This window comes from Pan troglodytes, chromosome 20, assembly GCF_028858775.2.
Source record: "Pan troglodytes isolate AG18354 chromosome 20, NHGRI_mPanTro3-v2.0_pri, whole genome shotgun sequence".
Taxonomy (NCBI): Eukaryota; Metazoa; Chordata; class Mammalia; order Primates; family Hominidae; genus Pan; species Pan troglodytes.
Window position 1 is genome coordinate 25,570,501 of NC_072418.2, and position 71,751 is coordinate 25,642,251.

Sequence of the window (71,751 nt, forward strand, 5' to 3'; positions counted from 1 at the left end):
CAGGAGAATGGCGTGAACCCGGGAGGCGGAGCCGATTGTGCCACTGCACTCCAGCCTGGGAGAAAGTGCGAAACTTCGTCTTAAAACAAAAAAACAAAGAACAAAACAAAAAAGGGTGAAGATATCACCCTACCTGACTTTGAAATATACTAAAAAAGCTATATTAGCTAAAACAGTATGGTAATTGAAGAAAAACAGACACATACTCCAATGGAGCAGGAACCAAAAAAAAGACCAGAAACGGCTGATTTGAAGTTACAACTAAGCCCAGCAGTAATATTTATGGCTTATTACGGAGCATCAGTTACGCAGCAAACACTCTCATGTTTCTTTTTTTTTTTTTTTGAGGAGTCTCGCTTTGTCACCCAGGCTGGAATGCGGTGGAGCCATCTCAGCTCACTGCAACCTCCGCCTCCTGGGATTAAGCAATTCTCCTGCCGCAGCCTCCCGAATAGCTGAGATTTCAGGCACGTGTCACCACACACAGCTAATTTTTGTTATTTTTAGTAGAGATGGGGTTGTGCCATGTTTGCCAGGCTGGTCTTGAACTCCTGGCCTCAGGTGATCTGCCCACCTTGGCCTCCCAAAGTGCAGGGATTACAAGCATGAGCCACCATACCTGGCCTCACTGTCATGTTTCTTTTGATACATTTATATATAAAAACATTCTCATGACTTATGAAACTTCCCTAGTACTTACCTAAAAAAAAAAAAATTAATAAATAAGTAAATTCACTTATGTCATCTATAAAAAGTAAAAGGACAATAACTAAAGAAAAGCAGGCTTATATAGGCATCTGCAACTAAAAGAACAAAATGGAATGTTCTACATAAAACAATACATTATGGAATTACTTCTAAAAATTATGTGCACTACTGAATTTTATAAAAAACATTCCTTCCTGGCTAACACGGTGAAACCCCATCTCTACTAAAAATACAAAAAATTAGCCGGGCGTGGTAGCGGGCGCCTGTAGTCCCAGCTACTCGGGAGGCTGAGGCAGGAGAATGGCGTGAACCCGGGAGGCGGAGCTTGCAGTGAGCCGAGATCGCGCCACTGCACTCCAGCCTGGGCGACAGAGCGAGACTCCGTCTCAAAAAAAAAAAAAAAAAAAATTCTTATAATCACGACCAACTCATGTAATGGATACTTCATAAACTATAAAACAAAAAATTATAACAAGAAAATTATAGGTCTGGCATGAGTGCCAGGCAAAGAGTTTGTATGGCGAGATTCTGAACCATAAGCCATAAGGTTTTACAGTAATGAATTTAATACAAAGCTGAGAGCATAAATTTGCTTTCAGCATTTTTGAGGTTTTTACTAGCTAGCAAATTAATCACCTTATTAAAATGATTTGTTCCGATATTGCTCTATTCTTCTGAAAATAGGTACAAACTCATGCTCATACAAACACACTCACTCCATAATTTTCTTTCCTAAGGTTTAGAGTAATACATGCATATTTTTAACTTTATGTAAATCAAAATTAAAAGTCTGTGTGTTTGCAGGCAGAGAGGCCACATGTTCAAATAAAAATATATGACATTTATTAAAATACGTATTCAAGACTCACAAATGTATGCATTTTATTCATACTTCTAAATAATATAATCATAGAAATTACCCTGTAGTCAATGTCTATTTATTTATTCATTTTGAGACAAAGTCTCGCTCTGCCACCCAGGCTGGAGTGCAGTGGCACGATCTCAGCTCACCACAACCTCCACCTCCCAAATTCAAGAGATTCTCCTGCCTCAGACTCCTGAGTAACTGGGATTACAGGCACTCACCACCGTGCCTGGCTAACTTTTCTATTTATAGTACAGACACTGTTTCAACATGTTGGCAACGCTGGTCTTGAACTCCTGACCTCAGGTGATCCACCTGTCTCAGCCTCCCAAAGTGCTAGGATTACTGGCATGAGCCACGGTGTCCGGCCGTCAGTAACAGTTTAGTTGTACATTTTAAACTAACAAAAAGTGTAAAATTAAATTTTCTGTAATACAAAGGATAAATGCTAGAGGTGAGGCAGTCAGTAACAGTTTAGTCGTACATTTTAAAGTAACAAAAAGTGTAAAATTAAATTTTCTGTAATACAAAGGATAAATGCTAGAGGTGATAGATACCTAATTTACCATGAGGTGATTACTATATACTGTATGTATGTATCAAAATATGCCATATGTGGTTTAAATATATACACATACTATGTACCCAAAAATATTAAGTAAATTTAAATGAGAAAGAAAAAATAAAAACTTAACATACAGGAACAACATTCTTTAACTTCTTTGCTGTTTAAAGCCACTAGCAAAAAAGATTACTACAAATACTACTTTATTATGTTAACAAATAATATATTGTTACCATCTTTTACCTACACTCTAAGGTGGAATGGGTTAAGGTTAGCGGCAAAATAATGCTTCATTGAATGCACAATAGTATTTAACGTGTTAAAAATGTTAAATTAAAAAGTTAAGTCTACACATAATTTCAAAGTTTTAAAATGTACTGGATTGTATCACATAAAAGTACAATTAGTAAAATAATACACTATTAAATTTTAACTAAAATTAAAAATATTTTTCTCTCATAATGTAGAGTATTATACTGAACACCTACTTCATGCATTGCTCAATATTATAAGTTAATCACAAAGAGCATCCCTACTTAGATTTTCATCATACATCTTACATTTTAATGTCTTTACTCTTTCATAGAAGAGAGAATATATAACGCCCACCTAATAAAAAAGAATCTCTCATATCTTTCATGCAGGAACAATTCATCACATACTTTCACATGTGAATACAATAGGAATAAAGAAACAGCATGAATTTGAGAGTTGAATTACATCATTATTCACGTATTTAAAAAGTCTATAAAATTTTTTCAAGAAAAAAGTATACTTTGGTGGACACAGTGGCTCACGCCTGTAATCCCAGCACTTTGGGAGGCTGAGCCAGGTGGATCACCTGAGGTCAGGGGTTCAAGACAACCTGCCTAATGGCCAAGACCCCATCTCTACTAAAAATACAAAAATTAGCCAGGCATGGTAGCTCATGCCTGTCATCCCAGCTACTTGGGAGGCTGAAGCAGGAGAGTCACTTCAACTGGGAGGCGGAGGCTGCACTCCAACCTGGGTGACAGAGCAAGACTTTGTCTAAAAAAAAAACAAAAAACAAAAAACAAAAGTAAAGCCTGGCCAACATGGTGAAACCCTGTCTCTACTAAAAATACTAAAAATTAGCAAGGCATGGTGGTGCACGCCTGTAATCCCAGCTACTCAGAAGGCTGAGGCAGGAGAATCACCTGAACCTGGGAGGTGGAGGTTGCAGTGAGCTGAGATAGCACCACTGCACTCCATCCTGCACGATGGGAACAAGACTCCATCTCAAAAAAAAAAAAAAAAAAACACGTAATTTGAATGTAATAACTCTCCAAAATATCTTATACACTTTTTAAAGTTATATACAAAATATTTATGTACAAACTTCAGTTCTCAATTATTTTCTAAACTCAGCCCTCTGATTTAGTGTACTGTCTGAAGTGTCAGTTGCTTAGATATATCTACTCTGAATTGACATTTACAGACTTAATTTTTTCAAATAATTTTTTATATTACTGCATCTGCAAAAACATATTTTAGTATGAACTCTCTGGTGTTTCCTAGGCTGTAGTTTGTAAAAAAATGTTTTTCCAAATTTACTACCTTTGCAGAGATTTTCTTCAAGATAAATTATCTGATGTTGAAGAAAGCTGGAGCAACTACTTCAGGGTTTTCCTCTAGAACAAAATGTGTAAAATAAGATCTGTAATACAAGTAATGGTACCACAACACTCTTCATATTAGTTTTTTTTTTTTTCTTTGAGATGGAGTGCAGCTGGAGTGTCCAGGCTGGAGTGTGGTGGCACAAACTCAGCTCACTGCAACCTCTGCCTCCCAGGTTCAGGCGATTCTCCTGTCTCAACCACCGAGTAGCTGGGATTAGTCAGGCACTACCACACCCACCTAATTTTTGTATTTTGGGTAGAGATGGAGTTTCACCATGTTGGCCAGGCTGGTCTTGAACTTCTGACCTCAAGTAAACCACCTGCCTTGGCCTCCAAAGTGCTGAAATTACAGGCCTGAGCCACCATGCCCAGCTTACACTCTTGATATTTTAATGCTTGTCTTCAAAATAAATACTCTTCTTCACTTTAAAGGCTTATATTTTCTGAAAAAATCTATTGACAGTAATTTCATCTTTAATGCTTCTATTAAGTATGAACTCTCTGATATTGAATAAGATGTGAACAGATATTAATGGCTTCTTCACATTCTTTACATTTGCATAATTTTTCTCAAGTATACATCATTTCCTGTCCAATAAAGTGTCAGCATTGGTAAAAAGTTTTGCCACATTCTTCACACTTGTAGAGGTTTCCTCTACTATATTTTACCTACAATCAAGTATGACAACCATTTAAAGGTGTTTAGAAATGTAGAGGTGTTGTCAACTGCACTGTTATATCTTTCAGGTTTGTACGGTTTCTCTCTAGTAATTCTCTTCGTTGGCCAGGATGGTCTCAATCTCTTGATCTTGTGATCCACCCGCCTTGGCCTCCCAAAGTGCTGGGATTACAGGTGTGAGCCACCAAGCCTGGTCCATTTTTCTTATTTGTCAGATTTTTCTACAGCATGAATTTTCTTGTGTGTAGTAAGGTTTGAGCATTGGTTAAAAGCTTTGCCACATTCTTTACATTTGTAGGGTTTCTCTCCAGTATGAATTACCTTATGTTTAGTCAGAGTTGAGGACCAATTAAAGGCTTTGCCACATTCTTCACATTTGTAGGGTTTCTCTCCAGTATGAATTATCTTATGTTGAGTAAGGTTTGAGTATTGGTAAAAAGCTTTGCCACATTCTTCACATTTGTAGGGTTTCTCTCCAGCATGAATTATCTTATGTCTAGCAAGTGTCGAGGATTGGTTAAAAGCTTTGCCACATTCTTTACATTTGTAGGGTTTCTCTCCAGTATGAATTTTCTTATGTGTTGTAAGGTGTGAGGACAGGTTAAAAGCTTTGCCACATTCTTCACATTTGTAGGGTTTCTCTCCAGTATGAATTATCCTATGTTCAGTAAGGTTTGAGGACCGCTTAAAAGCTTTGCCACATTCTTTACATTTGTAGGGTTTCTCTCCAGTATGAATTATCTTATGTGTAGTAAGTTGTGAGAACTGGTTAAAGGCTTTGCCACATTCTTCACATTTGTAGGGTTTCTCTCCGGTATGAATTCTTTTATGTGTGGTGAGGTGTGAGGATGTGTTAAAGGCTTTGCCACATTCTTCACATTTGTATGGTTTTTCTCCAGTATGAATTCTCTTATGTTGAGTAAGAGTTGAGGACACGTTAAAGGCTTTGCCACATTCTTCACATTTGTAAGGTTTCTCTCCAGTATGAATTCTCTTATGTTGAGTAAGGGTTGAGGACACATTAAAGGCTTTGCCACATTCTTCACATTTATAAGGTTTATCACCAGTATGAATTCTCTTATGTTTAGTAAGGTTCGAGGATTGGTTAAAAGCTCTGCCACAATGTTCACATATGTAGGGCTTCTCTCCAGCATGAATTATCTTATGTCTAGTAAGGGTTGACGATTGGTTAAAAGCTTTGCCACATTCTTTACATTTGTAGGCATTCTCTCCAGTATGAATTATCTTATGTGTAGTAAGGTGTGAGGATATGTTAAAAGCTTTTCCACATTCTTCACGTTTGTAGGATTTCTCTCCAGTATGAATTATCTTATGTGTGTTAAGGTGTGAGGACTTGTTAAAGGCTATGCCACATTCTTCACATTTGTAGTGTTTTTGTCCTGTATGAATTCTCTTATGTTGAGAAAGGGTTGAGGACACATTAAAGGCCTTGCCACATTCTTCAAGTTTGTAGGAATTGACAGTAGTGTGAATTCTTTTATGTTGAGTTAGGTGTGAAAGAACACAAAATGACTTGCCACATTCTTTACATTTGAAAGGATTCTTTTCAGTCTTATGTCTATTTGAATTTGAAAATTTATGAAAGTCTTTCACATATTTATCACATTGAAATATTTTGCTCTGGGTAGTTGTCAAACACTGGTTAAATCCATTATAACTTCCTTTGTGCACCTTATACTCATCCACACTTTTATAGCCTTTTTTAAACTGTAAATTGTGATGTCCACATTTTTCATATTTTCTCAGTATTATTCTTTGCAAAGAAGCTTTTATGCTCTGCTCTGGCCAAAGGTCTTGGGCAAAATAACAACACATACCTGAAAGAAATAAAAATAACAACTTACTCCACATACTAGACTCAGATACATATTCTTTATACATCTAACCTACAAAACTATACAAACTACATAAACAAGATTGCATAAGAAGGCCAGGCATGGTAGCTAATGCCTGTACTCCCAGCACGTTGAAAGGCTGAGATGGGCAGATCACCTGAAGTCAGGAGTTTGAGACCAGTCTGGCCAACTGGTGAGACCCATCTTTACTAAAAAATACAAAAAAATTAGCCGGGCATGATAGCATGCACCTGTAATCCCAGCTACTCAGGAGGCTGAGGCAGAAGAATCGCTTGAACCTGAGTGGCAGAAGTTGCAGTGAGCTGATATCACACCAATGCACTCCACGCTGGAGAACAGAGCAAGACTTTGACTCAAAAAACAAACAAACAAAAAACTGCATAACAAAATACCAAAGGCCCTAATTTCCTTATAGACATATGAATATAAGAAAAATACACAGACCAAAATACATTTGTGAAAAATTTATAAATGAGTTAAGTGTGTACAGTGCCCCAGGAGGTGAGTACAATGCAAAGAGCCACAAAGAATAAAGAGAAAAGTCTGTTATGTTTACCTAACACAGCTCATCCCTCTCCCCAATATAATATAGTGCCTTTAGAAGTGAACACCCAGCCAGGCAGGGTGGCTCAGGCCTGTAATCCCAACACTTTGGGGTGCCGAGGTGGGCCGATCACCTGAGGTCAGGAGTTTGGAACCAGCCTGGCCAATATGGCGAAACCCCGTCTCTACTAAAAACACAAAAATTAGCCAGGCGTGGTGGTGGGCACCTGTAGTCGCAGCTACTTGGGAGGCTAAGGCAGGAGAATCGCTTGAACCTGGGAGGTGGATGTTGCAGTGAGCCGAGAGCACACCACTGCACTCCAGCCTGGGCAACAGAGCAAGACTCCGTCTCAAACAAAAAAACAAACAAACAACAACAACAACAACAACAACACCCCACCAAATCTGTTGACAATGCTATGAAAATGAAACTTATGTTGATTGTTGATGGAAAACAAGGATGCAGCCATTATTTTAAAATGTTATGTTTCACACATAATTAAAAATAGAATTATAATTAAATACAGCAATCCCATTTATTAATCTATATCCAAAGTATGCAACACAGGACCTAGAAGAGATATGTAAACATCTATCTTTATTGTACCAGCATTCACAAACCCAGATGTCTTTTGATTCATAAACGTATCAAAAAATGTGACATATACATACAATGGAATTTTATTCAGCCTTAAAAAAATCGTGGCCGTGCATAGTGGCTCACATTTGTAATCCTAGCACTTTGGGAGGCAGAAGCGGGTGGATCACCTGAGGTCAGGAGTTCCAGACCAGCCCGGGCAACGGTGAAACCCCATTTCTATAGAATACAAAAAAATTTATCCGGGCATGATGGTGGGTGCCTGTATTCCCCACTACTCAGGAGGCTGAGGTGGCAGAATTGCCTGAACCTGGGAGGCGGAGGTTCCAATGAGCCGAGATAGCACCATTGCACTCCAGCCTGGGCAACAAAACAAGACTCCGTCTCAAAAAACAAAAAACAAACAAAAACCACTTGTAAAATTCTAAGATAAACTTTGAGAATATTTTATCACCTAAAATAAGACAGTAACAGAATGATGCATACTATATGATTCCACTTATATGAGATATGTTATAAAGAGTCACACTCATAAAAACAAAGTAGAAGAGTGTTTGTCAAGGGCTGAGGAGAGGGGAAAATGGGCAGTTGTTACTTAATGGATATTGAGTTTTCATTTTACAGATGAAAAATTTCGGGAGACGGGGTTTCGATGTGTCGGCTGGGCTGGTCTCCAGCTCCTAACCGCGAGTGATCCGCCAGCCTCGGCCTCCCAAGGTGCCAGGATTGCAGACGGAGTCTCGTTAACTCAGTGCTCAATGGCGCCCAGGCTGGAGTGCAGTGGCGTGATCTCGGCTCGCTACAACCACCTCCCAGCCGCCTGCCTTGGCCTCCCTAAGTGCCGAGATTGCAGCCTCTGCCTGGCAGCCACCCCGTCTGGGAAGTGAGGAGCGTCTCCGCCTGACTGCCCATCGTCTGGGATGTGAGGAGCCCCTCTGCCTGGCTGCCCAGTCTGGAAAGTGAGGAGCGTCTCTGCCCGGCCGCCATCCCATCTAGGAAGTGAAGAGCGCCTCTTCCTGGCCGCCATCACATCTGGGAAGTGAGGAGCGTCTCTGCCCTGCCGCCCATCGTCTGAGATGTGGGGAGCACCTCTGCCCTGCCGCCCCGTCCGGGATGTGAGGAGTGTCTCTGCCCGGCCGCCCTGTCTGAGAAGTGAGGAGACCCTCTGCCTGGCAACTGCCCCGTCTGAGAAGTGAGGAGCCCCTCCGCCCGGCAGCCACCCCGTCTGAGAAGTGAGGAGCGTCCTCCCTCCTCGTCTGGGAGGGAGGTGGGGGGGTCAGCCCCCCGCCTGGCCAGCCGCCTCGTCCGGGAGGGAGGTGGGGGGGTCAGCCCCCCGCCTGGCCAGCCGCCCCGTCCGGGAGGCGAGGGGTGCCTCTGCCCGGCCGCCCCTGCTGGGAAGTGAGGAGCCCCTCTGCCCGGCCAGCCGCCCCGTCCGGGAGGGAGGTGGGGGGGTCAGCCCCCCTCCCGGCCAGCCGCCCCGGCCGGGAGGGAGGTGGGGGGATCAGCCCCCCGCCTGGCCAGCCGCCCCGTCCGGGAGGGAGGTGGGGGGATCAGCCCCCTGCCCGGCCAGCCACCCTGTCCAGGAGGTGGGGGGGGCGCCTCTGCCCGGCCGCCCCTACTGGGAAGTGAGGAGCCCCTCTGCCCGGCCAGCCGCTCTGTCTGGGAGGGAGGTGGGGGGGTCAGCCCCCGGCCCGGCCAGCCGCCCCATCCGGGAGGTGAGGGGCGCCTCTGCCCGGCCGCCCCTACTGGGAAGTGAGGAGCCCCTCTGCCCGGCCAGCCGCTCTGTCTGGGAGGGAGGTGGGGGGGTCAGCCCCCGGCCCGGCCAGCCGCCCCATCCGGGAGGTGAGGGGCGCCTCTGCCCGGCCGCCCCTTCTGGGAAGTGAGGAGCCCCTCTGCCCGGCTAGCCGCCCCGTCCGGGAGGGAGGTGGGGGGTCAGCCCCCCGCCCGGCCAGCCGCCCCGTCCGGGAGGGAGGTGGGGGGGTCAGCCCCCCGCCCGGCCAGCCGCCCCGTCCGGGAGGGAGGTGGGGGGGGTCAGCCCCCCGCCCGGCCAGCCGCCCCGTCCGGGAGGGAGGTGGGGGGGTCAGCCCCCCGCCCGGCCAGCCGCCCCGTCCGTGAGGGAGGTGGGGGGGTCAGCCCCCCGCCCGGCCAGCCGCCCTGTCCGGGAGGTGAGGGGCGCCTCTGCCCGGCCGCCCCTACCGGGAAGTGAGGAGCCCCTCTGCCCAGCCAGCCGCCCCCTCCGGGAGGGAGGTGGGGGGGGTCAGCCCCCTGCCGGGCCAGCCGCCCCGTCGGGGAAGTGAGGGGCGCCTCTGCCTGGCCGCCCCTACTGGGAAGTGAGGAGCCCCTCTGCCCGGCCAGCCGCCCTGTCCAGGAGGGAGGTGGGGGGTCAGCCCCCCGCCCGGCCAGCCGCCCCGTCCGGGAGGGAGGTGGGGGGGGGTCAGCCCCCCGCCCGGCCAGCCGCCCCGTCCGGGAGGGAGGTGGGGGGGGGTCAGCCCCCCGCCCGGCCAGCCGCCCCGTCCGGGAGGTGAGGGGCGCTTCTGCCCGGCCGCCCCTACTGGGAAGTGAGGAGCTCCTCTGCCTGGCCACCACCCCATCTGGGAGGTGTACTCAACAGCTCATTGAGAACGGGCCATGAAGACAATGGCGGTTTTGTGGAATAGAAAGGGGGGAAAGGTGGGGAAAAGATTGAGAAATCGGATGGTTGCTGTGTCTGTGTAGAAAGAGGTAGACATGGGAGACTTTTCATTTTGTTCTGTACTAAGAAAAATTCTTCTGCCTTGGGATCCTGTTGATCTGTGACCTTACCCCCAACCCTGTGCTCTCTGAAACATGTGCTGTATCCACTCAGGGTTGAATGGATTAAGGGCGGTGCAAGATGTGCTTTGTTAAACAGATGCTTGAAGGCAGCATGTTCGTTAAGAGTCATCACCACTCCTTAATCTCAAGTACCCAGGGACACAAACACTGCGGAAGGCCGCAGGGTCCTCTGCCTAGGAAAACCAGAGAACTTTGTTCACTTGTTTATCTGCTGACCTTCCCTCCACTATTGTCCTGTGACCCTGCCAAATCCCCCTCTGCGAGAAACACCCAAGAATGATCAATAAAAAAGAAAAAAAAAAAAAAAAAAAAAAAAAGAAAAATTTCTAGAAGTGTTTTGCAACCAGGTGAATATACTGTCACCCAAGCTGAAATACAGCAGCAAGATTATGGCTTACTGTAGCCTCAAACTCCCAGCCTCAAGTAATCCTACCCCTTCAATTCCCCAAGCTGCTAGGACCACAGGTGCACACCACCCCATGCCTGGTTATTTTTGAAAAAAATTTTCTAGAGAGAGGGTCTTTTTTTTTTTTTTTTTTTGAGATGGAGTCTCGCTCTGTCCCCCAGGCTGGAGTGCAGTGGCTGAATCTCGGCTCACTGCAAGCTCCACCTCCTGGGTTCATGCCATTCTCCTGCCTCAGCCTCCCCAAAAGCTGGGACTACAGGCGCCCTCCACCATGCCAGGCTAGTTTTTTGTATTTTTAGTAGAGACAGGGTTTCACTGTGTTAGCCACAATGGTCTCGACCTCCTGACCTCGTGATCTGCCCACCTCGGCGTCCCAAAGTGCTGGGATTACAGGCGTGAGCCACCGCGCCCAGCCCGAGAGAGGGTCTTTACGGTGGGCCAGGCTTGTCTCAAACTTTTGGGCTAAAGTGATTCTCTTCTCTTGGCCTCTCAAAATCCTGGAATTACAGATGTGAGCCACCACCATGCATAGTCCTAATATGTACACTTAAATAGATTTAAGATGGTAAATTTTATGTCATCTGTTTTTACAATTTTGTAGAAGAAGAACCGAAAAAAGTAAAGAATTATAAATCTTTTCAAAAATTAACTTCAAATAACAAAAGTGATCTGAAAGGAACACAAAGGAAATGTACATTCATTATTAAACACAGTGTGGAAATAAGATTATTTTCACAACTACTCACTTATATAAGACAAAACAACCACTGAAAACAGCTAAGAAAAAATATATACAAGATAGGCCATAACCATAATTAGGGTCATATTTATAAATAAAAAACACATACATATATAATCTGATTGTGATAGACATATAGCTAATTTATTTCTTAATTAAGCCCTATGTTGACTTAAAGTGTACAAACAGAATTACAAATTGTCTAAAATTTTAATATGTAAGTAAAACCAAAAACACAATAGATTCATTTTAAGAAACCAACACTAAAAAAAACACATGAAGAACTGCAAAATAATAAGGGAAATGTTTACTCAAACTCTGGTAAGCAACATTAATGGACTATTAAAAAAGAATTTGTCTAGATAACTACAATATTTGACTGTAACTGTGTACTCATGGAAGGCAGGTATTATCAATCACTGGCATTAACTATATGGTAGTTAAAATTTCAGAGAAAATGCAGTATAACCATAAATAGAAGACTCTAATGAGAAACTTTTAATAAATAAGCATTATAAAAACTAGAGGTAGTTTTCATGTTTTAAATGTATGTTATTCTTATACAAAATGAAACTGCTGTAATTCAAATTTAGAAGCAGGCCAGGCGTGGTGGCTCACGCCTGTAATCCCAGCACTTTGGGAGGCCAAGGCAGGCGGATCACTTGAGGTCAGGAGTTCGAGACCAGCCTGGCCAACATGATGAAACCCCATCTCTACTAAAAATACAAAAAACTAGCCAGGCGTGGTGGTGCATGTCTGTAATCCCAGCTACTTGGGAGGCTGAGGCAGAAGAATCACTTGAACCCAGGAGGTGGAGGTTGCAGTGAGCCGAGATCACGCCATTGCACTCCAGCCTGGGCAACAGAGTGAGACTCCATCTCAAAAAAAAAAAAACAAAAACAGAAAAACAAATTAAATTATATTGCTAAATTAAAAAGAAGTAAATATATTTTTGCAGAATATAATTAAAGCCTCTGATATATATAAAACAAATATTTGGGAATAAATTATGTTTTTATTTAGATATAGTCTGAAGAAAGTGGGTGCAAATCCTGTAATTCCTATTTGCCTGCAGCAAACAAATGTATAAGTAACTATTTTAGTAAATATGGAGTGCCTACTAAGTATCTAATTTACTTCAGGCATAACATTTAAATTCTGACATATGTGTCAATCTAAAATTAATTCTGACATATGTGTCAATCTAAAATTACAGACAAATTTGAAATAGAAAATAGAAAAATGAATAGAGTGACATTAGTTTGACGGAAAAATAAAAGGTGACCTATTTTCTTAACCCGACAGCAAGAAAATTTGTCAGGAATCCCTGACAAAAATGCCTTTATGAGAGAGCCAAGCATCATGTCTCACACCTGTAATGACAGCTATATGGTACATTGAGGTTGGAGAATTTCTTCAGGCCAAAATTTCAAGACCAGCTTGGGGTATGTAGCAAGTCCTCATCTCCAAAATAAGTGCCTTTAAGAGAGCTTTAAAGGCCGAGTGTGGTGGCTCACGCCTGTAATTCCAGCACTTTGGGAGGCTGAGACAGGTGGGTCACCTGAGGTCAGGAGTTCGAGACCAGCCTGGCCAACATGGTGAAACACTTTCCCTACTAAAAATACAAAAATTAGCCAGGCGTGGTGGCGCATGCCTGTAATCCCAGCTACTTGGGAGGCTGAGACAGCAGAATTGATCGAACCCAGCCGGGAGGCAGAGGTTGCAGTGAGCCATGATCGGGCCACTGCACTCCAACCTGGGTGACAGAGATGAGACTTCGTCTCAAAAAAAAAAAAAAAGGCCGGGCGCAGTGGCTTATGCCTGTAATCTCAGCACTTTGGGAGGCTGAGGCGGGTGTCGATCATCTGAGGTCAAGGAATTCGAGACCAGCCTGGCCAACATGGCGAAACCCTGTCTCTACTAAAAATACAAAAATTATCCGGGCATGGCCGGGCACGATGACTCACACCTGTAATCCCAGCACTTTGGGAGGCTAAGGCGGGAGGATCACCTGAGGTCAGGAGTTTGAGACCAGCTGGCCAACATCGTGAAACCCCATCTCTACTAAAAATACAAAAATTAGCCAGGTGTGGTAGCATGTACCAGCTGCTTGGGAGGCTGAGGCAGGAGAATCGCTTGAACCTGGGAGGAGGACGTTGCAGTGAGCTGCGATTGAGCCACTGCACTCCAGCCTGGGTGACAGAGCGAGACGGCAAGCCCCACTTCCAAAAAAAAAAAAAAATTATCCGGGCATGGTGGCGTGTGCTTATAATCCCAGCTACTGGGGGGCTGAGGTAGGAGGATCACCTGAACCTGGGAGGCGGAGGTTACAGTGAGTTGAGATGGTGCCAGTGCACTCCAGTCTGAGGAACAGAGTGAGACTCCGTCTCAAAAGAAAAAAAAAAAAGAGAGATTGAGAGAGAGAGCTTTGAGATCCAGGGAGGGAGTTGTGAAACTCTGATAATGCCCAAGACTGAGGAGCATCCTTTTCAGAAGGCAGGCATTCATTCAGGTGGTAAACTACAGGACCTCTGTTCTTGGCTACAGACTGAAAAATAGCCTACCCAACTTGGTCCCACTGAGAATACTGAACTTACCCCGTAACCATCTCAAACTCCTCCCAGTCACAGTCTGGGAGAGGTCCTGCCCTTCCAGAGGCCTGGAGGAAGACACCCATTTATAGCCATGCAGGCAGGTTTGCAAGACCTTAGCCTTTACTGTGGTCCCTGAAGCAGTTCCATGACTCAGTTCAAGGCCAGTTCTGCCTACACAGAAACCTACACAGTGACCTGGCAAAATCCTCTTTGATACTAAGTGAAAGCCATACTCATTCACATCCTGATGTAAGGCTCACCATATGCAGACCTGACTACAGAAACCTGCCTAGTGTCTGCCCTACAGACCAAAGTCCTGAAGGATATTCAGCCTGTCCAAAAATAAAATGCAAATTACAACGACACAATCCCCTTGTAACAAGCCAAGTAAAGGTAAACCCTTGTGCAGACATAGCAGCCTTGTGAGCAACCTACAACCCCTCTTCATTACAAACCCATAGGGCATCCCATTATCCTGGGTGCCCAACAAAAGATCTTTTACCTCCTGAAACCAGTTTATAAAAACTTGAAGAGGTGTTTGTTTCTTGAAATTCACAGACACCAGTGCAAAACTATATTGTGCCCAGTGTCAATGCTTCTATTTTAAAATAGCACTGAAAGTATGTAGCAGAATAATTAGAACAACTTTTAAAAAGCCATTAAAATTGAAGACAAATAGGTAAAAAGTTGCTGTTTGTAGATCATATAATCTCATATATAAAAAATCATACACAGTACATTTAAACAGGTCTAAACTAATTAATATACTCAGTAAATTAGCAAAATATAAAATTAACATACATTTATAAGATATGGTTCCATAAACTTAAACTATCTGATAAAATAAAGGAGGAAAACAATCTTATTGATAATAGCATTAAAATAATAAATTTCTTAGAACAAATTTAACCAAGGATCTAAAAAGCCTTTACAATAAATGATGTATCAATGGAGGAAATTAGAAAAGACACAAATTTTAAAATATTTTGTGTGTATGGATTGAAAGAATAAATACTGTTAAAGTGCCATATTATCCAAAGTGATCTACAGATTTAATAAACTCCCTATCAAAATTCCAGTGGTATTTGTTTTCATAGTAATGAAAAACACAATCATAAAATTTACTTGAAACTTCAATAAACTCTGAATAATGAAAGCAATCTTGAGGAAAAAGAACAAAGGATGAGGACAACGTACTTTATAATTTCAAACTATATTTCAAGACTATAGTAATAAAAACAGGAAGGAATGTGCAGAAAAAATGAACAAAAAAAAGAAACAGAAACCACTATTCTCACATATTTCAGACATGATGTAGAAAGAAAACTTAATAGTTTAACATAGAGTTTCTTAAAATGTCACAGATATTTATGTGTCCACCAAAACATTAAAAAAGCAGATTTTGTAGTCTTGTATATGCCAAAAAGGGGACTTTGGTTCTCACTGAAAACTTGAAGAAAGATAACGGAAGGGAAAGTATATTCCTTAGAAAAGTTAGAAGGATAAGACAAAAGATACCCCTATGTAAGAGAAAAAATAAAATAAACTATTTTATTTTCCCAGAAACTATTTTCCTTGGAGCACAACTCCCAAATTGTATTTCTTATTTTTATTCGTTTATTTATTTATTTATCTGAGACGGAGTTTTGCTCTTGTTGCCCAGGCGGCAGTGCAATGGCGCGATCTCAGCTCACCACAACCTCTGCCTCCCAGGTTCAAGCGATTCTCCTGCCTCAGCCTCCCAAGTAGCTGGGACTACAGGCATGCGCCACCACACCCAGCTAATTTTGTATTTTTAGTAAAGACGGGGTTTCTCCATGTTGGTCAGGCTGGTCTCGAACACCTGACCTTAGGTCATCTGCCCGCCTTGGCCTCTCCAAGTGCTGGGATTACAGGCATGAGCCACCACACCTGGCCCCAAATCGTATTTCAAAAACTGACTTTCTCCTTGACATTTGGACCTCTCATCTGTGTCATCTGTCATATTCACTCTCACCTACCTGGGGGTTTGGCCACCATCTCATGTCTCTCCATATTCCAGGGCTCTTTGCCTTGCTCCAGACAGGTGATCAGGTCTGGCTTAGAGACAGCAATACCTGTTTTATTAAAAATAAATAACATGAATGTTGCTCATATTCTTCAAATAATGTGCTCAGTAAAAAGGGTGTAATTAATAGAATACTAAATTAATTACAAAATACAAATTTAAAACAAATTTCTAAATATTTAGACACTATTTTAAATTTGTAGGTCCTTAATTTTACTACTTAGTAGTACTGAATCAAAAACTGGAGATGACAATTAGATTTTAAGGTATAGAAAACAATATTTTATGCCACTAAATTTCTGGAATTACCACTAATTTAGAGTGAAGGATACAGATCAGCTCAGGAATATAAAAAGTCCAGATCACAATGAAACATCTTGAATTTTTTTTTTCTACATTGACAAATCCCCAAGATTTTCTTTCTCTCCCTTTTTTTTTTTTTTTTTTTTTTTTTTTTTTTTTTTTTTGAGATGGAGTCTCACTCTGCCACCCAGGCTGGAGTGCAGTGGTACGATCTCGGCTCACTGCAACCTCCACCTCCCGGGTTCAAGTGATTCTCTTGCCTCAGCCTCCCAAGTAGCTGGGACTACAGGCGTGCACCACTACACCTGGCTAATTTTTGTATTTTTTAAAGTAGAGATGGGGTTTCACCATGTTGGCCAGGCTGGTCTTGAACTCCTGACCTCAGGTGATCCACCCGCCTTGGCCACCCAAAGTGCTAGGATTACAGGCATAAGCCACCGTGCTTGGTCCCCAAGATTTTCTTAGAAATAGAGATCTGATACTCATTTATGCAAAGATCAATTACCAAAAAACATCCTACAAAAAAACAAACGAAATATTTAGGGTAGATTAGGAATTGTGTATTGAAGTTATTCTCACCCAGGAAGACCAGGTTTCTGTAGTTCTCTAACATCACGTTCCTATATAAATTCTGCTGTGCAGTGTCCAGGCATTGCCACTCCTCCACAGAGAATTCTATGGCCACATCCATAAATGTCAGTGGTCCCTGAAAAGTACACACACACATATTTACGAAGTGGCCATGGGCAAAATTTTTAATTTGATTCAAGATGAAATGAAAGACTAAGGAGTACTCGTTCTGACTTATAAAAGTGAATGAAATTATCCAAATGAAGTAATTTTAAAGACAGAAATATTCTCTGATGTACTCTCTAACTCTGAGAAAAGACTAGAATAAGATCTACAACATCAATTTATATATGATACTTTTCTGGATAATAAAATATAAAATTAAGGACATGAACACAGGCATGTACATTCTGGAGTGCTATATTCACACTATAAAGAATGAGTTCTGTTGAGATGAAAGACATGTCGAGTTACAAGGTACATCTCAAATTTTAATGTGTACAATAAACTGGAAATCTTGTTATGCTTTTTTTTTTTTGCAGAAGATCTGGAATAAAGTCTGAGTTGCTGAATTTTTAATAAGCTCACAAGTAATGCCAATGATTTTGCCCCAAAGAAAAATATTTTATCAAACATCCAATAAGTGAAATAACCTGTTTTTTCTCCCCAGTTTTTATGGCCTATAAGAGAGAGATGACAGCCTTCATTTTCCAAAAACAGATATATGCAAAGAAACCCTAAGAAAGAAGAGCAGCTGTCAGGATTACATTTGATAATTTATGCAAATCAGCTGCACAAAGATACTTAATAATGAAGAAAAAATAATTAACTGTATAGTGAAAAAATCTGTCAGACAGCTCTTTAACCAAGTGAATCATTAGCATCAACTGCACTAGGACAAATTTTTACGGTGTGCTAAAACACACAGAAGGACACACAGCATCGCTGCTGGAATATTGTTCCCAATAAGTAAATTATAGTCTAAATTCAACCATATGGAAACATCAGTTTTATGCAAAGTTCAAGATACAGGTATCTTCTATCTTGATACAGGATATCTTAAGATACAGGAATCTTCTATTCAAGATACCTGTATCTTCTATGTTCTGTAATTTTTAATAGTGATTTTAAGTAGTCTTTCTTTAGCACCCTAGAGAACAGGTATCTCCTGATAATTTTTTTCAGAACTTTCTGGGTAATAAATGCCATCCTGTTTAAATAAGCATTTTCTTAATTCTGTTCTGCATAGGGCTAATAGCAAACACAAATGGAACTTCAACATTACATGTTCTCCATCTTTACTAAGGATCCCAGCTTTTCCCCAATAGTAATCTTGAGTATCCACACTTTTCTAAGTTCAACAGCCACAAAAAGAACACTTTTAATACTGCAGATCATAAATTAATGGTGATAATTTTGCAAGGCATATAAAAAGCCAAAATGTAAAAAATTTAGAGAAGGCTCTGGTATATAGGAAAGAAATATTTTTCTTGATTATCATAAGAATTTTAAAAAGTAGTTAAAACAAACTCATTAGGGAGAAAAAAACACAAGTATAGAAGTCAAGGTTTGCAAGTACTAAACACACAGCATTCCGGAGGCAGGGTGGATACAGCTCTTGATCCGAGACATGTTTAGCTGAAAAAAAAAAAATGTCACTTTTTCCTCTATCTCCTCCTTCTCTTGGATTTATTTTCAGATGAGATTTTCTGGACAAATTACACCTGCATCTTGAGAAAATGCCACCTGTTTACATGCTACGACCACACCCACAGGCAGAAGGACCAAGACCCTCAGAAAAAGTCCACCCATTTCTGGGTGAATCTTCAGAAAAGATTCAGAAACAATGAAGAGAAAAATAGAAGTTTCTCCTTTCCTGTCCTTAGGTACCCTCCCCACCACAGACACCAGCAATTTCTGCTACAATAATGGAAATATGGGCCACGCTGCCCTGTCTTTACCAAACCCAAACAGAACAGGCCCTGTGACCATCCTTCAGTGGAAAAGTAAAACTTAACTCTCATGAATGTATCTTGAACCCCTCATAGTTGATTCTGGCCTTACCTTAGAGTCACATGAGGCACTTAATTAAAACAACATAAATGTGTCCACACAAAACAATAAACAGAACCTGTGAAGAAGGCACAAGTAAAGGGATTTCTAATAATTAGCCATGTAATTTGAGTGCCTACACCTAAGTAATCCAAGTTACTTAGAATGGCAAAAACGTCAATTAACTTTTCCACCAACCTAATAGAAGTCCAGCTGATAACCATTTAGCTAAGCATTGCCTTGCAATTTTTTTTTTTTTTAGACGGTGTTTTGCTCTTGTCATCCAGGCTGGAGTGCAATGGCACAATCTCTGCTCACTGCAACCTCCACCTCCTGGGTTAAAGAGATTCTCCAGCCTCAGCCTCCCAAGTAGCTGAGATTACAGGCATCTGCCACCATGCCCAGCTAATTTTTGTACTTTTAGTAGAGACGGGATTTTACCATGTTGGACAGGCTGCTCTGGAACTCCTGACATCAGGTGATCCACCCACCTCCGTCTCCCAAAGTGCTGGGATTACAGGCATAAGCCACCACGCCCAGCTGCCTTGTAATATTTAATAAGCTTATAAATCACTTGGTAACTTTGGACCTTCCCTATGTATTTTGATTCTGCAGGTTTTCAAAGGGTTCATGAATGTGTGTTTTAAATAAGTCCCCTGTCAATGCTGATGTTGCTTCTTCTAGGCTCATCATTAGAATTGGTTAGAGAAGCAGGCACAGTACAGAGTCCCTTACACTCAGCACTCTTGTCACAACACAAATACTTCCGGCACAAATGAAGACAACAAATCTCCAACTTTAAGTATCATATTCTTTGCTGGTTCTTTAAAGTTTACAGAGGCAACAGAAAGTAGCAATGCCTGAATAAGTCTGCACTTGGAAAACAACATGTACTATTGAAATGTTTATAAAGCAGGTACTATGTGCTCAAGAGTATGTTACAGAGCACTGTGCTTGGAATAACACATTATGTGATTTAATTCTCATAACAAACTGGGAGTCAGCACAGCTGTTTAATAATTCCCAGGATTTAGATTAAGGCTTAGCATTTTTATTTCATCTTCTGTTTCTCTGTCCTTGGTTTTTTAAAAAAATGTATAGAACACTAAATATAGACAGATGAGAGGGATACAGAAAGGAAGAATTTAATGTAGTTTAAAGAAATTTTTATTGTGTTCATATTTACTTGTTTGTGACTTGTGGAGCAACTACTGGATCTGCAGGAATAGAAAACAAGTTGCTAAATGTCTCTGCAAGCACTGGTTTAATAGAAAATTTAAAAATTAAGATGCTAAAATACATACTTTATTTTTCCAATTTTATCTGCTTTTGGTTTTCAGAAAATTGTGAGCACCAGCTCTAAAAATGTAACAGACTCACTAGTCAAAACTTCCAATCAGTTCTGTGAGGCCAGACTTCAAGGTGGGGCCAGATCGAAATAAGAGGTAAAATAGCTGATTGCTACCCTGTGAAGTTTGTAGAAATCTGAAGTGACTGGAAGCCTGAGAGGAAAAGGCCCCTCTAGGGTAAAGTTTGGCTGGAACCGTATGTGTTCATATCACGTCTAGTAATTCTAGACAGTGTTTGGAAAATATAATTAAAAGAAAAAATTTCTCCAGCCCTAGAGAAACTCCAAAATGATAGAACAGAAAGTAAACTGTTTCATTACACAATTAAACCAGAATGTGACATGCACCACAGTCAATCTTCTTAAGAGATTGCAAAGACAAAAAGACACTCCCATAATTAGTCCACAAGTAAAAGAATTTACAGCACCATGTAATACATGGTTCATCCTAAATTCACCTGGTAATGGGGGAGGTGATCCGTGTATGCTAATTGGTTATAATCAATGACAAAATTAACTTTTCACATCCTCATGACAGGAGGTAATTTTGCAACTTAGGGAGTTATCTTTTTGGCTATTTACATTTTAAGCAATCAATGGCTCTGTACTCCCTGAGCACTATACTCTGCTTGCCCTTTCCTGATAGCCAGTGTCCTTTCTTGACTCCTACCACAGGGCTCACAGCTGGCAGCTCACATCTTACACGAACCCCAACTGCCAGAGCAGCACTCCAGTCCCACATCAGGTAATGAAGCCTGAGCCAGCCCTCCTGGCTGAAATTGCACCTTCACGATAATGGGAATGGGAGCAGTGTTTCAGCTTCAGTTTCTATTTATAATAGTGACATGAAAAAAATACTGCTGGATTTTCAGCATCAGTCCGCATAGAGATACCTCTAAGAGTTCTCCCTGTGACAGCCCAACTCATTCACGACACCATGGGATAGTAATAGAGCTTCTGAAACAGACACCCAAAGCATTGGAGAGAAAAATCGCTCTTCATCTTAGTAAAATTATACTGAGTAAAAAAGAAGAGCATCTTAAAAAAACACTCAGATTAGATATAAGATTGATCATGTTGGCCAGAAAATGTTCCCCTAAAATAAACGTCTCTCTAAACACCCAAACTGCACAGCTACTCTCAGCATGAGAAGCATGAGCATTATGAAGGGGACATATTCTCAGCAAAATTTTATAAAGTTTCTCTTTTATCTCTGCTGCTCTCTCGTCTCCTAGCCATTAAATGGAGGATTTATATTGGAATACATCTGACAATTTCCAACAGCTCCTTTTTATTTTTATTTTTATTTTGAGACAGAGTCTTGCTCTCTCACATATGCTGGAGTGCAGTGGCATGACCTTAGCTCACTGCAATCTCCACCTCCCAAGTTTAAGCGATTCTCCTTCCTCAGTCTCCTGAGTAGCTAGAATTACAGGCACCCACCACCACCCCCCGCTAATTTTTGTATTTTTAGTAGAGACAGGGTTTCACCATATTAGCCAGGCTGGTCTCAAACTCCTGACCTCAAGTGATCTGTCCACCTTGGCCTCCCAAAGTGCTGGGATTACAGAGGTGAGCCACTGCACCCAGCCTTCACCAACGTTTTTTGATGAAGAATCAGAATCTGACTTTGTTTATATAGTAAAATATATTTGAGCTTACAACACAGCTAACTTAAAAGCTATTATATTTCTTGCATGGTCACATCACCCATCACGTTTATTTGTACTGTAATAGCAGTATTCGAGTTTAGTAAAATAAAAGATACTGAAATCATGCTTACCTATATCTATTGGGTAAATTAATATGCATGTCAGGCTAATATCTACTGTAACAATTTTGTAGTGAATTTTTTTGGATATTAGATATAAATATCTAAGCATAAATAATTTTAATGTACTAGTAATAACGTAGAATTTTAAAAAATTTTCTGTAACCATAATTTAGTTATAATACTTTATATTTCAAAAGTATGACTAATATTAAAATGACTAAGACATTCATCCAAAATAAATATTGTGGTCTTATATTCATAATATTGTAGAAAATACCGTATAATTTAGGTCGGGCGCAGTGGCTCATGCCCATAACCCCAGCTACTCAGCCGAGATCACGCCACTGCACTCCAGCATGGGCAACAGAGCAAGACCCCGTCTTAAAAAAAAAAAAAAAAAAAGAAAATACTGTATAATTCACACAAATGGAAGTTGTCTACAAACACTACACATAACCATGCTAATTGTTTTGAAGCAGTAAATAGGAACCAAAGCATAACCACAGACTCCACTGTTGAGTTTATACACTGAACTGTTCTTTCTTTCGCAGTGTAAGTACTTCAGCCTGCAAATATTGGATAATTACACTGGATAATCAGTTTTTTGTCAAAGAAACTTCCTCTGCATCTTTTAGTCTTTATCATTCTGTATTGCTAAGTTTAATCCTATCTTTGTGCTCCACTTTTTGTGTGCTCTTAAAATGAGCTTTAATCTAGACAAATCTGTATCTACTTTAAGAGACTGAAAACAACAACAACAACAACAAAACCTTGTAATCCCAGCACTTTGGGAGGCCGAGGTGGGCGGATCACGAGGTCAGGAGATGGAGACCATCCTGGCTAACACGGTGAAACCCCATCTCTACTAAAAATACAAAAAATTAGCCGCATGTGGTGGCGGGCGCCTGTAGTACCAGCTACTTGGGAGGCTGAGGCAGGAGAATGGCGTGAACCCGGGAGGCAGAGCTTGCAATGAGCCCAGATCACGCCATTGCACTCCAGCCTGGAAGCGAGACTCCGCCTCAAAAAACAAAAAACAAAAAAACCTTTGCCAAAGCAAAAACACTGCAATGGTTCTGAGGTCCTAGATAAAGACAATCCTGAGTCAGAAAGAATGACAAAAGGTTTCTTTAGGTGTAAATATGATTTATGTATATTTCAGAAAAGCAGAGAATATCTACATATAAGCAAAATGCTTCAATAAAGAGAGATGAACAAAATATCCTCCCTTTTTATAAGGTAAGAAAATAAAGACTCTTATTTCTAATTTATATTTTCTCCTATAAAAGCCAAATCTCGACCAGGCATGGTAGCTCATGCCTGTAATCTCTGCACTCTACGAGGCCGAGGTGGTTAGATCACTTGAGGTCAGAAGACCAGCCTGGCCATCATGGCGAAACCCTGTCTCTACTAAAAATAAAAAATTAGCCGGGCGTGGTGGCATGCACCTGTAATCCCAGCTACTCAGGAGGCTGAGGCAGAAGAATCACTTGAACCCAGGAGGCAGAGGTTGCAGTGAGCCGAGATCGTGCCACTGCACTCCAGCCTGGGCATCAGAGTGAGACTCCATCTCAAAAAACAAAAACAGCTAAATCTCTGGACAAGTTCTTGATCTCTTGGACATCTGAATTTCAGCAGACTGTAGGTTCAGGCATCTAAGGAGTAGCCTTGGGCACACTAAAGAAAAAAGCAGAAGAGAGAAAGGTGTTCTAAAAAAATCCATGAGTGCATATGAATAAAGCAAGTTCTTAGAGAGCTATGAAGAGAGTTGGATTCTGACACAATAATAGTGGGAGACTACAACACCCCACAGAGACTATTACAACATTGAAGCAAAAAAATTAACAAAGATATCAGGACCTAAACTCAACATTTGACCAAATAGTCCTAACTGGCATCTATAGAACTGTCCAACTGAAATCAACATAGTATACATTCTTCTTATTACCACATGTCACATACTCTAAAATTGACCACACAATCAGAAATAAAACAATCCTCAGCAAATTCAATTTTCCCAAAGTCATACCAAACACACACTTAGGCCACAGCTTTGTAAAGATATAATTCAATACAAAGAAAACCACTTCAAATTATCCAATTACATGGAAATTTAAAAACCTTCACCTGAATGACTTTTGGGTAAATAATAAAATTAAGCAGAAATCAATAAGTTCTTTGAAACAAATAAGAAGAACAAAGATACACAAACCAGAATCGCTACAACACAGCCAAGGCAGTGTTAAGAAGGAAATTTATAGCACTAACTACTCACATCAAAAACTTAGAAATCAATTTAAATACCTAACTCTACTAAAAATACAAAAATTAGCCAGTCATGGGGACACTCGCCTGTAATCTCAGCTACTCGGGAGGCTGAGGCAGGAGAATCCCTTGAACCCAGGAGACAGAGGTTGCAGCGAGCCAAGATTGTTCCATTGTACTCCAGGCTAGGCAACGCAGCGAGACTGTTTCAATCAATCAATAAAGCAAGAGAAAACCAATTCCCAAGCTAGCAGAAGACAAGAAATAACCAAAATTAGATCTGAACTGAAGGAGATTTAGAAATGAAAAGTCATAGAAAATATCAAGTAATCCAGGAGTTAAATCTTTGAAAAAAATTAAGAAGATAAACCACTAGCAAGATTAGCAAAGAAAGAAGATCCAAATAAGCACAATTAAAAATGACAACAGGGGGCCAGGTGCCGTGACTCATGCCTGTAATCCTAGCACTTTGGAAGGCCAAGGAAGGTGGATCACCTGAGGTCAGGAGTTTGAGACCAACCAGCCTGGTCAACATGGTGAAACCCCCTCTGTACTAAAAATACAAAAATTACCCAGGCGAGGTGGTGCATGCCTGTAGTCCCAGCTACCTGGGAGGCTGAGGCAAGCCAATTACTTGAACGCAGGAGGTGGAGGTTGCTTGGGCAACAGAGCGAGACTCTGTCAAACAAACAAAAAAAAAGATAAGGACAAAACACAAAAAGGATGAAAACGGAGAATGGCACTAAGGCCCAGAGTTTTGGTCGCACTCTGACCAAAAAATGAGAATGGCACTAAGGCCCAGAGTTTTGGTCACACTCTGACCAAAAAAGGAGACAATATTAAACAAAATTATTGGAAGACATTATTCTGGACTGAGCTTGTGCACTAGGTCCAAACAGACAAACCTAACCAAAATGGAGTCACTGATGCTTAAATGTGACATAATGGAACTGAACATTTAAGGAAAGTGGTAGATGCTAAAACAGGCCAGGTTTTGTCTGTCTTTTGTAAACAGCAGATTTAAGCACATAATTGCTTAAACCAGGAAGGCGAAGGTTGCGGTAATCTGAGATCATTCCACTGCACTCCAGCCTAGGTGACAGAGTGGATTCCACCTAAAAAAAAAAAAAAAAAAAGGCAACAGAGGCCAAGCACAGTGGTTCATGCCTGTAATCCCAGCACTTTGGGAGGCCGAGGCAGGTGGATCACCTGAGGTCAGGAGTTCAAGACCAGCCTGACCAACATGGTGAAACCCTGTCTCTACTAAAAATACAAAAATTAGGCCAGGTGTGGCAGCATATGCCTGTAATCCCAGCTACTTGAAAGGCTGAGGTAGGAAAATTGCTTAAACCCCGGAGGCAGAGGTTGCAGTGAGCCAAGATCACGCCAGTGCACTCCAACCTGGGCAACAGAGCGAGACTCCATCTCAACAACAACAACAACAAAAAAGACTACAGAGACATTACCTCTGACCCCACAAAAATACAAATAGCTACTGAAGTTTACTATAGACAACTCTGTACACAAAAACTAGAAAATCTAAAGGAAATGGATAAATTTCTAGACAAACAAATTCTCTCAAGACCAAACAAGTTGAAGCCCTAAATAGATCAATAACAAGCTCCAAAATTAAGTTAGTAGTAAATAGGCTACCAACTAAAAAAACCCAAGACCAGAAGGTTCACAGCTGAATTCTACCAAGTATAAAAAGAAAAGCTGATATAATGCCTTTTAAAACTATTACAAAAAATTAAGAAGGGACTTCTCCCCAGCTCATTATATAATAGCATCATTCTGATACCAAAACCTGGCAGAGACAAAACAAAGAAGAAAACCTCAGGCTAATATCCCTGATGAACATTGCTGCAAAAATCCTCAACAAAATATGGGCAAACCAAATCCAGCAGCACATCAAAAAGCTAATCTACTATAACCAAGTAGGCTTTATCGCTGGAATGCAAGGTTGGTTCAACATACAAAAATATCAATAAATCTGATTCACATAAACAGAACTAAAGAACCACAAAATTATCTCAATAGATGCAGAAAAAACTTTCAATAAAATGTAACATTGTTCATGCATAAAACCCTCAACAAACTAAGCATTGAAGATATATACTTCAAAATAATGAGTTATCTATGACAAATCCAAAGCCAACATACTAAATGGACACAAGCTGGGAGCATTCCTTCTGAAAACTGGCACAAGATAAGGATGCCTTTTCTTACCGCTCTTATTCAACAGAGAATTGGAAGTCCTGGCTAGAGAAATCAGGCAAGAGAAAGAAAGAAAATGCACCCAAACAGGAAGGGAGGAAATCAAACTATCCCTGTTTTCAGATGACATGATTCAGTATCTAGAAAACCCTAGTCTTGGCAGAAATGCTCTATAAACTGACAACTTCTGCAAAGTTTCAAAATACAAAACAAAGGTGCAGAAATAAGTAGCACCTCTATACATCAACATACAAGCCAAAAGCCAAATCAAAAACACAATCACATTCAAAAATGCCACAAAAAGAATAAGGTATCTAGGAATACAGCTAACCAGGGAAGTGAAAGATCTCTACGACAACAATTACAAAACACTGCTCAAAGAAGTCAGAGATGACACAAACAAATACAAACTATTTGATGGTCATGGACAGAGAAGATCAATATCATTAAAATGGCCATACTGACCAGGCATGATGACTCACGCCTATAATCCCAGAACTTTGGGAGGCTGAGGCAGGCAGATTGCCTGAGCTCAGGAGTTTGAGACCAGTCAGGACAACATAAAGAAACCCAATTTCTACAAAAAAAATACTAAAAGAAAAATTAGCTGGGCATGGTGGCGTGTAATCCCAGCACTTTGGGAGGCTGAGTCGGGTGGATCACGAGGTCAGGAGTTTGAGACCAGCCTGGCCAACATGGTGAAACCCCCTCTCTACTAAAAATACAAAAATTAGCTGGGCTTGGTGGCACGTACCTGTAATCCCAGCTACTTGGGAGGCTGAGGCAGGAGAATCACTTGAACCCAGAAGGCAGAGGTTGCAGTGAGCCAAGATCACGCCATTGCACTCCAGCCTGAGTGACAGAGCGAGACTCCGTCTGGAAAAAAAAAAAGTAATAATAATAATAATAATAATACAGGCCGGGCGTGGTGGCTCACACCTGTAATCCCAGCACTTTGGGAGGCTGAAGCGGGTGGATCATCTGAGGTCAGGAGTTTGAGACCAGCCTGACCAACATGATGAAACTCCAGCTCTACTAAAAATACAAAATTAGCCAGGTGTGGTGGCACATGCCTGTAATCTCAGCTACTGGGGAGGCTGAGGCAGGAGAATAGCTTGAACTCGGAAGGCGGAAGTTGCAGTGAGCCAAGATCGTGCCATTGCACTCCAGCCTGGGCAACAAGAGCAAAACTCCATCTCAAAAAAAAAAAAAAAAAAAAAAGAAAGAAAGAAAATATAATATGTAAATATCATGGAGTACTGTATGACCATAAAAAAGGAACAAGATCATTTCATTTGCAGTCACATGGATGAAATTGAAGCCCATTATTCTTAGACAACTAATGCAGAAAGGCCAGCCATGGTGGCCCACACCTGTAATCCAAGTACTTTTGGAGGCAAGGAGGGCAGCTTCCTTGAGGTCAGGAGCTCCAGACCAGCCTGGCCAACATGGTGAAACGCCGTCTCTATCAAAAATACAAAAACTAGCCAGGCGTGGTGGCTTGCCTGTAATCCCAGCTATTCAGGAGGCTGAGGCAGGAGAATCACTTGAACCCGGGAGGCAGAGGTTGCAGTGAGCTGAGATCGCGCCACTGCACTCCAGCCTGAGTGACAGAGCGAGAGTCCATCTCAAAAAAAAGAAAAAAAAAGGTAAACTGATGCAGAAAGAGAAAAACAAATGCACTATCTCATTTATAAGTAAGAGCTAAATAATAAGAACCCATGGATGCAAAGAGGGGAAAAACAGACACAGGCCTAGTTGAGGTTGGCAGGACAAAGACCTGTTTGGGCCGGGCGCAGTGGCTCATTCCTGTAATACCAGCACTTTTGGAGGCTGAGTTGGGCAGATCACCTGAGGTCAGGAGTTCGAGACCAGCCTGGTCCACATGGTGAAACCTCATCTCTACTAAAAATATAAAAATTAGCCGGGCATGGTGGCAGGCACCTGTAATCCCAACTACTTGGGAGGCTGATGCAGGAGAATCACTTGAACCCAGGAAGCGGAGGCTGCAGTGAGCCGAGATCATACCATTGCACTCCAGCCTGGACAACAAGAGTGAAACTCCATCTCAAAAAAAAAAAAAAAAATTAAATTAAATAAAAAAAAAAAAAATACCTGTTTGGTGCTATGCTTAGTATCTTGGTGAAAAAATAATCTACATCAAACTTTCATGACACAATCTTACCTATGTAATAAACCTGCATGTGTACCTCTGAACTAAAATTAAAAGTTGAAAGGAAAAAACTCGACGGGTGGGGGTAAGTGCAATATGTAAACTGAAAGATTGGTTTGTGCTATTTATTTCTGGGTCCATGCAGGCACGTGAGATTATGAACAAGTGGCCCAGAACCCTAAGTTGGTGGGGAAAACAGGTTGCTGCTGCAGATTCGGTGTCTGGGGAACAGGAATATGCCGGGAGACTCGTAGACACTTTTGAAGGATTTTTGCAAGAAATGCTAAATCAAAAATGCTGTGGTGAAGTTCCTGAGGGTGGTGCCTTGTCCTGAGAGGGGTGTGGATGCATCAGTGTCTAGTGGGCATGATTGTGAGTCGGTGGGAATCCTGTGGTGGCAACTGTGGAAAGAGAAGGTCTGTCATCAGAGATTCTTTCCTCTAAGTTTTCAGTCCTCTCTCACTCTAAGAGAAGACCTGGAATCAGAAAACAATGGGCAGTGTGACAGCCAGTACATAGGAGCAGAGCCTCCCATTCCCAGACACTCAGTTTTATTCCAGGCTAGACCTTTTATGGTATTTTTATTCTGGCACAAAATCTATAGAGTTTGCTGAACACCAAGCAACTCTCCAACACCAATTCTTTATCTAACATTTAAATTCTGACACCACCCAGAGTCAGCACAGATGCTGATTCAGGGTTTGGTCTCAAAATATTGTTCTTACTACAGTTGCCAGTAACAAACCCCATGGGCCCATTTATGCTTCTAAATTATGAGCCCATTATGAGCTACTGTTTAAAAATTCAGGACTCCCAAAACTTGCTCAAGTTCAATAACTTAATAGTGCTATACACAGTACTTAGAAAAACACTGTAGTTATGTTGACCGGATTATTATAAAAGATACAACCCAGGAAAAGTCAAATGAAAGAAATGTGTAAGACAAAGAAAAGAGGTGGGGAAAGATGAAGCACGTAGGTAATCCTGGTAAATGGCTATAATTAATAAAATTCTCCATCTTTTGTGTGCTCCAGAAACAGTTTATGGAAAGAAACACACATCCCATTATGACTTAGATGATGAACTCTTTTCTTACCTATCACATAGCCAGACATAGATTCTGCCCATTTTCTTCTTATTCTCTCAGAAAACTCAGCTGAATTTGTCTTCAGTGGTCAAAATAAAATACTACTTAATCAAACAAGTTTATCTCCTTCCCACAGCTCCTGAACTTTTAAGCTAACCTCAGTCTAAGCCAACATACAACCCCATTATATGCTCCTCCTAAGAACATTCTCTGATTTAGCCAGGTGCGGTGGCTCACGCCTGTAATCCCAGCACTTTGGGGGGCCAAGGCAGGTGGATCACGAGGTCAGGAGATCGAGACCATCCTGGCTAATATGGGGAAACCCCATCTCTATTAAAAATACAAAAAATTAGCCAGGTGTGGTGGCGGGCGCCAGTAGTCCCAGCTACTCAGGAGGCTGAGGCAGGAGAATGGCGTGAACCCAGGAGGCGGGGCTTGCAGTGAGCAGAGATCGCGCCACTGCACTCCAGCCCTGGGCAGCAGAGCAAGACTCCATCTCAAAATAAAAAAAAAATTATCTGATTTAGAATCTGATTTTTTCACCCTTCATTTGCCATTCCCCTCCCACCTTGTTTCTCATCTTGGTTGCTCCTTACTATGAAAAAAACCCACCCTTGTCTGCCTAACCTTTGAGATCCTTAAAGATCTTATAATTGGTACTTCCTCCTGTTGCAATACTCCTTTGGAACTTAATTTTTTAAATATAAATCTAACTTTATTTTTAAAAGTCTAGAAACGCCTCAAAGCAAGAACAACTTTATCTTCAGTAAGATCCTTTCAGTCCCATTCCATCTTAACTGCATCTGTCTGTGGGTCCCCAGCTTTCCATGGCTCTATAGCTTCTCTTCAGATAAAAGGCTTCTTCCATGGCTGGAGTGAGCAGGCTAGGAAATCTGCAGGGGAGGCTCCCCAGGAAGAACTAACTGGGACTTTAATAACCTTCTTTTGCAGGATCAATATGAGCCTTTAGCTTGGAGTCACTGGGCTCAAGCTTTACTTTTCCAGTAAGAGTTATTCACTCAGGTTTTGAAACTCAGTGTTTGAAAAATCAAGTAAAATTACTCGAACACAGTGCCCATATGAAAGAAAAAAAATTTAAGGTGCTTAAGTTTTATACCTCAATAAGAAAAGCAAAAGAATCTAAACTTTCTTTCAGACAATAAATACTTTATTATCTCCATTATAAATCATGTAGAAAACAATTAGTCATATGGGGACACCTCTAGGAGGTACCAAGTTTTGTCTTATAAAATTTAGCATCGGCCGGGCGCAGTGGATCACACCTGTAATCTCAGCACTTTGGGAGGCCGAGGCGGGCAGATCACGAGGTCAGGAGTTCAAGAACAGCCTGGCCAACCTGGTGAAACACTGTCTCTACTAAAAATACAAAAATTAGCTGGGCGTGGCGGCATGCACCTGTAATCCCAGGTACGCTGGAGGCTGAGAGAGGAGAATTGCTTAAATCCGGAGTCGGAGGTTGCAGTGAGCCAAGATCGCACCATTGCACTCCGGCCTGGGCGACAGAGCAAGGCTCTGTCTCAGGGAAAAAAAAAAAAAGAATTAGCATTAAACTCATACATCAAGATTACAGGATATAGAACAGAGATATTCACTCTCAGAAATTTACCCTGCAATAAGAGGAACTGATGTTTTTATCAATCTGTGTAACTCAGCAATTATCTACCACATTTTCTTGTGAACATGTATTCATTTTCTACAGCCAAAATGGAAGAGAAATTTTCCTTATTCTTTTCCTTGATAGCTCTCTAAAAGCTAATGCTTGAAATTGTGTTTGAAAACACTCAGGCAAAAAAACACACCTGAGAAGGCTGGGCACGGTGACTCACGCCTGTAATCCCAGCACTTTGGGAGGCCGAGGTGGGCGGATCACCTGAGGTCAGGAGTTCAAGACCAGCCTGGCCAACATGGCGAAACCCCGTGTCTACTAAAAATACAAAAATTAGCTGGGCATGGTGGTGTGCACCTGTAATCCCAGCTACTCAGGAGGCTGAGGAAGGAGAATCGCTTGAACCTGGGAGTCAGAGGCTGCAGTGAGCTGAGATCATGCCACTGCACTCCAGCCTTGGCAACAAAATGAGTGAGACTCCATTTCAAAAAATAAAAAATGTACCTGAGAAAATTTCTAAACTCACAGTGGGGAAAAAAAAGTAAATGAGAATTTTTAACAATGGAATATATGAGTAGGTATTTTTTGAAACCTATTTTATGTTTTTGTAAATATTTTCTCACCTTTCAAGCTCTACTAATAAAATACAATTTACAGTTTAAAAGAGTCAATATAAGTGAACAAATCTTTTCAAGGTGACAAAACAAAGGAGTGGCAGTGCTGATTAGAAAACAGATGTGTCTGACTCATTCGTCAAGTCAGGCCATCCAATCCCTGGAGAGATTTTCCCACCCCATCCTGCTCACTTAAGTGTCCAATGACCACCCTCTCAGCAGACACTGCATTACGCCCCAATGAGTGCCCCAAGTGCATTTTACTTGGCAAGTTCTTGTACTAGCTCACTGAGATGAGGTTTTTATCTGTCTTTGGGGATACAATTTTTTTTCACAAATCTTGGAGAATCCAGCTGGCAGAAATTATTTCTGTTTTCCCCTCAATACCAGCGTCTGATCGCTGACCAGCAATATGTCTCCAAGAAATGGAAGATGGCTTGGATAAAAACAATCTTAATGTCTCAAAGGGTTAGCTTTTCAAAGGAAGAATACACCAGGAGATCCCTCTAAGCCCCAGGGCATTCACCTTCTTCTTGAGAGGCTACACTCCATACCTCAGCTTGTTCTATAAGAGAAAATGACCCAAGAGCTGATATTAACTCTAGCAGACAGACATGGTGGGTATCTTGGTTTATTCAGATAGTACAGGACCAGGAAAAAACTAAAGGGTAGCTGAGGACACATCACCCCATAAAGTTTACAAAAAACACTGACCCCCAAAACATTATGATCTCTGTGCTTAGGGAAGATAAAAGAAAAAGAGGCACAGATATTTTTTAAAATACAGTGCCAGGGGATTACTCTTTGCTTTCTTCTCATGGAAAATATTTAAAAACAGAAAACAAATTTTAAAAATGTTTTCAATGTGTTGTCGGTAAACAATTAAAATACAGTATGAAAAATGTACACTAAAGGACAAATAGTTCATAATGTGAATTAGGGAAAGAAAGTTGACAGTTCCTTGAAGTAAAGTACTAAATTTTCAGTTCTCGAGATTGTCAGAACTGGAAATTTAGTATGTATTTTTACTTCAAGCCAGAGTTAGGCTGGAGGTAAGGAGAACTGGGGGATACACGGGAGACCCTGCTTGGAACACACGTAAAAAATGCGGGGAAAATCAGTCCTCTGTGGAGTGTGAAAATAGTTAAGTGCCAGGCAATTAGTCTGAGGTGGAAATCTAGGCCCTGGATTCCTGCTTTGAAAAAAAATCTAACTCAAATGCATTTTTTTTTTTTTTTGTAAATTACTACATTACAGGAAACAAAATTCAGGCTTAACCGACTATAAACTGTCAATTAAGCTCCAATTACACAACCAGGAAATTTGTACGTTCAAGGTGGAAAATAAGAAACTGAGGCAGGGAGCACCGACTCATGCCTGTAATCCTACCACTTAGGGAGGCTGAGGCCGGTGGATCACCTGAGGTCAGGAGGTCTAGACCAGCCTGGCCAACATACTGACACTCTGTCTCTACTAAAAATACAAAAATTAGCCGGGCATGGTGGTGGGTGCCTGTAATTCCAGCTACTTGGGAGGCTGAGGCAGGAGAATCACTTGAACCTGGGAGGTGGAGGTTGCAGATCGTGCCACTGCACTCCAGCTTGGGCGTCAGTGCAGGACTCCATCTCAAAAAAACAAAACAAACAAACAAACAAAAAAAAACTAAGAAGAAGAAAAGAGGAGAGAAACAAACAAACAAAGACAGGAAGACCGAAAGAATATAACTGTACCTAACCAATTATTGAATTTGAGATTTTTGCATCATGCACCTTATCAAAGTCCTTCAAGCCCCTCTTATAAACCAAGAACTACAACCCATAGGGGTGCTCTAAAATTTTTGAACCACTCTTTGATTAAATTATTTACTATTTTTGCGGAGACTGCCTTTTTTTTTTTTTTTTTTTTTAGACAGAGTCTTCTTACTCTGTCGCCCAGGCTGCAGTGCAGTGGCGCGATCTTGGCTCACTGCAACCTCCTCCCGGGTTCCAGCGATTGTCCCGCCTCAGCCTCCCGAGTGGCTGGGATTACAAGCATGCGCCACTATGCCCGGCTTTTTTTTTTTTTTTGAGACAGAGTCAAGCTCTGTCACCCAAGCTGGACAGCAAATGGCGTGATCTCGCCTCACTGCAACCTCCGCCTCCCGGGTTCAAGCGATTTTTCTGCGTCAGCCTCCTGAGTAGCTGGGATTACAGGACCGCGCCACCACGCCCGGCTAATTTTTTGTATTTCTAGTAGAAACGGTGGTTTCACCATGTTGGTCAGGCTGGTCTCGAACTCCTGACCTCGTAATCCGCCCACCTCGGCTTCCCAAAGTGCTAGCATTATAGGCGCAGGCCACTGCACCAGACTAATTTTTATATTTTTAGTAGAGATGGGGTTTCGCCATGTTGGCCAGGCTGGTCTCCAACTCCTGGCCTCGGGTGATCCGCCCGCCTCGGCCTCTCGAAGTGCTGGGATTACAGGCGTGAACCAAAGCGCCCGGCCTGCCATAAATTTTTAATAGGGGGAAAGATGAACTGGAAACGCAGCGGACTAAAGCCCTTCCCATTCATGAACCCGCTCCCCGAGTCAGGATTCTCCCCTGACTACCCTCCCTTGGTCCCTGCACAATCTGGGAGAGACGCTGCGCTGCGGGAGCAGAGCTGCCCAGAGAGGGCTCCAGGTCAGGGCACAGTCACTGGGCAGGGAAGAGACAAGACGCCCGGGGGCCAGCTGTCAGCGAAGCCGCCATCTTATGGCTGAAGGGGACTGAGGCCCAGCTGGGCAAGGAAAACTCAGCGCGCAGTTTGTGGAGATGACTGCGGGGAGGCCCGAGTCCGCCACAGCCACTTCCCACAGGTTTCAACCAGCCCCTCCCTCTCTCTCCGGATGTCGGAGCCGCCACTCTCACCATTTCTAAGCTTCCAGGGGAGGCCCTGGCGTCTTAGCTGTGGATCTCCCAATGCTTGCAGGTCACAGGGCCACAGAGGCTGGGCCTCTAGGAGCAGGGGACACAAAGCAGGGAAGACGAGACCAAGCGCTCCAGCTGCAGCGAGAGACAAAGGCCCCGCCAAATCCCGGAAGCCGCCCTGTCCGCTCCAGCTGCGTGCCTGATTGGACGGTCCCCAGCTCAGCGTCCCTGGTTGGAAAACGTCTAAGGCCCAGCCCCTTCAGGCCTTAAGTGACAGAAGACCTGACCAAACGCTGGACGGAATGAAGAAAGAGTGACAGCCTAAGCTGCAGCGTTTTCAGGCAGGGCTTCCTCCCTGAGCTTAGCCCACCCCGGAGGGTATTTGCATTTAACCTCGTGTATGAGGTTTCATGTATTTATAAATAACATACTATACGGCTATTCACAAATGAAAAATATATAATAACAATAATTTTAAAATTTCAGTTTTTATGATCTTCCTGGCTTCTGGCATTTGAGCAAGCAGCCTGAGATTTTTTTTAAAAGGCAATCCTCTGAAATAAAATATAAGCCACATGTGAATTTTGAATTTTCTAGTAGCCAACTTTAAAAAGAAACAAGAAAAAGGTGGAGTTGATTGTAACAATTTAACTTACCCAATATATCCAAAATATTATCAGTTTAATATGTGAGCAATAAGTAATTATATATGTATATATGTATATATGTGTATATATGTATATGTGTATATATGTATATATGTATGTATGTATATATGTATGTATATATGTGTATATATGTATATATGTATGTATATGTATACATGTATACATGTATATATGTGTATATGTATGTGCGCATATATATATATATATAAAAAACTAAATCTTTGAAACTAACTCTGTATTTTACCATTCCAGCACATCGCAGTTTAGACCAGCGACATTCCAGGCACCCAGGAGCCACACGTGGCCAATAGCTGCCATTTTGAAGTGCAGCTGCGACGTCACCTGAGTGAAGGGCCTGGACATCAGAGGTGGGGGAAAGCCTCTTCCTACCAACATCTCTTCAGTTCCCAGGGTGGAACAGATAGTGGCCATAAAAGAGCAGAAGGCAGCAAGAATAAAATAACCACACATAGACCACTGCTGGCCACCTGTTGACCACCTTCCTTCCAGATTAAACAGTGAACAAAAAGTGATGGGGTGACAGGAGAAGTAAACTCTATGTCTTCATATCTGTCCAGTCTTTTTTGAGACAGAGTTTCGCTCTTATTGCCCAGGCTGGAGTGCAGTGGAGTGCAATGGCAGGATCTCGGCTCACCACAACCTCCGCCTCCCAGGTCCAAGCAATTCTCCTACCTCAGCCTCCCAAGTAGCTGGGATTACAGGCACGCGCCACCACACCCAGCTAATCTTTTGTATTTTTATTAGAGACAGGGTTTCTCCATGTTGGTCAGGCTGGTCTTGAACTCCCGACTTCCGGTGATCTGCCCGCTCCCACCTCCCAAAGTGCTGGAATTACAGACGTGACCCACCACGCCCGGCCTTTTTTTTTTTTTGAGACAGACTTGCTCTGTCACCCAGGCTGGAGTGCAGTGGCACGATCTTGGCTCACTGCAATTTCCACCTCCTGGGTTCAAGCAATTCCCTGCCTCAGTCTCCTGAGTAGCTGAGATTACAGGCGCCCACCACCATGCCGAGCTAATTTTTGTATTTTTAGTAGAGACAGAGTTTCACCATCTTGGCCAGGCTGGTCTTGAACTCCCGACCTAATGATCCACCCGCCTCGGCCTCCCAAAGTGCTGGGATTACAGGCATGAGCCCAGCCTTGTCCACAGTCTTGACCTCCAATGTTTATATATGAAGAAAACAGATTAAAGGCAAACTTATTTTGCTATTTGACCTTGGCCCTAATGGTCAGGCTGTGGTTATCTGTTTTATTTTGTGGTGTGGGGGGTCTGTGTAAGTACAGATCACATGCATAAATGTCTACATGTATTTCTGCATTACTCAGCATTATCTTACAAGACATCCAACTTTATTTCTTTTTATTTATTTATTTTTGAGACAGAGTCTCACTCTGTCACCCAGGCTGGAGTGCAGCAGCGCAATGCGACCTTGGCTCACTGCAACCTCCACCTCCCGGGTTCAAGCTATTCTCCTACTTCTGCCTCCCCAGTAGCTGGGATTATGGGTGCGTGCCACCACCCCCAGCTGATTTTTTTTGTATTTTTAGTAGAGACAGTGTTTCTCCATGTTAACCAGGATGGTCTTCATCTCCGGACCTCGTGATCTGCCCACCTCGGCCTCGCAAAGTGAGCCACCGCGCCCGGCCAGGACATCCAACTTTAAATTAGAAATAAAAAATTAGAGGCTGGGCACAGTGGTTCAGGCCTGTAATCCCAGCACTTTGGGAGGCAAGGCGGGTGGATCACGAGGTCAGAAGATCAAGACCATCCTAACACGACGAAACCCCGTCTCTACTAAAAATACAAAAAATTAGCCGGGCGAGGTGGTGGGCGCCTGTAGTCCCAGCTACTCGGGAGGCTGAAGCAGGAGAACGGCGTGAACCCAGGAGGCGGAGCTTGCAGTGAGCCGAGATGGTGCCACTGCACTCCAGCCTGGGCGAGACTGTGAGACTCCATCTCAAAAAAAAAAAAAAAAAAAAAGTTTGTGACTTACATATAATCTTTAATAAGGCGACTTTAAAATTATTGGTAAAATAGTATCAGCAATGTCTTAAATATTGTTAGCATTTTGTTAACTTTTTTTTTTGAGATGTAGTCTCACTCTGTCGCTCAGGTTGGAGTGCAGTGGCGCGATCTTGGCTCACTGCAAGCTCCCCCTCCCGGGTTCAAGCAGTTCTCTGCCTCAGCCTCCCGAGTAGCTGGTATTACAGACGCCTGCCACCATGCCTGGCTAATTTTTGTATTTTTAGTAGAGACGGAGTTTCACCATCTTGGCCAGGCTGGTCTTGAACTCCCGACCTTGTGATCCACCCGCCTCGGCATCCCAAAGTGCTGGGATTACAGGTGTGGGCCACCGCGTCCGGAACATTTTTTTAATCAAGGGGTTTTTGGCCAGGCTCAGTGGCTCATGTCTATAATCCTAGCACTTTGGGAGGCCAAGGTGGGTGGATCACTTGAAGTCAGGAGTTCAAAACCAGCCTGGACAACATGATGAAACCCTGTCTCTACTAAAAATACCAAAAGTTGGCCAGGTACCATTGTGCATGACTGTAATCCCAGCTACTCAGGAAGCTGAGGGAGGAGAATGGCTTTAGCCCAGGAAGCAGAGGTTGCAGTGAGCCGAGATTGCACCACTGTACTCTACGCTGGCTGACAGAGTGAGATTCCGTCTCAAAAAAAAAATCAAGTGGTTTTATGATTATTCCTCCAACAATACTATAAGATTTGCCCTAAGGGTTACAAATGATAAAGCCCAGCACATGACAGAATAATCTTTGCTTGCATATGCTTATAAAACATTGTTGGCTTAATGAACAGCTAAATTGTGCACTTTTGGTATAAACTTTTTTTTTTTAGAATGGTATGAGGTCACAGATTGGTTTAAGAGTGTGCCCTTTCTTAAGGATGATATGCATGGAAAGGCCAAAAGCAATTTCAGGATACCAAAAAAACTTCCCCTAATTGGTACTTTAACTAGTGATGCTGGGGTGGAAGAGCTTTTCATTGATATTCCCCTTTATTTAACAATTTATTTAGTTGAATCAAATAAGGTACTCTTTTTACTTTTACAAAGCCCGGATGGCTTCTTTACCATCCAAGGAGGTAAGAAGTTAAGCTGAGAGTTTTGTTTGTTTTTGTTTTTTGAGATGGAATCTTGCTCTGTCACCCAGGCTGGAGTGCAGTTGCTTGATCTCACTTTACTGCAGCCTCCGCCTCCCAGGTTCCAGCGATTCTCTTGCTTCAGCCTCCTGAGTAGCTGGGATTACAGGTGCTCACATCCACACCCAGCTAATTTGTGTATTTTTAGTAGGGACGGGGTTTCACCATTTTGGCTGGTCTGGTCTTGAACTCCTGACCTTAGGTGATCTGCCTCCCAAAGTGCTGGGATTACAGGGATGAGCCACCATGCCCAGCCAGTTGAGAGTTTTAATCCTCTATTACACAATTGGTTTCTCTGGCAATCAACCCTGGTCCTGAGGCTGTCCAGAAGCCTCCAGCCAGAAGTCATCTCATTAACATACAAAAGATGCTTCTCTTTTCAGACATTCTAAAGATTTTAGGGGCTGCATACAAAGAAACTGAGACAAACTCTAGATTTTAGGGGCTGCAAACAAAGAAACTGAGACAAACTAAGTACTGACATTGATAAGAGCCTCCAGACCTGGCTCAGCTCTGGCAGTCTCTGGAAAGCTTTGCTTTACTCACCTCCTTTTAATTAGAACCTACCCCCAATAACCCTGTGGACATTCTTTATAGCAGCGGCATGTTCTGGCATTTCACATCTTTGATATAATCTTGGTGTTTGTTGTTTACTTCCTTATACTTTTGTTCTGGGGAGCTATGTCTTGTTTACACTATATTCCCAGTGGCAATCACAGGCCTCAGCCCATGGCAGGTGCTCAATGAATAGTTGTTTAATCAATGCACAATGGCATTGTCTGTAAAAGGGAAGCAAGGAGTAGGTTAGAGCACAGTTTAGCTCAGCCACTTCCTATCTGGCTGACTTTGGGCAAGTTCCTGAATTTTTTCTTCTTTCAGTCACCTTGTCTGTGACATGAGGAATCATTAAACTTACCTACAGAGTTTTTGCTGATGAAGATTTAATGAGCAAAAATATCTAAATGGCTTTGAAACACTGGCTGGCACAGCAAGAGTGCTCCACACATCAACTGTGTCGACTAAGGGTCAAACTCTTTAAAATATTTGAAGAAATTTATTGAGTCAAATATGAGTGACCATGCCCCATGACACAGCCCTCAGAAGGTCCTGAGGCCATGTGGCAAAGGTGTTCTTCAAAGTGTTCATTATTAAGGCATCCGTCTCCCATAACTTCAATGCACTTTGCTAAACAATGCATTATTTCTGAGGACGTCTGAATCTGTTTCTGTACCAATGGTCTTAATCAGAACATCACATAAATTGCCACATCTGTGTGAGATACTCAGGACCACGGACTCTCACACACTCCAGAAGAAAAGGCATGGATTCTGCTGCTGCCCCTCCAACACCATCGTGGAAATAAAATTTCAGTAAAGGGACCACCAGTTTGACAACCTGCTTGGTGTACTCCACAAAGCACAGTCAAATCAGCTATGTGCTGCAAAAGGTCACTTTTTTTTTCTTTGAGATGGAGTCTCCCTGTCACCCAGGCTGGAGTGCAGTGGCGCAATCTCGGTTCACTGCAATCTCCGCCTACCCGGTTCAAGCGATTCTCCTGCCTCAGCCTCGTGGGTGGCTGGAACTACAGGCGCCTGCCACCACACCCAGCTAATTTTTGTGTTTTAAGTAAGACGGGGTTTCACCATGTTGGCCAGGCTGGTCTCGAACTCCTGATCTCAGGTATCCACTCGCCTCGGCCTCCCAAAGTGCTATGATTACAGGTGTGAGCCACCGAGCCTGGCCAAGGTCACAATTCTTCCTGTGAGCAGAGACCAGGTAATGGAAGAAAATCACAACACCTGTGTGAGTGGTGCAAAGACAATGTCCTCTGGTGCCAGGACCCAGGCATAAAAGTTACATCACCTGGATGTTGGACCCAGCAATATGTCACAATGGCCCAAGTAGGCAGAGACAGAAGAGTCAAATAATGTCAGTGCAGGGCCCAGCAATGTCACAAAGTCTCCTGTAGGCAAAACCTAAAAGAAGAGAAAAGTGCTGGGCATAGCAATATGCTACAATGTTCCTGTAAGCAGGGACCAGGCAGAAGAAGACAGTCACATCGCCTAGATGCTGGGCCTAGTGATATGTCAACCATCTTTTCTGTAATAAAGACCTAAGCAGGAGAAACACATCACCTGGTTGCTGGCCACAGAAATGTGCCACAATTTTCCCTGTAAGCAGGGTGCAGGCAAAAGAGGAGAGTCACATCTCCTAGGTAATAACTGTGACATACCTGTGCAGAAGTATGTCACAATGCCCCCTTCAGGAAGGGGCCAGGTAGAGAACTCCCATCCCTTAGGTGTTGAGCCCAGTGTCACATTTGGGTATGTCACAATACCCAAATATGTGGGGCCTGAGAAAAAGAGGAGAGTCATATCACCAAGATGCTAGGCCAATGATATGTCATAATTTCCCTGTGAGCAGAGACCAGGCAGGAGAAGAGTAACATCACCATGGTTATGGGCATTCAGTTATGTCACAAAGCCCCCTGTAGTCAAGGCCCAGGAAAATGTTACATCACTTGGGTGTTGAGCCCAGCAATATGTAATGATGTCTAATGTGACACATTGTGCTGCAATATGGCACAACATGAAGGACATAGGTTGGAGAGTCACATAACATGGGTACAGGATCCAGCAATATTTGACAATACCCAAAATTTGTAGTGTCCAAAAAGAAGAGTCACATCACTGAAATGCTGGGTCCAGTGATACATCACAATCTTCACTTTGGGTTGAAACAAGGCAGGAGCATCAAACCACTCAGGTGTGTAACAAAGACATATGTCACAATCACACCTGCAGGAAGGTCCAGTAATTAAAAATCCTGCACATGTCCCAGTTCTAGGTATCAGAGTATGCTGGGTCTAAGTATGCTAGTGACAATCTCACCAACTGGATCTGTGCATGAGAGCTGAGAGCCTTCATCCCTTCCATGAACTGTTTGGCCCTAAGCCCAGGTAGGAGAGTCAACATGTCCCCCAGCCAATTAGGGACATGTTGACTATCCTATCTAGGCTTAGACAGGTAGAATTCTCACCTGCCTATGAACTGGATTTAGAAATAAGTCATTATTTCAACTCTAGCCAGATATTCACATATGACAGTCACAATTTTAACTGTAGACTGTGTGTGTGTGTGATTCAGGGCCTCACCAGTGGGCTCTGTCCATGTGTGAGGGTGACAATTCTAACAGTTGGTGGGGAGTGTATATGAGAAACAATCTCATCTGTATGCTGAACCCTGTAATGACACTCTCTGTACCACAAGAGATTTATATAGTATGCAAGAAAGTGGCAATTCTTCATGACCTTTGTACAAGGAGACCCAGAATCATATTCATGACTCTAGGCCTAGCTGTTAAGAGACAGCATCTTGGGCTGGGCACAGTGGTTCATGCCTGTAATCCCAGCACTTTGGAAGGCCGAGGTGGGCGGATCACCTGAGGTTGGGAGTTCGAGACCAGCCTAACCAACATAGAGAAACCCCATCTCTACTAAAAATACAAAATTAGCTGGGCGTGGTGGCACATGCCTGTAATCTCAGCTACGTGGGAGGCTGAGGCAGGAGAATCACTTGAACCTGGGAGGCAGAGGTTGTGGTGGGCAGAGATCACGCCATTGCACTGCAGCCTGGGTAACAAGAACGAAACTGTCTCAAAAAAAAGAGTGAGAGCAAGAGAGAGCATCTCTCCTATTAAATACTGTGAGGTATGAGAGTAATCATTGCATCTGTGATCTAGGTCAAGATCTATTTTACAGGCCAGGCGCAGTCGCTCACACCTGTAATCCCAGCACTTTGGGAGGCTGAGGCAGGTGGATCACCTGAGGTCAAGAGTTTGAGATCAGCCTCACCAACATTGGGAAACCCTATCTCTACCAGAAATACAAAAATTAGCCAGGTGTGGTGGCTAGCTACTTAGGAGGCTGAGGCAAGAGAATTGCTTGAACCCAGGAAGCGGAGGTTGCAGTGAGCCAAGATCATGCCACTGCACTCCAGCCTGGGTGACAAAATGAAACTGTCTCAAAAAAAAAAAGATATATTTTACAATCCTGCCTGTGAATAGGGAGAGAGGAGAGTCACATCATCTGGGTTTTTAGCCAGGAATATGACACAACCTTTTTTTTTTTTTTTTTTTTTGAGATGGAGTTTTGCTCTTGTTGCCCAGGCTGGAGTGCAATGGCACAGTCTTGGCTCACTGCAACCTCCGCCTCCTAGGTTCAAGTGACTGCTGTGCCTCAGCCTCTCAAGTAGCTGGGACTACAGGTGCATACCACCACGCCCAGCTAATTTTTGTAATTTTTTTTTTTTTCCCAAGATGGATTCTTGCTCTGCTGCCCAGGCTGGAGTGCAGTGGCATGATCTTGGCTCACTGCAACCTCCACCTCCCGGGTTCAAGCAATTCTCCTGCCTCAGGCTCCCGAATAGCTGAGATTACAGGCGCCCGCCACCACACCCGATTAATTTTTGTATTTTTAGTAGAGACGGGGTTTCACCACGTTGGCCATCTGGTCTCAAACTCCTCAGGCGATCCACCCACCTCGGTCTCCCTAAGTGCTGGGGATTACTGGCATGAGCCACCAGGCCCAGCTTGACACAACCTTTTCTGAGGGCAGAGATCAGTCAGGAGTGTGACTGCATACTCAGCCAGGAATAAGTTACAACCTTCTCCTGAAAGCAGCACACAGGCAGCAGAGTCACATCACCTGGGTGCTGAGCCCAGCAATCAGTAACAATGCTCTCTGTGGTCCAGGCCCAGGCAGCAGAAACACATCACCTGGTACCTGGGCCAGCCACAATTTTTTCTGTGGGGCACGTACAGGCAAAAATGGAGCATCACATCTCCTAGGTTATTGATGCAGAGGTATGTCACAAGGCCCTCTGTAGAAAGAGCCCAGGTGGTAGTCTCCCATTTTATAGGTGTTGGACCTAGTAATATGTCTTAACATGAAAAATATTCAGGGCCTAAGCAAAAAAGGAGAGTCACATAACCTGAGTGCAGGGCTTAGGAATATGTCACAATGCAACATGTGGGCAGCTCCAAGGCTGGAAAAAAGAGTCACATCTTGGAGGTTCAGAGTCAAGCCATATGTCACAATCTCATTTGTGTGCTTGGCCAAGGCAGGAGAGTCAAATCACTAAGGTGCTTTGCAATGCACACAATCACACCTGCAGGAAAGTCCAGGGATTAGATTAGAAATTCCAAACATGTCCAGGTTCTAAAGGTATGAAAGTCAACACCTCCTGTATGTTGGGTCTAAGTACATGAGTCACAATCGCAATGATTGACAGAATGTGTGCAAAAGAGCCACAATTTCTTCTGCAGACTGTATCTTCTTAGTGTAGTCACAGCCTTACATGTGCACTGAACCTTGGTCTGGAAGTCACTAACCCACCTGTGGACCAGATCCACACATAAGAGGCAATTATCCAACTTTTGACAGCCTCTGTGAAATTCAGAACTTCAACAGTGGGATGTGTTTATGTGGGAGAACGACAATCTTTACTGTTGCCTGGGTGTGCATTCGAGAGACACTCTGTGTCACCTGAGGACTTTATACAATATGCAAGATTGATAATCCTCTGTGACCTTTGCACAAGGAGCTCCAGAATCTTTCCTGTGGTTCTTAGCCCAGATATGAGTCAACATCTCTCTCACTGTCTGAGTCCAGATAGGAGAGTCTTCACCTTCCTATGATCTGGATTTAGAAATGAGTCACCATCCCAACTGTAGCCAGATGTTCACATATGACAGTCACAATTCCAACTGTGGACTGTGTTCACATGTAATTCAGAACCTCACTAGCAGACTCTGTCAATGGGTCAGGGTGACAACTGTAAAGGTTGGTGTGGTGTGCATAGGACAAACACAATCTCACTTGTGTGCTGGGCCCTGTTATGACATTCTCTGTAACACACTAGGGCTTTATATATGTGAGAGAGTAGTAATTCTTTATGACTTTTGTACAGAAAGACTTCCTCATTTTCCTAAGCCTGAGAGCAACATTCTCTCTCCTATTGGCTTCTTCAAGGTATGACAGTCATTATTACATCTGTACGCTTGGCCAGATATATGTCACAATCCTACCTGTATGTAAAGAGCAAATTCAAGAGTTACATCAACTGTGTGTTGGGCCAGGGCTATGTCACAATCCCCCCTGAGGGCAGGCATCAAACAGGAGAATCACATCACTGGGGGCTTGACCAGGGATGTTACAATCCCTCCTGAAAGCAGGGCACAGGTAGAAGAGTGAGATCCCTTGGGTGCTGGGCCCAGATGACAGACAAAACGACTGGTTGCTGGGCCCAACGATATGTCAAAATCTTCCCTGTGGGCAGAATGCAGGCAAAAATACAGAGTTTTATCTCTTGCATGATGGATGCAGAAATACATCACAAAGCTGGGTGCAGTGGCTCACAACTGTAATCCCAGCATTTTGGGAGGCCGAGGCAGGCGGATCACCTGATTTCAGGAGTTTGAGACCAGCCTGACCAACATGGAGAAACCCCGTCTCTATTAAAAATAGAAAATTAGCTGGGCATGGTGGCAGATGCCTGTAATCCCAGCTACTCGGGAGGTTGAGGCAGGAGAACCGCTTGAACCCAGGAGGCGGAGGTTGCGGTGAGCCAAGGTCACGCCACCGCATGCCAGTCTGGGCAACAATAACGAAACTCCATCTCAAAGAAAACAAAAAACAAACAAAAAAACATCACAAGGCCTCCTGTGGGAGGGACTCAGGCAGGAGCCTTCCAACCCCTAGGTGTTTGTTCCAGTTGTATATCACAATGTCTAAAATATGCAGGTCTCAGGCAAATGAGGAGAGTCACATCACCTAGGTGCTGGGTCCAGTGATCTGTCACAATCTTTTCTTTTGGCAGGCCTGAAGCAGAAGAGTCACGTTACCTAGATAATGAACAAAGAGATGTGTTATTTCTGTGGGAGCACCCATGCAGGACAGTCACATCACCTTGGTGTTGGACCCAGAGACATGTTGCAACACACAATCTATGCAGGTCCCAAGCAGAAGAGGAGTCATATCACCTAGGTTCTTGGTCCAGAAATATTTCATGATATTTCTGGAGGGGAGGGCCTAGGCAAAGAAGTCACATTACCTAAGTGAGAGGCCTAAAGATATGTCACAGTGCCTCCTGTGGGTAGGGCTCATAAACAAGAGGAGAGTCACATAACATAGGTGCTGGGCTCAGCTTTATGTTCCAATCATCCCAGTAGGAAGGGCCCAAGCATGAAAGAAAAGTCACATCACATAAGAGCTACGTCAAGCGATGTATCACAATTCCCACTGTGGACAAACCCCAGAAGAGGAGTCACATCATCTAGGTGATGGGCCCAAACATATATCACAGTGACTTGTGTGTGCAAGGACCGAGCAGAATAATTACATCACTGGTGTGCTTGGTCCAGTGATAAGTCACTCTCTATTCTGTGGGCACGGCCCAGGCAGTAGAGGAGTGTCAAATCACGTAGGTAAAAGAGGGCATTTATCTGTGCTTTTCCCACAGGAGAGATTGCAGTGGGTCAACAGATAGGTCACAATGCTTCCTGTGATCAGGGTTCAGGCAGGGAACTCACATCATCTTGGTGCTGGGCATAGCAGTATGTCTCAATGCCTTCCAAGGGCACAGCCAAAGCAAATAACTAACATCAACTTAGTGTTAGGCCCAGCAATGTGTCACAATCTCCTTTGTTGTCAGAACCTAGAATAAAGAAAAGTCACATCAGCTAGGTGCTAGGCCCAATATGTCCCAATACCCACTGTGAGTACAGAACAGGCAGGAATAAAAAGTCACATTTCCTGGGTGATTGGTGAAGACATATATTACAATGCCCTCTGTAGACAGGTCCAGGATGAAGCGTTACATCACCTGGGTGTTGCACTCAGCAATGTTACAATGGCCTATGTGTTTAGGGCACAAGCAAGAGTCACATAACATACGCCCAGCAATATGTCACAATACACCTGTGGGCAGCACCAAGGCAGAAGAGGAGACTCAAATCACCTAGGTGCAATGCCCAGCGATGTCACAATGACCCCTGTGGGCTGTATCAAGGCAGAATAGAATCACATTACCAAGGGTCTGGGTCCAGTGATATGGCACTGTGAGCTGGACCCAGGAAACAACAAATAACTCAGATGCTAGGCCAAGGTATATGTCACAATTACACTTGTCAAAAGGTCTTGCCATGACATTAACAATTACACACATGTCCTGAGTCAAGGGATGAGAGTCAACACCTCCTGCATGTTGGGTGTAAGTACAGGGTGGACTGGATTTGTGCGAGAGCCTCAATTTCCTTTGCAAATTGTGTGCCTTAGACTGGGCACGGTGGCTCACACCTGTAATCTCAGCATTTTGGGAGGCCGAGGTGGGCGGATCACTTGAGGTCAGGAGTTCAAGACCAGCCTGACCAACATGGTGAAGCCCCATCTCTACTAAAAATACAAAAAATGCCAACATGGTGGTGGGCACCTGTAATCCCAGCTACTTGGGAGAATCAGGCAGGAGAATCGCTTGAACCCAGTAGGCAGAGGTTGCAGTGAGCGGAGATCACGCCACCGCACTCCAGCCTGGGTTACAAGAATGAAACTTCATCTCTAAATAAACAAAGCTCCTTAGTGAAGTTAGTCACAAAGGTGTGCTGAATTTTGATTAAAGAGTCACTAACCCAAATGTGGACAAAATCCACACAAATGAGAGTCAATTTTCCAACATTCAACTGCCTCCAAAAGTGAGATTCAGAACCTCAAAACTAGCGTGTGTTTATTTAAGTAAATGACAATCTTTGCTATTGACTGGGTGTGAATATAAGTTTGACAATCTCACCTGTGTGCTTGGCCCTGTAAGGGCACTCTCTCGAGGACTGTATGAGTTGCAACCTACTCTGAGAACTTTGCGCTGCTTTGGACCCATGATCTTATGTGGTCCTAAGTCTACGTATGGGTCAACATCTCTTCAATTGGCTGGGTCCAGAGAGGAGAGTCCTCACTCACCTATGAGCTGGGTTTAGAAATGAGTCACCATCTCAACTGTGGCCACGTTTACATATGATAGTTACAATTTTAACTGTGGACTGCATCTGTGCATGAGAATTATGACCTCATCAGTGGGCTTTTACCATGTGTGACGATGACAATTCTAAAAATTGTCAGGGAGCGCTTACATGAAACATGATCTAACCTGTTTGCTGGGTCCTATGACGACATGCTCTGTATCATCTGAGTGCTTTATACAATATATGAGAGAGTGGTGATTCGCTATAACCTTCATGCAGAGAGGAGACCCGGGATTTTACTCCTTTTTCTAAGCCTAGCTGTGAGAGACACTATCTCTTCTATTGACTGGTACGAAGTATTAGAGTCATCATCAAACCCGTGAGCTGCGATGAGATATATGTTACCAATCAACTTGTTGGCAGAAAGCACCCAGGAGAGTCACATCACCTGGATGCTGGGCCACTGATATGTAAATTTTTTCCCTGAGGGCTGTGAAAAGGCAGGAGAGTCACATCATCTGGGTTTTCAACCAGTCACATGTTACAACTTTCTCCTGAAAGTTATGTACATTCAGGTGAGACACAACGGCTGGCGGCCAGGCCCTGCAGTGTCACAATCTTTCCTGTGGGCAGGATACAGGCAGAAAAGGTATCACATGTTTTATGTAATGTATGCAGATATATGTCCAGATATATGTGGACAGGGCTGAGGCAGGAGCCTCCCATTTTTTAGGTGTTTGGCCCAGTGAAATGTCACAATACCCAAAATAAGTGGTTGCTAGACAGAAGAGTCTCATCACCTAAGTTCTGGTTTAAGTGATATGTCACAATCTTTCTTTTTGACAGGGTTCAGGGAGGAAAGGAGTCATATCACTGAGACGATGAACAAAAATAAATGTCCTAATAACCCCATGCTCAAGGTCCATGTGAGAGAGTTGAATCACCCATGTGTTGAACCCAGTGACATGTCAAAATATACAATTTATGCAGGGCCCAGGCAGGAGAAGACAGTACCTTCACCTAGGTGTCAGGCCCAGTGATACATCACAATACCTTCTGTGACAGAGTCCAAGCAGTGGAGAAGAGTCACATTACCTAGGTGCTGAGTCAAAAAATATGTCACAAAAATCACTGAAGGGAGGGCCCAGGCAGGAATCAAATTACCTAAATTAGGGGCTCAGAGATATGTTGCAATGACCTCTGTGGGTTGGACTCAGGAGAAACAGGAGAGTCACATAACCTAGGAGCTGAGTACAGCTATATGACATAATCACCCAATTTGATAAGCCCAGGCAAAAGAAGAGAGTCATATCACATAAGTGCTGGGCCAAGTGATGTGTCACAATCCTCATTATGGACAGTTCCCAGAAAGAAAAGGAGAGTTACATCATCTAGGTGATGGGTCTAGAGATGTCACAATAAGCCATGTGGGCTGGGATCATGCAGAAGAATCGAATCACTTGTGTGTTAAGCCTAGTGATAAGTCACTCTTTTCTGTGGGCATGGACCAGGCAGGGTAGGACAGTCATAATATCTAGGTGCTGGGCCCAGAGATAGGTCACAATCTCTATTATTAGCAAAGCCCAGGTAAGAAAAGAGTTGCCGGGCACAGTGGCTGATGCCTGTAATCCCAGCACTTTGGGAGGCCGAGGCAGGCAGATCACCTGAGGTCAGAAGTTTGAGACCAGCCTGACCAACATGGAGGAATCCCTCTCTACTAAAAATACAAAAAATTAGCTAGGCGTGGTGGCAGGCACCTGTAATCCCAGCTACTTGGGAGGCTGAAGCAAGAGAATTGATTGAACCCGGGAGGCGGAGGTTGTGGTGAGCCAAGATCATGCCACTGCACTGCAGCCCAGGCGACAGTGCAAGACTCTGTCTCAATTAAAAAAAAAAAAAAACCCAAAAAAAGACAAAGAAAAAAAAAAAAACAACAACAAAGTTCTACTGTGTACTAAATATTTCACAAAATATTTTTTCTTTTTTTTTTTTGAGATGGAGTTTTACTCTTGTTGGCCAGGCTGGAGTGCAATGGTGTGATCTCGGCTCACTGCAACCTCTGCCTCTCAGGTTCAAGCGATTCTCCTGCCTCAGCCTCCCAAGTAGCTGGGACTAGAGGCACCCGCCACCATGCCCAGCTAATTTTTATATTTTTAGTAGAGAAAGGGTTTCACAATGTTGGCCAGGCTGGTCTTGAACTCCTGACCTTGTGATCCACCCACCTCAGCCTCCCAAAGTGCTGGGATTACAGGCATGAGCCACTGCATCTGGCCCAGAAAATTTTCATAAACAGGGGCAAATATTATTACTTCTCATAAATTATTGTTGTATTGTGCATTAATATATAAAAAATTGCTAGGATAAAATTTAATAGTCAATATAGCCCAAGAAAGATTGTTGCCAGGCATGGTGGCTCATGCCTGCAATCTCAGCAATTTGGGACTCCAAATGATCCCAAAGGATCACTTAAAGTGAGGAGTTCCAGACCAGCCTGGCCAACATGGTGAAACGTCTCTACTAAAAAAAAAAAAAAAAAAATCAGCCAGGCGCAGTGGCTCACGCCTGTAATCCCAGCACTTTGGGAGGCCGTGGTGGGCAGATCACAAGGTCAAGAGATCAAGACCATCCTGGCCAACATGGTGAAAGCTGTCTCTACTAAAAATACAAAAATTAGCTGGGTGTGGTGACCTGCGCCTGTAGTCCCAGCTACCTGGGAGGCTGAGGCAGGAGAATGGCTTGAACCCGGGAGGCTATGTTGCAGTGAGCCGAGATCACGCCACTGCACTCCAGCCTGGTGACAGAGCGAGACTCTGTCTCAAAAAAAATACGTAAAAATAAATTTAAAATATAAAAAATTAGCCAGGTGTGCTTTTGCACATGTAATCCCAGATACTCGGGAGGCTGAGGTGAGAGAATTGCCTGAACCTGGGAGGTGGAGGCTGCAGTGAGCTGAGACTGTACCACTGCACTCCAGCCTAGGCAACAGGGCAAAGACCTCGTCTCAAACCAACAAACCAACAAACCAACAAACAAACCAGGCTGACTTCTGCGTAAAATATTCCCTGATCTAGCATCTACTTTCACCATGTTCTATCCCTCCCCTTCCCACCTTTTTTCTGACTTTGTTTTCTCTTCCTTATGAAAGAAAGTCCTTTTCTCTCTAACCTTTAAAATTCTCCAACATCTTATAATTGGTGCTTTCCCCTTGTTGCAATACTCCTTTAAAATTAAGTAACTTCATTAGCTGGGCATGATGGCGGGTGCCTGTAATCCCAGCTACCTGGGAGACTGAGGCAGGAGAACTGCTTGAACCCGGGAGGCGGAGGTTGCAATGAGCCAAGATCACCCCACTGGACTCCAGCCTAGGGAACTGAGCGAAATGCCATCTCAAAAAAAAAAAAAAAAAAAAAAAATTAAGTAACTTCTTACCAAGCACAGTGGCTCACACCTGTAATTTCAGCACTTTGGGAGGCTGAGGTGGGTGGATCACCTGAGGTCCAGAGTTTGAGAACAGCCTGACCAACATGGTGAAACCCCATCTCTACTAAAAATACAAAAATTAGCCAGGCATCGGGGCGCCTGTTTGTAGTCCCAGCTACTAGGGAGGCTGTGGCAAGAAAATCGCTTGAATCTAGGAGACAGAGGTTGCAGTGAGCCGAGATTGCACCACTGTACTACATCCTGGGTGAGAGAATGAGACACAAAAAATTAAGTAACTTCTTACCTAAATCTAAATTTGTCATATTTTACAAAATCTAGAAACAACCTCAGAATAATAACAACTCTATTCCCAGAAAGAGCTTCCCAACCCCACTTTTGTGCCAATCCCAACTGCATCTGACTGTGGATTTCGAGGTTTTCAGGGCTCCGTGGCTTCTCTAAGTATAAATGCTCTGTCCATGGCTATTGTGAGCAGGCCAGGACATCTGCAGGGGAGGCTCCTCAGGCAGAACTGGCTGCTCCTTCAATGATCTCACTTTACAGGCAAAGCTGTCCTTAGCTTGGAGTCACTGAGTTCAGGCTTCTACTTACCAGTCAGGGTTACTCACTTAGTTTTAAATAAGAAAATGACCAATGTAAGGCCAGGTGCGGTGGTTCAATGCCTGTAATCCCAGCACTTTGGGAGGCTGAGGCAGGAGGATCACTTAAGGTCAGGAGTTCGAGACCATCCTGACCAATTTGGGGAAACCCCATCTCTACTAGAAATACAAAAATTAGCCGGGCGTAGTGGCATGCGCCTGTAATCCCAGCTATCCATAAGGCTGAGGCACGAGAATCCCTTGAACCCGGGAGGCGCAGGTTGCAATGAGCCAAGATCGCACCACTGCACTCCAGCCTGGGCGACAGAGCAAGACTCAGTCTCAAAAAAAAAAACAACAACAACAAAAAAAGTCAAAAAACGAAAATGACCAACGTTTCAAGAAAAGAGTAAAATCACTCCAACACATTGTTTATAGAATATTGTAAGGAAATTGTAAGACTTAAATTTTCTACTACAATATAAAAAGCTTAAGTAGGTTTGGGCACGGTGGCTCACACCTGTAATCCCAGCAATTTGGGAGGCCGAGGTGGGTGGATCACCTAAGGTCAGGAGTTCGAGACCAGCCTGGCCAACATGGTGAAACCCGTCTCTACTAAAAATACAAAAATTAGCTGGGCGTGGTGGCGCTTGCCTATAGTCCCAGCTACTTGGGAGGCTGAGGCAGGAGGATTGCTTGAACCCGGGAGGTGGAGGTTGTAGTGAGCCGAGATCATGCCACTGCACTCCAGCCTAGGCAACACAGCGAGGCTCCATCTCAAAAAAAAAAAAAAAAAGAAAAGAAAAGCATAAGTATCTGTCATTTTCAGACAATAACATGTTATTTAAATATTTCCCTGATAGACAATTTAATAAACAACTATATGTGAACATTTCTAGAAGGTGTCAAGTTCCATCTCATAAAATTTAGCATTAAACTTGGACATTCAGACAACAGAATACAGAACAGAGATACCCATCGTTACAAATTCTAGACCCTGCAAAAAGGGAGTTGATGGTTTGAGAAATATATACAATGTACCAATTAATCTATCACATTTGCTTGTAGAAAATGTATTCACTTTCTATAGCTTTAATGGAAAAAAGATTTTTCCATTTCTCTTCTCTGACAGCATTCCCCAGAGCAAAGCCCTGGGGTTCTATTTAAAATCATGCAACCGGCCGGGCGCAGTGGCTCACGCCTGTAATCCCAACACTTTGGGAGGCTGAGGCGGGTGGATCACGAGGTCAGGAGATCAAGACCATCTTGGCCAACATGGTGAGACCCCGTCTCTACTAAAAATACAAAGAATTAGCCGGGCATGGTGGCGGGCGCCTGTAGTCCCAGCTGCTCGGGAGGCTGAGGCAGGAGCATGGCATGAACCCAGGAGGCAGAGCTTGCAGTGAACCGAGATCGCACCACTACACTCCAGCCTGGGTGACAGAGCGAGACTCCATCTCAAAAAAAAAAAAAAAAATCATGCAACCAGAAAAAACAGACATGAGAAACTTACTACACTCACTCTGGAGAAGATAAATAAGAATCTGTAACAAATAACATATATGACTAGATTTTTCTGAAATATACCTTTCAAAGTCTTTGACATTTTAAACATCATTTAAGCTCTTTTGATGAAATGTAACTTACAGTTATTAAAAAACTGAAATTGAAATAAGTGAAAAAATCTTTCCAAGGTGACAAACTCAGGAAGTGGCAGTGCTGATTGGAACACAAACATGTCTGACTCCACTGTCAAGTCAGACCATAATATCACTCAAAACATTCTCCCATCCCCATCCTGCCCATTAAATTAGTGACCACCTTCCCAGGAGACACTGTACTGTACCCCACTGTAAGCCTCAGGTGCATTTTGCTTCAGGTTCTTGCATTGCCTTACTGGGATGGGATCTTCTTGTCCTTTGGAAAAAATTTGATTTCAAGAATCAACAGAAATCATTTCTGCTTTTTCTCATCAATACCAACATCTGATTGGCTCACCACCAATGTGTCTACTAAGAATAAAAATTAGGTTGATAGGTTGAGAGGTCGGGCGTGATGGCTCACACCTGTAATCCCTGCACTTTGGGAAGTGGGTAGATCGCCTGAGGTCAGGAGTTCGAGACCAGCCTGGCCAACATGATGAAACCCCATCTCTACTAAAAATACAAAAAATTAGCCGGGTGTGGTGGCAGGTGCTTGTAATCCCAGCTACTCAGGAGGCTGAGGTAGGAGAATCACTTGAACCTGGGAGGCGGAGGTTGCAGTAAGCCGAGATTGGGATAATGCACTCCAGCCTGGGCAACAAGAGTGAAACTCCATCTAAAAAAGAAAAAAAAAAAAAATAGGTTGAGAAGAAACTTTTTAACTGTTTACACACTTGTTCATTTTTATGTCATCAGGGAAGACCCCTCAATATATTTCAGAGTCAACGGGTAACATTTTATTTATTTATTTATTTATTTATTTATTTTTCTTTTTATTTATTTATTTATTTTTATTTTTATTTTTTTAATTGATCATTCTTGGGTGTTTCTCGCAGAGGGGGAACTGGCAGGGTCACAGGACAATAGTGGAGGGAAGGTCAGCAGATAAACAAGTGAACAAAGGTCTCTGGTTTTCCTAGGCAGAGGACCCTGCGGCCCTCCGCAGTGTTTGTGTCCCTGGGTACTTGAGATTAGGGAGTGGCAATGACTCTTAACCAGCATGCTGCCTTCAAGCATCTGTTTTAACAAAGCACATCTTGCACCACCCTTAATCCATTCAACCCTGAGTGGACACAGCACATGTTTCAGAGAGCACAGGGTTGGGGACAAGGCCACAGATCAACATGATCCCAAGGCAGAAGAATTTTTCTTAGTACAGAACAAAATGAAAAGTCTCCCATGTCTACCCCTTTTCACACAGACACGGCAACCATCCGATTTCTCGATCTTTTCGCCACCTTTCCCCCTTCTTTCTATTCCACAAAACCGCCACTGTCATCATGGCCCGTTCTCAATGAACTGTTGGGCACATCTCCCAGACGGGGTGGTGGCCGGGCAGAGGCGCCCCTCACCTCCCGGACGAGTCGGCTGGCCGGGCGGGGGGCTGACCCCCCCACCTCCCTCCCGGACGGGGCGGCTGGCCGGGCGGGGGGCTGACCCCCCAACCTCCCTCCTGGACGGGGCGGCTGGCCGGGCGGGGGGCTGAGCCCCCCACCTCCCTCCCGGACGGGGCGGCTGGCCGGGCGGGGGGCTGACCCCCCCACCTCCCTCCCGGACGGGGCGACTGGCTGGGCAGAGGGGCTCCTCACTTCCCAGTAGGGGCGGCCGGGCAGAGGCGCCCCTCACCTCCCAGACGGGGCGGCTGGCCGGCTGACCCCCCCACCTCCCTCCCGGACAGGGCGGCTGGCCGGGCGGGGGGCTGACCCCCCCACCTCCCTCCCGGACAGGGCAGCTGGCCGGGCAGAGGGGCTCCTCACTTCCCAGTAGGGGCGGCCGGGCAGAGGCGCCCCTCACCTCCCGGACGGGGTGGCTGGCCGGGTGGGGGGCTGAGCCCCCCACCTCCCTCCCGGACGGGGCGGCTGGCCGGGCAGAGGGGCTCCTCACTTCCCAGTAGGGGCGGCCGGGCAGAGGCGCCCCTCACCTCCCGGACGGGGCGGCTGGCCGGGCGGGGGGCTGACCCCCCCACCTCCCTCCCGGACAGGGCGGCTGGCCGGGCAGAGGGGCTCCTCACTTCCCAGTAGGGGCGGCCGGGCAGAGGCGCCCCTCACCTCCCGGACGGGGCGGCTGGCCCGGCGGGGGGCTGACCCCCCACCTCCCTCCCGGACGGGGCGCTGGCCTGGTGGGGGGCTGACCCCCACCTCCCTCCCAGACGGGGTGGCTTGCGGGCGGAGACGCTCCTCATTTCCCAGATGGGGTGGCAGCCGGGCGGTGGGGCTCCTCACTTCTCAGACGGGGCGGTTGCCAGGCAGAAGGTCTCCTCACTTCTCAGACGGGGCGGCCGGGCAGAGACGCTCCTCACCTCCCAGACGGGGTCGCGGCCTGGCCGAGGCGCTCCTTACATCCCAGATGGGGCGGCGGGGCAGAGACGCTCCCCACATCTCAGACGATGGGCGGCTGGGCAGAGACGCTCCTCACTTCCCAGGTGGGATGGCGGCTGGGCAGAGACGCTCCTCACTTTCCAGACTGGGCAGCCAGGCAGAGGGGCTCCTCACATCCCAGACGATGGGCGGCCAGGCAGAGACGCTCCTCACTTCCCAGACGGGGTGGTGGCCGGGCAGAGGCTGCAATCTCCGCACTTTGTGGGGGCCAAGGCAGGCGGCTGGGAGGTGGAGGCCGTAGCGAGCCGAGATCACGCCACTGCACTCCAGCCTGGGCACCATTGAGCACTGAGTTAACAAGACTCCGTCTGCAATCCTGGCACCTCGGGAGGCTGAGGCTGGCGGATCACTCGCGGCTAGGAGCTGGAGACCAGTCCGGCCAACACAGCGAAACCCCGTCCCCACCAAAAAAACATGAAAACCAGTCAGGCGTGGCGGTGCGCGCCTGCAATCGCAAGCACTCGGCAGGCTGGGGCAGGAGAATCAGGCAGGGAGGCTGCAGCGAGCCGAGATGGCAGCAGTACAGTCCAGCTTTGGCCCGGCATGAGAGGGAGACCGTGGAAAGGAGACGGAGAGGGAGACGGGAGAGGGAGATGGGAGACGGGCGACAGGAGACGGGAGAGGGAGACGGGAGAGGGAGGTGGAGTTATTCTTAACTCCTTTTCTTCCTTCCTCTCTCTCTGTCTCTCTCTGATTCCCCACATGCAACCTATCATCAAATTTTACATATATCTTAAATATATATTAATGTGGTTTGGCTGTGTCCCCACTGAAATCTCAACTTGAATTGTATCTCCCAGAATTCCCATGTGTTGTGGGAGGGACCCTGGGGGAGGTCATCGAATCATGGGGGCTGGTCTTTCCCGTGTTATTCTCATGAGAGTGAATAAGTTTCATGAGATCTGATGGGTTTATCAGGGGTTTCTGCTTTTGCTTCTTCCTCATTTTCTCCTGCCGCCACCATGTAGGAAGTGACATTTTATTTTTAATAATTTTTTTTGAGACAGAGTCTCGCTCTGTCACCCAGGCTGGAGTGCAGTGGCATGATCTCAGCTCACTGCAACCTCCGCCTCCCAGGTTCAAGCGATTCTCCTGCCTCAGCTTCCCGGGTAGCTGGGACTACAGGTGCCCGCCACCACGCCCAGCAAATTTTTGTATTTTTAGTAGACACAGGGTTTCACCATATTGGCTAGGCTGCTCTCAAACTCCTGACTTTGTGATCCGTCCACCTCCAACCTCCCAAAGTGCTGGGATTACAGGCATGAGCCACCACGCCCAGGCTTTTTTTTGTTTTGTTTTATTTTTTGAGATGGAGTCTTGCTCTATTGCCCAGGCGGGAGTGCAGTGGTGATCTTGGCTCACTGCAACCTCCGCCTCCCGGGTTCAAGCAATTCTCCTGCCTCAGCCTCCTGAGTATCTGGGATTACAGGCACATGCCACAATGCCCAGCTAATTTTTTGTATTTTTAGTAGAGACAGGGTTTCACCATGTTGGCCAGGCTGGAAATAATTTTTTACTCTGGGACTGGGTGCAGTGGCTCATGCCTGTAATCCCAGCTACTCGGGAAGCTGAGGTGGGAGCATCGCTTGAATCTGGGAGGCTGAGGTTGCAGTGAGCCGAGATCGCACCACTGCACTCCAGCCTGGGCAACAGAGCAAGATTCTGTCTCAAAAAAAAAAAAAAGGTATACTCTGCACCAGCAGCATTAACACAAAAAGTTCTATTAAACCCTGACACCCACTCAAATGTCACCTCCTTTATAAAGCTCTCTCTGATTTTCCCTCTATGTCAGTGGCACAATTGATCACTATTACCATTCAGCTCAATACCTTATGTCTTATGTGCAAGTATTATTCTCCAGAATAAATTAATCATTTACACATCTATCCATGCTAATGAACTATAAACTCCTACAGGGCAGGTATGTTGAACCCTGTTCATCTGTGTAATCCAAATGTCTTATACATAATAGGTATCATATACAAGCAAAATCCCTGTCAGGGAATTATTGGAAAAGCTACCAAATTCTTCTAAGTTCAAGGGTACATGTGCAAATTTTTTACATAGATAAATGTGTGTCATGGCGATTTTTTGTGCAGATTATTTCACCACCCAAGTATTAAGCCTACTACCCATTAGTTATTTTTCCTGATCCTCTCCCACCTCCAATAGGCCCCAGTATGTGTTGTTCCCCTCTATGGGTCCATGTGTTCCCATCACTTAACTCCCACTTGTAAGTGAGAACATGCGGTATTTAGTTTTCTATTCCTGTGTTAGTTTCCTAAGAATAATGGCTTACAGCTCTGTCCACGTTCCTGCAAAAGATATGATCTCATTTTTTGTATGGGTGCACAGTGGCATGGTGTATATGTACATTTTCTTTACCCAGTCTATCACTGATAGGCATTTAGGTTGATTCTATGTCTTTGCTATTGTGAATTGTGCTGCAATGCACATACGCATGCATGAGTCTTTATAATAGAATGATTCACATTGCTTTGGGTAAATACCCAATAATGGATTGCTGGGTCAAATGGTATTTCTGTCTTTAGGTCTTTGAGGAGTTGCCACACTGTCTTCCATAATGGTTGAACTAATTTACACTCCCACCAACAGTTCATAAGGGTTCCTTTGTGAAAAAATAATTTTAATTTTCTAAGAGGTTAGCTTTTTAGACAAATAGTATACAAGAAAATTTTCCACAGGCCTACGCCATCCAGCTGCTCTTCTGAGAGGCTACACTCTTACTCCTCAGGCTGTTCTCCAAGAGATGACCCAGGGGATGATATTCATTAGACACTCCAAGAGATATGGCCACTGTGGGTATCTTGGATTATCCCAGACCATTCTGAAACTCATGACCAAAAAAAGACTGGAGGGCTGCTGTAAAGGGCTCTGTAATTTCTCCAAAGCAAAGCTTCAACCCAAATATTTACTAAGGTGTGTGTGCCTAGAAAAGATAAAAGGAAGAGAGGCACAGATTTTTTTTTTTCCAGTGGAATTTCAGAGGATTATTTTCTACTTTTTTCTCACGTAAAATGTTTACAGACTTGGGAGGCTGAGGCGGGTGGATCACCTGAGGTCAGGAGTTCGAGACCTGCCTGGCAAACAAGACAAAAGACTGCCTCTACTAAAAATACAAAAATTAGCCAGTCATGGTGGCGGGAGCCTGTAATCCCACCTACTTGGGAGGCTGAGGCAGGAGAATCCCTTGAACCTGGGAGGTGGAGGTTGTAGTGAGCTGAGATCACGCCATTGCACTCCAGCCTGGGCAACGAGAGTGAAACTCTGCCTCAAAAAAAAAAAAAAGAAAATGTTTACAGACAGAAAGCAAATCTTTAAAAACCTGCCATTCACTGCTGTGTAAAAACATGATTAACAATTAAAACACTGTGTTTGAAATGTACAATAAAGGACAAATAGTTGATAGTGTTGTAAATTGGGGAGAGGAAGCTGTCCTCATTTCCTACATTTGAGAATGTAGGAATGAAAGCGGACATTTATAATTTTACTGCAAGCCTGAGTTAAGCTAGGAGAAAAGGTGGATTTGAAGTCCTGCTTGCCATACATTAGGAAGTCACAGAGGTAAACCAGTCCTCCCGTGGAGTGTTGAGATAACTAAAAAGCAGGAAATTAGACTGAAGGGGCTCTAGTGCCCTGTGTTCATAAGTAAAGAATGAAAACCCTAACTCAAATTCACTTCTTTTAAATTACTATTTTAGGCAGAAACAAAATTCAGGCTTAACCAATCATAAACCTGCAATTAACCTCTGATTACATAACCAGGAAATTTCCACCTGAATCATACAAATAAGGTGACTACCTAACTGTAACCAATTCTCCAATTTGGTTTGCCTTCTCACATGCCCTTTATAAAACCCTTTCCTTTATGTCTCTCAGGTGGGCCACATATTATGGCTGGGTGTTTTCCATTTCACCAATCACTGCTCAAATAAACTCGTTAACGTTTTAACATTGACTCCCTTTAATATTTAATAGAAGCGGCTGGGCGCGGTGGCTCATGCTTGTAATCTTCGCACTTTGGGAGGCCGTGGCGGGCGTATCGCTTGAGGCCAGGAGTTCCAGACCAGCTTCCACCATGGTGAAACCACTTCTCTACTAGAAATACAAAAATTTGCCAGGCGTAGTGGCGCAGGTCTGTAATCCCAGCTTCTCGGGGGCCGGAGGGGGGCGCTGAGGCACGGGAATCGCTTGAGCCTGAGAGGCAGAGGTTGCAGTGATCACGCCACTGCACTCCAGCCTGGGCAACAAAGCCAAGACTCCGTCTCAAACAAACAAACATGTTTAACAAAAGAGACTGGGAGTCTCACCTGCCACAGCTCCTTCTACGCACACATGAGTCGGAATTCTGCCCTAATGACCCGCTTGGCATCCTTGAACAATCCGGGAAATACTCGGGGCTGCGTGCAGAGCTGCCCAGGGAGCTCCAGACAGGGCGCCGCAGGGTCCGGGCGGGACGCCGGGGTCCCGGCTGCGGGCCCAGCCGCCATCTTACGGCGAGAGGGGTCTGGGGCGGAGCTCCGCCAGCGGAGACTCAGGCCGGCGACCCGGGAGCGGACTGTGGGGAGGCCGGTCCTGCCGGTTTCACAGCTCGCTCTCCCCTCTCGGGATGCCCAGCCCCGCACACTCACCTTTTCCCAGCTTCCAGGATGTCCTGGCATCTTAGCTGTGCGTCTCCCAGAACCTGCAGATCACAGGGCAAGAGGCTGTGACAGTCACCGGGGGCTCCCGAGGTGGAGGACTCAAAACAGCAGAGACTGATCCCAAGCTCTGGCGGGAGCGAGATACAAAGGCCCCACCAAATGCCGGAAGCCACGCCCTCCTCTCCAACTGGGCGGTTCCTGCGCTAGCGCCACTGATTGGATAAAGCACCAGCACTCTCTCTCCGTACCAACCCCCTCCTCTCAGCATTAGTGCATTTTACTGACAGGAAAACAGGCTAAAGTAGGTAGGGTAACGTGCACAGGGAATTACAGCTAATAAAGAAGTGAGCTGAGACTTGAAACGCACTTGCTCTTTCCCTTACCTGGGTTTGCTTGTATAATGCATCTTATTTACTACTTAAGGGTAAGAAAAAAACATTTGGACTTTTTTTTTTTTTTTTTTTTTTTTTGTACCTAGTTTCGCTCTTATTGCCCAGGCTGGAGTGCAATGGTGCAATCTTGGCTCACTGCAACCTCCGCCTCCCGGGTTCTAGCGATTCTCCTGCCTCAGGCTTCCGAGTAACTGGGATTACAGGCGCATGCCACCACGCCCGGCTACTTTTTGCATTTTTAGTAGAGACAGGGTTTTGCCGTGTTGGCCAGGCTGATCTCGAACTCCTGACCTCAGGTGATTTGCCCCCCTCAGCCTCCCAAAGTGCTGAGATTACAGGCGTGAGCCACCGTTCCCGGCCCATTTGGACTTTTTTTTTTTTTGAGACGGAGTCTCGCTCTGTCTCCCAGGCTGGAGTGCAGTGGCACGATCTCGGCTCACTGCAAGCTCCGCCTCCCGGGTTCAGGCCATTCCCCTGCCTCAGCCTTCCAAGTACCTGGGACTACAGGCGCCCGCCACCACGCCTGGCTAATTTTTTTTTTTTTTTTTTTTTTTTTGTATTTTTAGTAGAGACAGGGTTTCGCTGTGTTAGCCAGGATGATCTCGATCTCTTGACCTTGTGATCCGCCCGCCTCGGACTCTCAAAGTGCTGGGATTACAGGCGTGAGCCACCGCGCCCAGCCCCATTTGGATATTTTAAAACAACTTTTTAATCATTTTGATAATGCAGAAAAAACCCAGCACTTTGGGAGGCTGAGGCGGGCGGATCACGAGGTCAGGAGATCCAGACCATTCTGGCCAACATGGTGAAACCCCATCTCTATTAAAAACACAAAAATTAGCTGGGTGTGGTGGTGTGCGCCTGTAATCCCAGCTACTGGGGAGGCTGAGGCAGGAGAATCACTTGAACCAGGGAGTCAGAGGTTGCAGTGAGCTGAGATCGTGCCATTGCACTCTAGCCTGGCTATAGAGCGAGACTTCGTCTCAAAAGAAAAGAAAAGAAAAGAAAACAAAACAAAAATCCTGAGATGGTGCTGCTGGATGTGAGTGCTGGAAAGGGGGAGGGAATTAAGAGCTGACCAGATCCCTCCTGACTGCCCCGCAGAACAAGTGGGGGGTGGTGCTGCACTAAATGATGCCCTCCCACAGTTCAATGAATATACAATGCAGAGACCTAAATGAAGACATGTGAATGGGTGTATGTGGACATCAGATTGCAGCTGGGAAACAGGTGCCTCTCATTCTCCCCAGCAAGTGTGGAAGGTGTCCATGCCCATGAGGGTATAGATCTGTCATTCTTAACTTGCATACAACTCTAGGTCAGTTCTGACTCAATGACGTGCAGATGAGATTTCTCAGATCATTTGTATGTTTGACGTTGTGGCTGCTGCTTTTGCTGCCACCATCCCCAGGCCCAACCTGGCTTAAAGTCCAGGCTTTAGGTCAAAACAATGGAGGGCTTCCTGTGTTCTGGGATGGGAAGTTGGAGATCTGTGGTAGGGCTGGGGGTTGGGGTACACTTTAGTTTTGTGCAGAATGAGAGCTGCAGTGGTTTTATTAATCGTGATGATTGGCCTGGCCTGGTTGTAACTCTGGGCGGGGGGAAGGAATCAGCAGTGGTTGTTCCCCAGATATTCATGTGTCCAGCCCTGGCCTTCCTGCCCTCAGACCCAGCAAAAAGTACCACCACAGACTCTGACTTGCCTGCCTACTCCCTGCACCCCAGATGGGAATACCTTGGAGGCCAGACTCTGAAGGTATTATTCTCCCCGTTCTAACCAGACCTGCCTAACACACAGTGAGGGAGTGAAGATAGGCGGGGTGAGGGACCTGGGGAGAACCAGAGTGGAATCACAAATCCTTGGGAAAAGTTAAAGATACAGCAGTGGGCTGGGCTCAGTGGCTCACGCCTGTAATCCCAGCACTTTGGGAGGCCGAGGCAGGCAGATCACCTGAGGTCAGGAGTTCAAGACCAGCCTGGGCAACATGGTGAAACCCGGTCTCTACTAAAAATACAAAAATTAGCCGGGCACGGTGGCGCACACCTATCGTCCCAGCTACTCAAGTGGCTGAGGCAGGAGAATTGCTTGAACCCGGAAGGCAGAGGTTGCAGTGAGCCGAGATCATGCCACTGGGTGACAGAGCGAAACTCTGTCTCAAAAAGAAAAAAAAAAATTGTTCTATCTCTCAAAATTGAGAAGATGACCAATAGGGAGAAATTGTTAAATTAATTATACCCTAAAGCTGCTCCCTTTCCTGTTTAATTTTAGTCAATAGTTGTTTTTTGTTTTACATAGTAAACTGAAACCTAACTGGACATGTAAATAGACTGTACCCATTCTTGTACCAACCACTGTGGTTTGGCCAATAAAAGGATGTCAACTGTTCAAACCACGTTCAAATAAGGCGAACCCCAAGCTGTAATCAATCTGGCTGTTTCTGTACCTCACTGCCATTTTCTGTATGTCATTTTGCTTTTTCTATCCATAAGTCTTTTTCCACCTTGTGGCTGTGCTTGAAGGGGGCCTGCCCCTCCACACCTGTGGGTATTTCTCGAAAGGTGGAAATGAGAGACTGAGAAAAAAAAAATAAGACACAGAGACAAAGTATAGAGGAAGAAAAGTGGGCCCGGGGGACCAGCGCTCAGCATATGGAGGACCTGCACCGGCACCAGTCTCTGAGTTCCCTCAGTATTTATTGATCACTGTCTCTACCATCTCGGTGAAGGGGATGTGGCAGGACTATAGGGTAATGGTGGGGAGAGGGTCAGCAGGAAAACGTGTGAGCAAAGGACTCTGTGTCATAAATAAGTTTAAGGAAAGGTGCCGTGCCTTGATGTGCACATAGGCCAGATTTATGTTTGACTTTACACAAACATCTCAGTGCAGTAAAGAGCAATGTTGCCACCAGCATGTCTCACCTCCAGCCTTATGGCGTTTTTCTCCTATTGTTGTAACCGAGCGAGTTATAGAGAAATGCCACACTCTGAGACTAATTCAGGAGTCCTTTATTGCCAGCAACTGAGAGACGGCTAGCGCCCAAAATTCTCTCAACCCCGAAGAAGGGGCTAGATTTCTTTTTATACCTTGGTCTAAAAGGGGAGGGGGAGCCTAGCTGAAGCAATTTTTACAGAAGCAGAACAGGCAAAAAGTTAAAAAATTGATGGTTACAGAGATAGTTACAGAAAAATAAACAGTTCCAGGTGCAGGGGCTTAAACTATCACAAAGAGATAATGCAGGGGCTTTGGGTACCATCCACCGAGCGCATCCCCAGGAGCTGCTGGTTCAGCTTGCCTCTATATCTTATCAGTAAGCGCATTCCTGGACGTGCTTGGAGTCAGCTTGCACTAGTTATGTCCTTAAGGGAGGGGGATAAGGGGGGCTGCAAGTGAAGAAACAAAAATGGAGTCTGTCTGGCTCTCTCAGCTAAAAGAGAGTCAATCCGGTTAAAACAAGGTAGGGTATCACACTATCTTAGTAAATAGAATGTACGATTGGGTTTTACACCGAGACATTCGAATCCTAGGGATGAGCAGGAGACAGATGCCTTCCTCTTATCTCAACTGCAAAGAGGCCTTCCTCTCTCACTAATCCTCCTAAGCACAGACCGTTTACAGGTGTTGGGCTAGGGGACGGTCAGGTCTTTCCCTTCCCATGAGGCCATATCTCAGGCTGTCTCAGTGGGGGGAAACCTTGGACAATACACAGGCTTTCTTGGGAAGAGGTCCCTGCGGCCTTCCGCAGTGCATTGTGTCCCTGGGTACTCGAGACTGGAGAATGGTGATGACTTTTACCAAGCATACTGCCTGCAAACAGATTTTTAACAAAGCACACCCTGCACAGCCCTAAATCCATTAAACCTTGAGTCAATACAGCACATGTTTCTGCAAGCACAGGGTTGGGGCTAGGGTTACAGATTAACAGCATCTCAAGGCAGAAGAATTTTTCTTAGTACAGATCAAAATGGAGTTTCTTATGTCTTCCTTTTTCTACATAGACACAGTAACAGTCTGATCTAACTTTCTTTCCCCCACAATGCTGAAATCTCTCTGAGCCTACTCTGGCTTCACAGGCTACTCGATTTGCAAATCACTCTTTGTTCAATTAAACTCTATTGAATTTAATTTCTCCAAAGTTTTTGTTTTATTTTAAACATTTTCCTCAAATTTTTTCTATCATTAAAATGAATAATGTGCTCTTGGGCTTTGATTTTCTAAATTCATCCCTCAGCTATTTTCCCAAATTATTTTGTCCTTTCATAATGCTTCTGCAATTTTTTTTTTTTTTTTTTTTGAGACAGAGTCTCACTCTGTCACCCAGGCTGGACTGCAGTGGTGCAATCTCGGCTCACTGCAACCTCCACCTCCCAGGTTCAAGCCATTCTCCTGCCTCAGCCTTCTGAGTAGCTGGGACTACAGGCACGTGCCACCATGCCCGGCTAATGTTTTGTATTTTTATTAAAGATGGGGTTTCACCGTGTTAGCCAGGACGGTCTCCATCTCCTGACCTGGTGATTTGCCCGCCTTGGCCCAAGAGTGCTGGCGTGAGCCACCGCACCTGGCTACATCTGTTTTCTAATCAGTACTGCCACTCCCTGGGTTTGTCACCTTGAAAAGATTTGTTCACTTATATTAACATCAGTTTTTTAACTGTAAATTGCATTTTATTAGTAGAGTTTGAAAGGTAAAGTATTTACAAGGGCATAAAGGAGGTGAGTTTCAGAAAAATCTAATAATATATTTCTTTGGTTAAAAATTCTCATTTACCTATTTCTTTCTTTCTTTCTTTTTTTTTTTTTTTTTTTGAGACAAAGTCTCACTCTGTCACCCAGGCTGGAGTGCAGTGGCGTGATCTCGGCTCATGGCTGCCTCCGCCTCCCGAGTTCAAGCAATTCTCCTGCCTCAGCCTCTGCAGTAGCTGGGATTACAGGCACCTGCCACCATGCCCGGCTAATTTTTGTTTTTGTTTTTGTTTTTTTTTTAGTAGAGATGGGTTTCACCATGTTGGCCAGACTGGTCTCGAACTCCTAACCTCAGGTGGTCCACCCGCTTTGGCCTCCCAAAGTGCTGGGATTACAGGCATGAGCCACCACACCTGGCCTAATTTTTTCCATTTTTTTTTTTTTCTTTTTTGAGACAAAGGCTCACTCTGCCGCCCAGGCTGGAGTGCAGTGGGGCAATCTCGGTTCACTGTAATCTCCACCTCCCAGGTTCAAGCGATTCTCCTGCCTCAGCCCCCTGAGTAGCTGGGATTGCTGGTGCACATCACCACGCCTGGGTAATTTTTGTATTTTTAGTAGAGATGGGCTTTCACCATGTTGGCCAGGCTGGTCTTGAACTCCTGACCTCAGTGATCTGCCCACCTCGGCCTCCCAAAGTGCTGGGATTACAGGTGTGAGCCATGGCACCCGGCCTTGCCTGGATAATTTTTTAATTTTTAATAGAGACGGGGTTTTGCCACGTGGGCCAGGCTGATCCTGGACTCCTGACCTCAGGTAATCCATTTGCCTCAATCTCCCAGAGTGCTGGGATTACAGGCATGAGCCATAGTGCCCAGACTAAAAATTCTCATTTTTGCTTTCCCTGGGTGAATTTAGAAATTTTCTCAGATGTGTTTTTTTTTATGGCTGGGTGATTTCCAACAGAATTCCAAGGCATAGCTATTAGAATGCTAGCTACCAAGGATAAAACAAGGGAAATCTCTCTTCTATTTTGGCTGCAGAAAATAAATACATTTCCACAAGAAAATGTGGTAGGTAATTAGTGAGTCACATAGATTCATTAAAACATCAGTTTCTCTTTTTACAAGGTAAATTCGTGACAGTGAAGATTTTTGTTGTATATCCTGTGATTTTTATTTCTGAGCTTCATGCTAAATTTTATGAGATAAAACTTGAGGCCAGGCACAGTGGCTTACGCCTGCAATCCTAGCACTTTGGGAGTCCGAGGCTGGCAGATCGCCTGAGCTCAGGAGTTCGAGACCAGCCTGGGCAACATGGTGAAACCCCGTCTCTACTAAAGTATAAAAGAATTAGCCGGGTGTGGCATCATGTGCCTGTAGTCGCATCTACTGGGGAGGCTGAGGCAGGAGAATTGCTTGAACCTGGGAGGCGGAGGTTGCAGTGAGCTGAGATTGCACCACTACACTCCAGCCTGGGTGACAGAGCGAGACTCTGTCTCCAAAAAACAAACAAACAAAAAAAAACTTGGTACCTCCTAGAAATGTTCACATATGACTAATTGTTTACTACATGATTTTCATGAAAATAATGCAATAATACATTTATTATCTGAAGGGAATAGATGCTTTTGCTTTCCTTGTTGAGGTATGAAATATAAGCACCTTAAAATTTCCTTTTGGTGGGGCATGGTGGCTCACGCCTGTAATCCCAGCACTTTGGGAGGCCGAGGCGGGCGGATCACGAGGACAGGAGATTGAGATCATCCTGGCTAACATGGTGAAACCCTGTAATAAAAATACAAAACATATTAGCCGGGTGTGGTGGCACGTGCCTGTAGTCTCAGCTACTCAGGAGGCTGAGGCAGGAGAATCACTTGAACCCGGGAGGCAGAGGTTGCAGTAAGCCAAGATCGTGCCACTGCACTCCTGCCTGGGTGACAGAGCATGACTCCATCTCAAAAAAAAAAAAAATTCCTTTTTTTACATGAACATAGTGTTTGAGTAATTTTGCTAGATTTTTCAAACATTTTCAAAAACCAAGTGAGTGGCTGGACATGGTGGCTCACGCCTGTAATCCCAGCACTTTGAGAGGCTGAGGCAGGCGGATCACCTGAGGTCAGGAGTTCAAGATCAGCCTGGCCAACATGGTGAAACCCCATCCCTACTAAAAATACAAAACAGCCAGGCATGGTGGAAGGTACCTGTAATCCCAGCTACTCGGGAGGCTGAGGCAGGAGAATTGTTTGAACCCAGGAAGCGGTGGTAGCAGTGGCTGAGATCGTGCCACTGCACTCCAGCCTGAGCAAAAGAGTGAGACTCCATCTCAAAAAAAAAAAAAAAAAACCCCTCTCTCTCTCTCTTTGATTGTCACACCCAGGCTGGAGTGTGACAAAAACAAAACTAATAGGTCAAATTCAGCATGCAGGAAGAAGCACAGGAAAATAGAGAGAGAAAAGAAAAAAGAAGAAAAACAACACCAAGTTACTCTAAGTACTGTGGAAATAAACTGAAAGCGGGGTCAGAGAAAAAAAGAAAGAAGAAGGTCCAAGTAGTTTCAGGTACTTGGGAGGCTGAGATGGGAAGACCAACTGGGTGCGACCAGTGAATCACAATCTGCATGGACCTGAATGGTACAGGCGCCAGTGAGAGCCATCTGGTCGACCTTAGACATGGCAAGCTGACAGCCAGGTCCAAAGCTCATGGCCAACATCTCTCTCAAAATAAATAAACAAAAAACCAACAGTAAATATTTAACAATAACAAAGAAATAATAACAAGCAATAAGACCAATAAATAAGTAGAAGTAAACAAACGTAAAAGGTAATTAATATCACAATTAGTTGTTCTCTCTCTCCGTTTCTCGGTTTCTGTCTTTCTGTTTCTCTGTCTCCCTCTCCCTTGATCTCTGTGTGTCACACTATCACACCCAGGCTAGAGTGCAGGTGTATGGTTACAGCTCACTGTTGATTGCACACCTGCACTCAAGCCATGATGTGACACAGTGAGAAGACCTAGCTAAATAGAAATATATATAACATCAACTTCAGCATCTAGGAAGGAGCATAAAAGATTTTAAAAAGAGAGAGAGAGAACAAAGGACACAAAAGAAAAACTACAGCAACTCTCTCTAAGTACTGTTGAAGCCAACTGAAAGTGGGGCTAGAAAAAAAACAGAGGAAGAAGGTTTGAGTAGTTTTACATACTTAGGAGGCTGAATGGAAAGACCACCAGGGTGAGACTGGGGAGATCAAGGCTATAGGGAATCACAATCGCATCCTTCCTTTGGACCTGAAAAGTACTGCCACTGGTTATAGCTATCTGGTCCACCTGAGACATGGCAAGCTGGCGGCCAAGTCCAATGCTCATGGCTGAAGTCTGTCTCAAAATAAATAAACTAACAACAGTAAATATTCAACAATAAAGAAATAATAAAAAACAATAATAAGACAAATAAGTGAGAGGGAACAAAGATAAAAGGTAATTAATATCACAATTAATTGTCTCTCTTTCTGTCTCTCTCTCTGTCTCTCTCTCCCTTAATCTCCATGTGTCACAGTTTCACACCCAGGCTGGAGTGCACATGTGTGGTCACAGCTCATTGCTGGTCACTCACCTGCACTCCAGCCAGGGCGTGACAGAGTGAGAAGACCTAGCTAAAAAAAAAAAAAAAAGAAATCTAAAACATCAGTTTCAGCGTGCAGAAAGGAGTGTAAGGAAATGAAACAAAGAGAGCAAAGAACAAAGGAGAAAAACCACAGCAACTCCCTCTAAGTTCTGTGGAAGCAAACTGAAAGTGGAGTTGGAAAAAAAACAGAGGAAGATCCAAGCAGTTTCAGGTACTTAGGAGGCCGAGATGGATGGGAAGACCACCTGGGCAAGACCAGGGAGATCAATGCCACAATGAATCACAATTGCATCTCTTTCCAGCCATGCTCAGTGGCTCACGCTTGTAATCCCGGTACTTTGGGAGGCCGAGGCGGGTGGATCACGAGATCAGGAGATCAAGACCAGCCTGACCAACATGGTGAAACCCCATCTCTACTAAAAATAAAAAAAAATTAGCTGGGCGTGGTGGCGGGCGCCTGTAATCTCAGCTACTTGGGAGGCTGAAGCAGGAGAATCATTTGAAACCGGAAGGGGGAGGTTGCAGTGAGCCGAGATTGCGCCACTGCACTCTAGCCTGGGCAACAAGAGCAAAACTCCATCTAAAAAAAAAAAAAAAAAAAAAAATTGCATCCCTCTGCCTTACCTGAGCAATATGAGCAATGCTGCTGCCGGTGAGAGCTATCTGGCCGACCTTAGACAAGGCAAGCTGGCGGCCAGGTCCAATGCTCGCAGCCGACATCTGCCTCAAAATTAATAAACAAATGACCAACAGTAAATAATAATAACAGAGAAATGATAACGAACAATAATATGACCAATCAATCAATAAATAAATGGGAGTGAACAAAGGTAAAAGGTAATTAATATCACAATTTATTGTTGTCTCTCTCTGTCTCTATTTCTCTGTTTCTGTCTGTCTGTGTCTCTGTCTGTCTTTCTGTCTCTCTCTTTGATCTCTGTATGTCACACTGTCAAACCCAGGCTGAGGTGAAGGTGTGCAGTCACAGCTCACTGCTGGTCATGCACCTGCACTCCAGCCAGGGTGTGACAGAGTGAGAAGACCTAGCTAAAAAAATATACATGTGTATAAAACATCAACTTCTGCATGCAGGAAAGAGCGTAAAAAAAATTAAAAAAAAAAAGAGAGACAGCAAAGAACAAAAAGAAAAACTACAGCAACTCTCTCAAAGTACTGTGGAAGCAAACTGAAAGTGGGGTTAGAAATAAAACAGAGGAAGAAGGTCTGAGTAGTCCCAGGTACTCGGGAGGCCAAGATGGGAAGATCAGCCCCGTGAGACTGGGGAGATGCAGGCCGCAGTGAATCATGATCGCATCCCTCTGCTGGACCTGAGTGGTACTGCTGCCAGCAAGAGCCAAATGGTCGATCTTAGACATGGCAAGCTGGCGACCCAGTCCAACACTCGTGGCTGACATCTGTCATAAAATGTATAAACAAGAAAACCAACAATATATATATTTTTTGAGACAGAGTCTTGCCCTCATTGCCCAGGCTGGAGTGCAATAGTGCAATTTTGTCTCACCGCAACCTCTGCCTCCTGGGTTCAAGTGATTCTCCGGTCTCAGCCTCCCAAGTAGCTGGGATTACAGGCATGCGCCACCACGCCTGGCTAATTTTGTAGTTTTAGTAGAGATGGGGTTTCTCCATGTTGTTCTGGCTGGTCTCGAACTCCCGACCTCAGTTCATCCACCTGCCTCGGCCTCCCAAAGTGCTGAGATTACAGGCATGAGCCACCTCGCTCAGCCCATAAATATTTAAAAATAACAAAGAAATAACAATAACAGGACCAATAAATAAGTAAGTGGGAGTGAACAAAGGTAAAATGGAATTAATATCACAACTAATTGTTGTCTTTCTGTCTGTCTCTGTTTTGGTCTCTCTGCCACTGTCTGTGTCTCTGTCTCTCTGTCTATCCCTCTCTCCATCAATCTCTGTGTGTCACACTGTCACACACAGGCTGGAGGGCAAGGTCACGGTAATGACTCACTGCTGATTGAACACCTACACTCCAGCCAGGGTGTGACAGAGTTAGAAGACCTACAAAAAATAAAATTAAATTAAACATCCATGTCAGTGTGGAGGAAAGAAGGTAGCAAAAAATAAAAGAAAAAAAGAAACAGAGCAAAGAACAAAGAATAAAGACCACAGCAACTCCCCCTAAATACTGTGGAAGCAAAATGAAAGTGGGGGTAGAAAAAAAAAGTAGGAAGATGGACTGTGTAGTCCCAGGTAAATGGGAGGCTGAGATGGGAAAACCTTCCGGATGAGACCACGAAGATCGTTGCTGCATTGAATCATGATTGTATCCCTCTGCTGGGCCTGAACAATACTGCTGCCAATGAGAGCCATGTGGTCAACCTTGACACCAGCAAGAGCCATCAGTTTGACCTTAGACATGGTGAGCTGGCGACTAAGTCCAACACTCGCAGCCGAC

General features: G+C 44.4%; 1 protein-coding gene and 2 long non-coding RNA genes across 8 annotated transcripts; all 3 read right to left on the reverse strand.

Moving 5' to 3' along the window:
- Positions 1 to 2,324: 2,324 nt before the first annotated feature.
- On the reverse strand, positions 2,325 to 35,706 carry LOC455904 (zinc finger protein 724). 5 transcript variants are annotated; one of them, XM_063801451.1, is made up of 6 exons: positions 34,996 to 35,144; positions 28,549 to 28,671; positions 27,359 to 27,480; positions 16,958 to 17,084; positions 16,029 to 16,124; positions 2,325 to 6,295 (listed from the first exon to the last, which is right to left on the reverse strand). In XM_063801451.1, exons 4-6 carry the CDS (start codon positions 17,067 to 17,069, stop codon positions 4,662 to 4,664), a joined length of 1,842 nt encoding a protein of 613 aa, XP_063657521.1. In that variant the 5' UTR covers positions 17,070 to 17,084; positions 27,359 to 27,480; positions 28,549 to 28,671; positions 34,996 to 35,144; the 3' UTR covers positions 2,325 to 4,661. The 5 variants fall into 5 exon arrangements, with proteins under 5 accessions (XP_063657521.1, XP_063657522.1, XP_063657520.1 ...); XM_063801452.1 differs by lacking the exons at positions 27,359 to 27,480; positions 28,549 to 28,671 and having other exon boundaries at positions 2,325 to 4,350; positions 4,682 to 6,295; positions 34,996 to 35,706; XM_063801450.1 differs by lacking the exon at positions 28,549 to 28,671 and having other exon boundaries at positions 34,996 to 35,161.
- A 1,324-nt stretch (positions 35,707 to 37,030) lies between these two features.
- Positions 37,031 to 51,256, reverse strand: LOC107969701 (uncharacterized). Of its 2 annotated transcripts, none has more exons than XR_010153784.1 (3): positions 47,689 to 51,256; positions 46,436 to 46,560; positions 37,031 to 45,748 (listed from the first exon to the last, which is right to left on the reverse strand). It is a non-coding gene; the product is annotated as an uncharacterized LOC107969701 (long non-coding RNA). The 2 variants fall into 2 exon arrangements; XR_001711685.4 differs by lacking the exon at positions 47,689 to 51,256 and adding an exon at positions 46,729 to 46,868.
- An 8,662-nt stretch (positions 51,257 to 59,918) lies between these two features.
- On the reverse strand, positions 59,919 to 60,803 carry LOC129137986 (uncharacterized). Its single transcript, XR_008540879.1, has 2 exons — positions 60,610 to 60,803; positions 59,919 to 60,175 (listed from the first exon to the last, which is right to left on the reverse strand). It is a non-coding gene; the product is annotated as an uncharacterized LOC129137986 (long non-coding RNA).
- Between the last annotated feature and the right edge of the window lie 10,948 nt (positions 60,804 to 71,751).

What these genes read in the sequence shown, in the direction of transcription:
- LOC455904 (XM_063801452.1), bottom strand. An exon ending in CAGAAACCTGGTCTTCCTGG is followed by an intron (nt 16,125 to 16,957) that starts GTGAGAATAACT and finishes TTAATAAAACAG; the next exon opens with GTATTGCTGTCTCTAAGCCA. An exon ending in ACACAAGAAAATTCATGCTG is followed by an intron (nt 4,351 to 4,681) that starts TAGAAAAATCTG and finishes TGATGTATACTT; the next exon opens with GAGAAAAATTATGCAAATGT.